General features: G+C 40.9%; 1 protein-coding gene across 1 annotated transcript; it reads right to left on the bottom strand.

The window, feature by feature from the left end:
• Positions 1-36,910: 36,910 nt before the first annotated feature.
• PSKH2 (protein serine kinase H2) lies at positions 36,911-59,127 on the bottom strand. Its single transcript, XM_075211398.1, has 4 exons — positions 58,944-59,127; positions 58,335-58,640; positions 47,514-48,180; positions 36,911-37,448 (listed from the first exon to the last, which is right to left on the bottom strand). Exons 2-4 carry the CDS (start codon positions 58,574-58,576, stop codon positions 37,131-37,133), a joined length of 1,227 nt encoding a protein of 408 aa, XP_075067499.1. The 5' UTR covers positions 58,577-58,640; positions 58,944-59,127; the 3' UTR covers positions 36,911-37,130.
• Positions 59,128-63,715: the final 4,588 nt, after the last annotated feature.

Genomic DNA, 63,715 nt, shown 5'->3' on the forward strand with positions numbered 1-63,715 from the left:
CATATATTTACACCACACCTCCTGCACCCACATAAGAAGTGCCTCCTAAGAAGCGTATCTGAATAAGAGTACCGGTCTCATTAGGTCTTATGCATCCCATCCCTATTCCGCCTCTTCAGGCATAAGCGACTTCAGGTTTAAGATACACCCACATATGAATGCATTTTGGTGCTAATGCACAGAAAGGAAATGTGTATATTCCGGTGCAAGCATGGGCAGAGCTGGTGGAGCCGATGGTCCAGGCGCCATTAGTGGGAAAGGGGGAGGCCAACAGGGGCAAAATGGCCGGTGGACATTTTTCCTTTTATTACAGCCAGTGATAAAGCGACAGAACAGCACTGAATTGACGTATCTGCATCATATAATTGTTGTTGACGCGAGCGGGACCTCCCCCATTCCTGGAGACTAGCGGCATGCGGCCACTGGCTTCTTTACTCCTCCTCCTCCAGGTGCTTGTATCATGAGCACCTGTGCTCCTACTCCTGCTTCCATCATTGTCAGACTACCTACATTCCTCCATCCCCAGTCATCACCCCCCAGTGTGTATGTTTCTAAAACCCCTGCCTCTGTCTACCCCTTTGTGTTTACCTCTGTGTCTCCAATTTTGGATGTGTACTATCTCCACCTTGTGTGTCTCTATTTAACCCTTATCAAATCTATCCCCCCCATCTTCTTCACCCCTTTTTCCTCTTTCCCTGCACCTTCTCCTGCCTCCTCCTCTTCCAGCTCTCCTCTCTTACACCATTAACCTTCTTCCTACTTTTCTGCAGAAATACATAGAGTCCTGCTGGCTGCCGATCTACTCAGATAATGCTCTGGTTGGAATAAAACCCATGGTCCCAGCGCTGTGAGGTAGCAATGCTAACCACTGTGGCGTACACATAATCCTTGTAAGGAACTGTATTTTTCGTAACGTCTCAAAGGGATTTTATTCTCTGCAGTTTTATAATGAGCTTTTCTTCTACTGCAACTCGGGAATTTCCCAGGTGTAATTGCTCTACACAACACCCACACTTTTAGTGAAAATAAATGACAACGATAGATTTACTGTACACAAGGTCTACAAAATCAAAAGTTTTAAGAACCGTTCCAGAAGTAAACACAACATCTCCACATCACTTTAAAAATTAACTGGAGCAGTCTGTATGGAAATACACTAACACTTATAGGGGCATATTCAATTCCGATTTGCGGCCGCGATTCCGCGCTGCTGCGCATATAAAGCGTCATTACGGTAGCACAATATCACGATTTCCCCATAGGTGTGCGCACAGAAAACCACAATCTTGCGATACCGGGACCCGTGCGGCCGCGCGTAATCGTGGCCGTGAATCGTAATTGAATGTGCCCCATATACTGTGAATAGAAAGCAACCTACTGCTAAAATAGAGACATTCCATAAGCCCACAATGGATCTTACAATGAATCTCCTACTATAGTCAGTATATGTGAGCATGTCGAAGTATCTGACCTTGTCATTCAAGACTCTTTACAATAGAGAAAAAAAAAAAAGGAATGTCTATATAAGGCAAAAGCTCATATCAGTAGGTTGAATCAGGTAACCGTTTCAAAGAGACTTTCCCTTTTATATTAAAGCATGGTCAGTTCCATATACCATCATGCTTCAGTGAGCTCATCTACCAACAGGATATATTCATTAGTTAGTCTGTCCCACCGGTGCTATGCTGACATTGTGCATTATATCAGCTCTCAGAGATCCAGTTTCTGGTGAAGAATTTGAACTTTGGAATTGGAGAAGTGAATGGTGGTCAGTGCCCTGAAACTGGCTTTTTTATTTGTTTGGTGATTTTCTAAATTATCTAAGTTCCCATGCTGGCCCCATATGATATTTGAGAAACATTAATGGATCGTTTCATGCATTCATGTAAAATCTGTAGTAAACCATGCCAAGGGAATAGTGAATAATGTTATAGTACAAAAATCTTTTCTGTCACTATACCCTGTGCTTAAGCGCAGTGCAAAACCGTCTAAAGCAGAACGTTTGATGCATGATATTGGGTTATAAAACATAATAAATATATATATAGCAACCTGAAAATTGAGCTCCTGGTAATATTATCATTTAAAAAGGTGAACTTTTACAGCCCTCTTTATTAAAGTATAATTTAATCTCACATCTCAAAAGACAGGAAATATACTAGTACAAGCCTAATAGGCAGTAATTTACTAAACAAGCTTGATGCCTAACACAAAACTCCTTGATTTTTGCATCGGGACACTTGTATGTCCTGCTCTAAGTAAACTACTAGGACGTGATTCATCAATGCACGCATTGTTAGCGCAACCCAGTGTCCAATATTACAAGTATTTCAGATTTGCCTGCTCCTGATGTCATCAAGGCACGGATGTCAAGAAACGTGCACTGATGAATACAGGTGTAGGTCTGCTGTGCTCTAGTACACAAGACGCTGCAGGATACGTCTAGTGCCTGTGTAGATTATAAATTCACAAAGAAACGCACAGCAAAATAAAATAATATTGAATTAATGTCACCTGTTAATAATAAAGTCATTAATGTTAAAAAAAAAAATATATTTATTTTTTTCCATGAAATACATTTATTAGAATGTTGTTAATGTCTACTGAACATAAAAGACATTTTTACAGTAGTTTGTGGTTGCAAACACATGTTATAGCATGCATAAGAAACTGCCGTCACTACTGATCGGGACTTAGACTAGCCCCTTAGCCGGAGTTAGAGAAACGGCAGAAAAACAAGATTGTAAGCTTGCGAGCAGGACCTTCTCACCTCTTTGTCTGTTTTACCCAGTATGTTTATGAGTTTACTATGTTTGTCCCCAATTGTAAAGCACTACGGAATATGTCGGCGCTATATAAATAAATGATTATGATGATGATGAAAAACAAGTAACTTTGAGATGCTCAGAGCTTGATTCGGACGTAGCTTAGTGCGCTTGAGTTTGGCACTCCCCTACTGTCTTTTGACCAGGGTCTGATTAAGGGTCACAGCTGCCCTAGGATAATATATCGGTCGCCGACCTTACTACTTATACTTATAGTTAACAAATAGAACTTACCTTGAAGTCTTCTGCTCCTCTTCTCTCCGTCACTTCTGTCTTCTTGACAGGCAGTTGACAGCACATCCCATGCTGTTAGCTGCCCTGTCAGTGCAGCATGGGCTCTGTGACTAGTGCGGTCACGTGATAATCTCACATGACCACACTAAGCTTAGCATTGCAGCTGCACTGACAGGGCAGCTAACATCATTGGATTTGCTGTTAGCTGCCTGCATCAGTGCGATTGGATACACTGACAGTGGGGAACACCCCCTTGAGACCACTGAGGAGGCAGCGCTAAACATTTTAGGTAGGAATTTATTATTTATTTATTTTAAATGCTTGTTAATTGTGCAGGTGCTGCGCCCCTGAGGGATCCAACACCTCAGGCTGCAGCCTGATCAGCCTAATGGTTTATCAAGCCCTGATATTGACTACGGCAAATCGCCCCTTCTCTGCTCAGTTCACTCCCCAAAATCGTTGGCTGTAGTAAGTGTCCTTTAAATTTGAGGATGCAGCAGACAGGGCTGCGTTCACGGCCATATCTCACGGTTCTGGGCATGCGCAGAGTGATTTTGCAGATGACATAATTAAAATAGCCAGCTACATTCCTTGATGAGTCAGGCCCTAGTCTGGACTCTTGGGAGACTCCGCTGCACACTAGAAATGTTCCCAACTGTGCAGAGAGGCAGAGAAACCTCAAGAGGCGCAATGTGCAAAAATGTAAACGTCACATCAAAGTCCCGTCTCCTACCACCTTTTGATAAATCAAACATTTTAGTACTAAGTATAGACTAATTTTTGCTTTAAATGGATTTATGAGAGTGAGGGGACATCAGGACTGTTTTACTACATGTATATTATTTGTATGTGTGTTAAGCTATTTATTACATTACTCAGAGTGAGTCTATTAATGTGCGCTTGGGAGCATAAAACGGGTCCTATTAAAAGTATAGAGACTGCCAGCTCAGAACTGGTGCAACATTGCAGAGTGAAAAGGGTGATGCCTTCCTCCTCACAGAAAGAAATACCCCTACAACTGAGTCTTCTTCATCCTTATATCTCATATCAATAGTCCCACTGCGAAAAAAATTTTGTACGCTGCTCAGTAAAACTAGGTTCACTAAACCTCTCCACATTGTCCAAATCAGGACAGTGGGTGTGCCACCTAACAAGGGGGATTGGCAATATCACATTGTAATACATCCAGCATTACATTAGTGCGGCCCCATCCTCACTAGGGGGATGTACTAGTTTAATGACCAGTCTCACACTTAATATGGGGCCAGTGATGCGGATAGCCCTGAGATCACTAGCAGTCAGATGAATGAAGGATTGAGATCAGCTCACATGCTATTGTATAAATTCATAGTTATTACACAATATAATATGGTACAAAAGTGGAAATTAATTATTAACTATTGAAACCATTGTTTCAGTTTAAGACACATGATGTTATCTGGCCCAGAGAATGTAGAAGTTCAGTTATTACATAATTCTGCTATTTAAGTAACATCTACATTATCCGTGTAATCTGATACCACACAAGAATGTAGAAACAAACTTACTAGTTACATTATCTCATTAACCTCTCACTAGCAGCCGTCTAAAGTCATTTAATTTTAAAGTTTAATTAAATTAAGCTTAAGGTGACCTTAAGATCCAAAATGTTCTCTCCCTTTGCTAAGTAATATAATTTAATAGGCTTTTGAGGCAGAAAATTAAATAAATTAAATTGTTTAATGATTCAACTCGTAAGCAGTTTCTGAGAGTGTAATAATATCAGGGGCTAATCCAGGATTTCTAGAGGGGGGTTCCAAATGCTTTATTGTGAAGGGGTCGTGACCATCCAATGGAAAGGACATGCTCATCCAGTGTCGGACTGGGCAATGAAGGGCCCCCCATTGGCCCAGTCCGACCCTGTGGCTCATCAAATGGAGGGGTTGTTCCATGATTATTTATTTCCCACCCTCCCTTTCCCTGATTATTCATTTCCCACCACTCTATTTCTTGTAATTAATTTCACACCATTCTTCTACTTGAAAAATAATGTCTTACTTTCCCTCACATCCCCCCTCTTGCGGTTTATCCCACATGCAATTAAGTTCTCATTAATCTTCTTATACATATCACAGAGTACATATAATATACATAGGTACATGGCCGTAACTAGGGCTGTATGAGAGAGGCAACTGCAACTGAAAGGGGTGCACACAAATACTTGATAGCTTATTTGTACACTGAAATTTAAAGTTGATATTTGTGTGCTACATGAAAAAACAGTCAGTATTTAACTTATGTGCAAAACAGAAAACTAGTTTGCACCCCTTGCGTTGTAACATGGTTTTGTCCAGGAGACTGAAATAAGATACCTCTTCATTTAAGATCCTTAATGAATCAGGCCCCTAGTTTGGACTCGAGACCCACAGGTTGCACACATCTAGATTACATCACACTGAGCAACTAGAGACTATTTTCTCCAATTCTTGCCATTGGTGGCATGTCACTGCAGTCTCCAAAGCTGGATCCTAAGCCCACAGTCCACTATTTTGGATTTTCTCCTCAGAGTTTGCACAGGTACTTGTCACCCATCTCCTTCAATGACAGACCAGAGGGAACATTCACATTACGCATCCCTCTCAACAAACGACACTCACTGTAAGCCAGTTTCATAGCCATGAAGTTATCAGAAACCATCACTGACTAGCAGGGAGGGGTTACATAAACACAAGGTCCAGGGGCATAACTAGATGTTTGTGGGCCCAATAGCAAAGTTTTGTAAGGGCCCCCATGTCCCCCTGAATGGTGAAAAACTCACATATGCACATGAGGCTTTCACTGCCCTACAGCAGCTGCGCTAAGGCTGGGTACACACTACAGGAAATTACTCCAGACACAATATCTTTAGTGCTTTTACCAACGACTAAAAGTCCCGATCATCATGTCGATTCATGTGTACACACTAATGACTTGCTACACGATTTACCTTCAGATCTGTGCTCCTCATCTATCATAACTATCGGCTGAAAAGATCCTGACTCTACACACTCCATAGAGATCTACGGACACTGCTGGTGTGAGTGCATACACACTGCAGGATTGGAACGACATCGCTCCATCGTTGACCGAGAATTTTAGTCCGTTTATAAAATCAAATGAAACGATATAATGAGCTTTGGAACAATAATCGTTCATTGTTGGAGCATAAACACTAATGTGATATCAGACCAGACGGTCGTTTCTAAAGTGATTTGCCCAATAATCGTGTGAAAAACCTGTAGTGTGTACCCAGCCTAACTGCATCTTCAGTAGTTATGCCCTTGATAGGACCACATTTAGGGCACAGCAAGGATTGCATTAGCCCTGGGTTCCCATATTCAGATGGAACTCTAGGATCAGAAGTACAAACTCTATATTGTTCATTGTAAATGATAGGGTTTCACTTGTTTTAAAAGGGGTCTGTGCACATGTTTTTAAGGCATACCCCCTAATTGCTAACTCAGTGATTGCAGAGCTCTGTTATTAACATCCCTGCTGCCTTATGGTAGATTAATTAGTATATATTTAAATGGTCTCTATCATATATCAAGTGAGTTTGAATAAGATAGTAGTCTTGACTCTCATATTCTCTTCTTAACTATTCCCTACCATAGATCTCAGCAGCCAAAAGTACATTGTCACAATAATGTTATAGCTTTATTCAACAGTTAACCATTTGTGCTGCAGAAGAGCTAATACGTTTAAGACCTTCCTCATACCTAGCCTCTTTTTGTACGCTTTTCACACACTGATAAAAAGCAGGAAAGCTCATTAAAAACAGGACAAATTAGAGTCAATGGTGCTGAAACTTAAATGTTGTTTTCAACCATAATGCTGCAGACTCACACAAGCTCTCCTGCCACACTAGTACAAGACGCTCTAGGAAGACTGCAGGGAGAGTATCACGGCTCCTGTGGTGAGAATACATTGTCTTGTAGATTAAGGCAACTGTGCCGAAATACATGGGCTTGCAAACTGCATGTGTGCCACCAGTGTCGGACTGGGGCATGAAGGGCCCACCGGGGGAATTCAGTGATAGGGGCCCACTATATTGGGGTGTGGCCAACTTTAGGAGTGGGTGTGGCCAGTAAAGGGGGTGTGGTCAGGCTATGGAGGACAACTTATAGCACTATTTTAAATGTGCACCTTTTGCATTAGACCCTGCCCATTCTACTGGTAGGGAACTACATGGGACCCATTAATAAAACACTTGTGGTTTGGAAGAAACTCCAGTACCAGCTCCTGTCGTCTCCTAATGCACCAAGACAGTTACTTATGATAAGTGCATCATTTGGTTACCTCCAACCCTCGCCTCATATGTTGTTATTGCCCATCATGTATTGAGCTTATTAAAAGCCATTACAAGGGCTACACAAACCAAATAATAACATCATCAATTAGAAGACATAAACTGCACAATTAATTTTTTAGTACAATGGTTACCAACCTGTTGTTGCTGTGACATGTCCTGGAATAAAAGTCAATTCATAAAAAAACAAGTGATTGTAATTCTCAACTAATCTCAGTGAAATCCATCTAATTTCATTTTAAATACGGTTGATATATGCCTATAATACTTTCACTATATCACCCCTAAATTCTAAACAGGACAACCATCAAAAAGAATGCACAATAGGCAAAAGGAAAAATATATAAATATAATTATGTTCTCCTATGCATGTGCCTTTCTACACTAACATACAATATAGACCAACATATTATACAACCCTGAATGATTATATTTTCAACTGGATGCAATTGGAATACTAGACTACATGAAAAGCACCCTTCATTTGCCAGATCTTGTATACACAGTCTGATTATTAAAATGACTCTTTGTTATAATTATTTTTTAAGGACTCTTACAGAATATGCCACTCGTCAAAGACCATACACACAGCATCAGTGCTACTACGGTTGCGTACTTCACCATTGAATGCTTGTTGAGAAGGGAAATTTTAAAAAACAAAAAAATGAACAGAATACAGCCCATCCAAAGCCTGTCACATTTATTCCATATATGCTGGTATGCTGCCAGTGTTGTATGAAAGAGAATATAAATATCAAAGGACGGGCGCAAATGGGGGAAGGGTAAAGAAACACAAGGATTGGGTCAATGAATAAGTCAAGGGGAAAACGGTCCCAAAGTCATTAAAGGATGTTGGTCTTCTAGTTCCACCTATACCGATGTCCCAGATGGTAAACTTACATCAATGTGACCTTTTCTATTCCATACAGTATTTGAATAATGTGTCCTCTTGCTTCAAAAAGCACCACCACGATGTACTTTTACTCCCCTCTAAACCTGTTTCTTCTCCTCACCAGAGTGCACATATGGGAGACCAGGGAGAGAACAGAGAAAGATCTCATGGTGTTTTACGTTCTCTATTTATTAAGTTAAAACATGGGGTTAAAAACACTCACATTTTGTATGTTAAAAAGGTATCTTTCAGTCCATATGTTTCCTCGATCAAACGGCAGTATCCAGCTTCTGTATCCCAGCCACGATCAAACTGGCTGGGCTTCAGATAACCCGGGGAAACTCTGCAGCGTCAGAGGGGGCGTGGTCTATTGCGTCCAGTGTTGCATGAACCTATGATGACCAAACTGACCTTGGATCAGTATGTTGATATCAGGACGTCCTCCTCCCCTGCTCAAACTGCTGAAAAACACACTACCGCGCCTGGGCTCTCTGCATCTGCGCGGTAGTGTGGTTACAGGAGATGTGACCGCCGCCGCCATCTAAACAAAGTTCAACATCAAGCTCCGCCCTAACAACGGAGGGGGCGGAGCTTCAACCCCGCTGGGCCTACCGGTGGATTGACCGGCTGTCCGGCGGGCCAGTCCGAGGCTGTGTGCCACTAGTCACAGCAAAAATGTTCTCAAAAATAATTGTGCTTGCAAATAATCTTAAAAACAATTAGAAGCTATGAAATTAAGCAAAACATTAAGCTGTCTAATTGTCATGTAAAATGTGGTTGAAAAATGCTTTCTTCCTTCTGTACTAACAATAACTTCTATTCTTTTTCCTAAACAGAGCCCCAACATTCCAGGATCTAGACAGGCAGAAACTGAGCTTAAGCCACGAGCAGCAGCAGGCAGCAGAGAGCAGGACAGTCTGACAAATGGTGTGGAAGTTCTGATTTTGGGTGACTGTCCCGCTCATTCAGGACTTTCCTTTATGTCCCCCTTCACATTGCTGGGCTTTTGGGGAGCTGTGTGCACCTAACAGTAGTGCGCACAGCGTTACCCATATAGTTGCAGTGGGTGGGACGGAGTTGGAGAGTGGACCAGCAATGGCTAAAATCATAACCCCATCCATTACATGATGGTCATGCCAACTCTGGAGATGTGGTAGGAACCCCCCCTTCTTTACAAATCCTGCATTTACCCCTGGTATAGATCATATCAAGTCGCTTAGCAGGGTATGCAGTATGTTCTGAGCCCCAATGAAAAGTTGTTATTGTTGGCACCCTTACTGCAGTATTCCTAAAGGTGCTCTGTTGTTGCCTAGCAACGCCAGACATGCTGGAAGGTGCATGGGTCTCCTCAGGGCATGCTGGGAGGTGGTCGGAGGAGATCATAAATAGGTAGCATTTGTATCTGTACCCATATTATCATAATAAGCATTGGTTTCTCTAACATTTTTACTGTATTTGGAATTGAAAATGGAGGCAATAGATGGAATTGGAACTATGCAAGCTTCATACAAAAGGAGTGATCTAGTAATATTTGAATGTAAGCAGAGAGCAGATATATACAGGTGAAGAGGTGCCTTCCATGGACCTTTTGATTGCACATGGTATTGTATGTCGTATTTTTGGTAAGCAACACTACGCTCAATCTCCTACATGATTGTATTAATCCCCGGTGGTCTAGTGGTAACAGGTAGTGGGGCAGAGTCTGGCCTCCCGCATAGCGCTACTGCGCATTTACGGACTGGAAGTTCGGCTTTCACGCTGTTTCTTCTGAGATCGATGAGGAGAAAAGATATATCAGCAATAGCTACGTCTTTCTGTGTCCTAATATGTATATATATATATATATATCTACTATATAAAAGCCTAGTGGCGTGTGTCTGTGTGTGGGAAAAAAAAAACCAAGCTGCAGCGCCACCTGCTGGGCGAAGTTATACACTGACCTACTAAATTCTTAGTGTGTTTGGAACAAAAAACTCAGAAAGGGCTGAAATTTGCTGCAGCGCCACCTGCTGGGTGGAGTTATACACTGACCTACTAAATTCTTAGTGTGTGTGTGGGGAAAAAAACTCAGAAAGGGCTGAAATTTGGTATACTAAGATGTTTTTAATTTGTTAATTTAATTTGTTAATTGTTAAAAGTGTTTATAAAGATTTTAAAAATATATATATATATTTCTTGAAAGGGAAGTGACAGTTGGGAGTGGTTGGTGGTTGCCGGGGGTGACAGAGCGAGAGAATTGTGATACACAGGACCGCTGAGAGAGATCCCTGTGTCTGGATAGACATCTGGATAGATGTGGCGATAAAGATGAAGGATGAGGTGATGGAGAAAAATGATGAGGTGGTGACATGTGGACAAAACCACGTTAAAAAAGGGCGCTTGCGTCTGGAAGTATCGCTCTTCCCCTGAGGAGGCCTGGGCTAGGCCCAAATGCATGATGCATGACAAGAACCTTTTTAACACCTTAAGTAGCTTGATTTGACTAGAATGCATGAGTATCATGCACGGGTTAACTTTATATATATATATATGTGTGTGTGTGTGTTTGTGTATACGAAAACTGGAGCCTGCCTACAACAGTATTCTACACAAACGAGCTGTGTGTCAAATATTTATAATCTGTATAGTATATAATCCATATATAAGACTGTTATACTACATGACTGAAATTAACAACGGTTAGTAGCTGCATAAACATTTGCTGCAAGTTCTATGATAAAACTAACATCTTGTAGTATAAAGTATAAAGCGTGTGTGGCTTAACATCCTTATCCAACACTGCTGCTGACACCTTCACAGACACAGACAAAGGTTCCGCTAGTAATATTTTAGGCACAGTGGATAAGTCTAGTTCCATGTTTCCAATACAAAATGTGAGCTGGGGCCCCCTTATATCATCCAACACCCATCACAAACACAAATACATCACATCTATTTCTTCCATGACTTCAAAATCCACCTGTTGTGTTATATCTGCTCCACCCATAACTGTACCCTATTGTCTCTTTTCTGTTTCCCACAAGCCTTCCCTGAGCCTGTGGTTTCTTCAACCCCTATAACTGCTGTGTGCTGGTACTGAAGGTCCACTTCCTGTCCAGCACTAAGAAGCAAAATGTAATCCCTACATCTAAGTTATGGTATATTCCACAGAGTGTCTTCTTTTGTTGAGGTAGGCAGCCTCTGTTATGAGCTGCTCCAACAGTGTCACAACTTGAGATCAATTCATTAATTTATTTTTAATTGCAATTTGTACTTTTTTTCCATAGTGAACTAAGTTATTCCATGGTTCACTGTTAGTGATTTTATAATACAATTCAAAGGCAGTTTAACCAATCAGAATGCTTATTGAAATAAAATATAATAATATAAAATGTATGATTAACTGATTATATTTAACAGTTGTGCCTTACATAATTGTTAATTTGGTGTGAAAATAATGCTCTCAGTCACTGATCAAGTACTTATATACAGGTCAAGAAACTTAAAAGTGACTCATTTATTTTTTTACTTCACATTAGGGGGTACAATACACATTATAACACAAGAACACATATGTATTATACACACACATATTTATATCACCAATCAGCCACAACATTATAACTACTGACAAGAACAGTGAATAACATTGATTATCTCATTACAATGGCACTTGTCAAGGGGTGGGATATATTCAGCATCAAGTGAACAGTCAGTTCTAGAAGCTGATATATTGGAAGCAGGAAAAATGGGCAAGTGTAAGGATCTGAGTGACTTTGACAAGGGCCAAATTGTGATAACTAGACGACTGGGTCTGAGCTTCTCCAAAGCGACAGGTCTTGTGGGGTGTTCCCGGTATGCAGTGGTTAGTACCTACCAAAAGTGGTCCAAGAATGGACAACCGGTGAACCGACGACAGGGTCATGGGCGCCCAAGGCTTAGTGAAGCGCGTGGGGACGAAGACTAGCCCGTCTGGTCCAATCCAACAGAAGAGCTACTGTAACCCACATTGCTGAAAAAGTAAATGTTGGCTATGATAGAAAGTTGTCAGAACACACAGTGCATCGCAGCTTGCTGCGTATGGGGTTGCATGGCCGCAAACCGGGTCATAGTGCTCATGCTGACCCCTGTTCACCACTGAATGGGCGCGTGAAGGGCAGAACTGCACCATGGAGCAATGGTAGAAGGTGGACTGGTCTGATGAATCACATTTTCTTTTAGATCATATGGACAACCAGCTGCGTGTGTGTCATTTACCTTGAGAAAAGATGATACCAGAATGCACTATGGGAGGAAGGCAAGCCGACGGCAGCAGTGTGATGTTCTGGGCAATGTTTGGCTGTGAAACCTTGGGTCCTGGCATTCATGTGGATGCTACTTTGACACGTACCACCCACGTACCTAAACATTAGTGCAGATGAATTATGCTCCTTCAGGAAAACGGTATTCCATGATGGCAGTGGTCTTTTTCAACAGGATAATGCGTCCTGCCACACTGCAAAATTGTTCAGGAATGGTGTGAGGAACATGACAAAGAGTTCAAGGTGTTGATCTGGCCTCCAAACACCCCAGATCTCGACCCGATCAAGCATCTGTGGGATGTGCTGGAGAAACAAGTCCGAGCCATGGAGGCCCCGACTTGCAACTTACAGGAATTGCTGCTAATTTCTTGGTGCCAGATACCACAAGACACCTTCAGAGGTCTTCTAGAGTCCATGCCTTGACTGGTAAGAGCTGTTTTGGCGACACAAAGGGAACATACACATTATTAGGCAGGTAGTTTTAATGTTGTGGCTGATCGGTGTATATTTCCCTTTAACCAGTTTCTCTAAATTCATTATCTCTCACAAACTGATTTTTTCATTGTTAGACTTTCCATAAACCCCATGCAACACAGTGCAGAATCCACTGAACAAGTTGCGCTTAGAGCAGCAGAGAAAGTTATTGCTTCCCAGTTTATTCCTTTTCATTGAATCAGCTGTCCAGCCATGATAATTGGTTTCCTCTTTCGATATTCCCCAGACAATCCTGTCCCAGGTGTCAGTAGGAGAGAGCAGGAACATGAAGAAATGCCAGCTGATGCTGAAAAACACTTATTAAACTAATTTGTACTTGCTGAACAACGGAGCAGAAAGCTGATGTTTTATTCAGAATGTACTGAGTCTGACCACTGGGGGCAGTGTTCAGCTGATGTTAAAGAAGGCATCTCAAATTCATTGTAATAACGGAAATTATACAGAAAAATGTGATGTTCCATTCAAAATTGCATGTACAGTGGCTATAAGAGGAATTCCGTTTTCCTGATTGTTTCGTCTCAATGACCTTGTCCTAGATCTGCTTGGAATGTTCTTTTGTATTTATTTTGAAATCTTTGCTTGTAAATGCAACTACCTGTGGGAAGTCACACAGAGAGGTGTATTTATGCTGTAATCATTTGATACACCCTAACTGAAACTATATTATTAATGTGACTTGTAAGGAAAGTTGATTAGTTCATAGGAAATCTAGTATGGATATATTAAGGGAGCAAATACTAATGCAATCACTTTTTTCAGTTTTTTATTCATAATGAAATTGAAAACAAATGTTGGATTACGGGGGAATACATTCCAAAGAAATCCATCATGGTTCCATGTTGTAATACAGTGAGATGGGAACAAGTCCAAGGGGGGTGAGTACCTTGTATAGCAACTGTACCAATGTATTTTACTAAAATGGAAAATAAATCCTAATTGTAAATGGGATATATATTGTGATACGGTCCAACTGAGTGGAGCCTGCATTCATTAGACATTTACAGTCATAATGGTTGTAACTGCGTACATTGCATTTTTATTGGATCCTTGACTCGAGGTGTGTAGTGAATACAACACATGATTGGACAGGAGTCATGACCATCCAATCGGGAGCTACCTTCACTCCATTCACACTGATGTCTAGCAGCAACCATAAGGTAATGGTTTGGCTCCCAGCAGGGAACCCCACCAAAGTGCTACATGGGAGAGTACTATTTAAAAAGCAAGTGGACAACAGATTCGTGGACAAAGAAATAAATCCGCTCATTGAACCCTTCTGAGTGCTTCAGCGGTATAAAAACCCCTGTTCTCTGACACATTATGTCACCTGTTCCAGTTGCCACTTCTAAGAAGACCAAAATTTCTTAGGCTATGGATAGGCAGGCAAATTAAAACTGCCCAGACCACAGTGTATAATTATTGTGGCTAAATCAGTCAGGTGCCGAACTAATTATGTAGAATGCTACAAACAGTGCCACACTAAGAGGTCACTTTATTGTGGCACACAAAGTCTGCCACCCATTTTTTACCTTTCCACTGTTGTGTTGTCAAATTTATATATTAAATAATCTCCAAACAGCTTAATGGACAAGCTGGTAGAGCAAAATAATAAATATAGCCCAGCATATATTGCAAAATGAATTTGTATTTGGAGACATAGAATACTATATGATGTAGTCTAATGCAGACAAACTCAAAAGACCATTGTGTGCAGCTGTACAGGTGTGGAACAGTGGTGATACTGTTGTAGCTCCTCGTCATCTCTGGCTATCCACCAGCTCCTCCGCGCTCTGCTTATTTAAAGAGAACGTGGGGAACATTGTGGTGTGGGAGGCGGGACAAACTCGGCTCAACCAATAAGCCAACCGATCTCAACAAAATAAAGATGGTGACAGGAGTCCGTTGATGAACTACAGTCACAATGAAACTGTATGACACAGTCGCAAAACAGGCAGGCCTGGCCCAGACATAGGAAATAGGAAGGAAGAGCTGTTCTGTGTAGAACATTTTGCATAAAATAACTATCAAAAGTACCCCTTAAAACAGTTACTGACTTTTCATACTTTCGGTGGCTTTGTTATAACAAGAGCATAAAAATATTTAAAAAACAGATTGTAATTGCAGATGAATCATTCCTATTTCAATGTGCAGACAACTTATTGCGTTATTATATTGTGTCATCAAAACAAATTAATTGGACACCTTACGCCAATGTTCTAATCACAGTTTGCCATACTCAAATTGTTTTTTAGCAAACAGTCTAATCTTAACTGCTCTAATCACCATTTACTTATCTCACACAAGTATAATTGAAGGAAAAAAGTTCATCATAATATCCATTGTCCTTCCACTTAATTACACATTTATTTAGCCTATTCAGCATTCTACTTAATTAGAACAGCTATTCCATTTATCACAAACAAAGAACACTATTCAATACACGAGGGATCTCCATGCAGGTGTGATTTGTCCTTTCTTGTGACATTTTATTAATAAGCTTATCGAACACATCCTGTAGGAAAGGTGGAAAAACTAAGTCACTCTGAACACTTAATTTAATGAAAAACTCTCCAAGGAGTAGACAGTGATGAAAGAAGATGTAAGAGAACCAGGTAGTGGTCTGTGAACAAATAGTTGTTCCGTTCAATGTTAGGTGTGAGTTTTATTTCTGTGACATAATGCAACACATTGTATTCAATTTTTCCTGGGATTGAAAAAGGTATTGTACAAAATAACAAATGTATAATACAATAAGTGCTAGATGTTTACATAATGTGGATGTAGTCAAAAATCAATTTAACATTTTGCATACACACATACAATTATCCAGATATATACACTTTATGGACAAAAGTAATTGACCACACCTGTAAATTATTGAATTGAGGTGTTTCAATCAGACCATTGCCAGAGATGTATAAAATCAAACACCTAGCCATGCAATCTCCATTTGCAAACATTTGTTATACAAAATGGGTCGTTCTGAAGAGCTCAGTGACTTTAAGTGTGGTACTGTGATAGGATGCCACCTTTGCAATAAGTCAGTTCGTATAATTTTATCCCTGCTGGATATTCCACGGTGAACTGTAAGTGATATTATTAGAAAGATGAAGCGTTTAGGAACAACAGCAACTCAGCCACGAAGCGAAAGACCACAAAAAATTCACAGAGCGGGGTCAACGACTGCTAAGGCAAATGGTGCATAAAAGTCGCCAGCGTTCTGCTGATTCCATAGCTGAAGAGTTCCGCACTTCCACTGGCATTAATGTAAGCACAAAAACTGTGCGGCTGGAGATTAATGGAATGGGTTTGCATGGCCGAGCAGCTGCATGCAAGCCTCACATTGCAAAGACCAATGTCAAGGTTCGGATGGAGTAGTGTAAAGCACACCGACACTAGACTGTGGAGTAGAAGAAACTTCTTCTGTGGGGTGATGAATCATGCTTCTCTGTTTGGCAGTCAGATGGGCGAGTCTGGGTTTGGCAGATGCCAGTAGAACGTTACCTGCCTGACTGCATTATGACAACTGGGAAGTTTGGTGGAGGGAAGATAATGGTATGGGGCTGCTTTTCAGGGTTTGAGGCCCTTTATCTCCAGTAAAGGGCAATCTTAATGCTTCAGCATGCCAAGTCATTTTGGACAATGCTATGCTTCCAACTTTGTGGCAATGGTTTGGGGAAGGCCCTTTTCTATTTCAACAAAACTGTGCCTCAGTGCACAAAGCAAGGACTACAAAGACATGGTTTGATGAGTTTGGTGTGGAAGAATTTGATTGGGCCGTACAGAGCCCTGATCTCAACCCCATCAAACACTTTTCGAATGGACTGGAATGGAGATGGAGCCAGGCCTTCTCGTCCAACATCAGTGCCTGACCTCATAAATGCTCTACAGAATGAATGAGCACATATTCCCACAGAAACACTCCAACATATTGTGGAAAGCCTTCCAAGAAGAGTGGAAGCTGTTATTCCTACAAAAGGGGGACTAACTCCATAATAAAGTATATGTATTTGAATACAATGTCGTTACAGTTCCTGTTGGTGTAATGGTCAAATGTGCGAATACTTTTCTCCATATAGTGTATATATTGTGGAAGAGGGGATAGTTTGCCGTGGTCCAAGGGCCAGAGTGGGGCGCGTCCACCAATGTTTTCTGGATGTCTGGGTGGACGGCTTTGTTTTGGCAGTCCTGTCAGATCCCACTTCTGACACCACTCTGTAAGAATTAGCAAATGAGTGACTACTTACTCCGGACTTCTTAACCAGTTGCTGTTTTATTTTGTCACAACAACACCCTAACACAATCGTTAAATGTTCCACGGCTTCCTGACACTAGCTAAGCTCACCAGCGCCAGCTATCGTCCGGCTGCTATTCAGTGTCGAAAGCCCCACCCACCATATCCCACAATCCTTTTATTCTCAACAAACACACCTCAGCAATCACACCTATGTCATGCACCTGTGAGTAATATCCTTCCTTAAGTAACAGCATGATTCTTAACCCTGTCTGCACATTTCCCTGGCGGACGGGTCACACTCTGGCTCTTGGACCATGACAAACTACCCCATTTTCCACAGTATATAGATCAGTGTCTATTTTTAAGGAAAATGTCCCCTTGAACTCCATTTTGTATTGCAATAGGGCATATTTTGGAAATTTAAATATGTGTTTGTTGTGCTGTATGTATTCGCTGTTTCTGTTTCCTATACATTTAACTAGACTGTAACCCCTGTGGAACAAAAATCTTCTTTATATCTCTCCAATGGTAGCTTGACTTCATAGGATTGTATATTTCTTGCTGTACTGTATAGTAAAGTAGTACATACCAAGTGGCACTACAGGAATAAACATATACATAAATACATGCATAAACACATATATACATATGCACTGTGCTTAAAAAAAAATAATTGGTTGCTGATTTAGTACTAACTTCAACTTGAACAATCCCTGTTGCCCTAGGTCAGGCCAGGACAACCTGTGACTCTCTAGAGCCCCAGCATGCTAGTATTTGTATAAAATGGTCAACATTTCAACTTGTTTCAATTCAATTCAGTCCGACTTACACAAAATAGCTGCTGGAATCTGCTAGTCCCAGATGACTAGTGGTTCTCTCCTCTTTCACTCCTTCTGCCCCTCTTTAAGGCATGTGGGATAAAAGTATATTGATTAATATTGTTTTACCGTGCGATTGCGATCAGTACGCCACGTGTTATGACACAATCGCACGATAAATAATGCACGCATACACTTACACTTACAAATTCCCTTGTACATTGTTCATTTTATAACAGTTCCAACCCACAGTCGTTTATGAGCAGATGTTTTTGAATTTATAGTTATATATAATAATGGTAAGAAGCACTTTATTGAGATCTAAGGTTCAGGTTACAGGAAACACATCATGTTTGGTGTCATTCTAATCCCCTATTTATCCTTAGTGATCTGGTTCCATCAGCTATGAGATCTCACTTTGTGTATGCTAGTTATGGAATATAGGGTATTAGTGATCAGAATGGTATTGTGTGTATAATGTAAATAGACCAGTTTGAACTACCTTTCGGTGGGAAGATTAGTATGCATCTGATTGGAGAGCTGACCCCCACCCTTGGAGGGTGTCGTTTGAACTGACCTATGAACAACACTATACTGGAATCTGAACCTATGGAAACATGCCAAGTCATCTGTATTATATTTACTGTAACACCAAATGTATATATATATTGCTTTCTGGAATCAGCTTACAGTCTCTTTGACCACAGACTTCAGGATTGAATGACTGTAAACTGGATCCAACAGGGCGCAGCGTATGTAACGGCTGTACTTATTTATTTAATTGTTATTGTTTTGCTTTTGCTAATAAATCGCTTTGTGAGTTGGAACCACACAAATCACATCGACAATGATTATTGGTAAACGATAAAATAACTTTAATAGAAGTGATATCCTTTTCCAACTGGGGGCACTGCATTGCCTGGTAACAGCTCAAGGAAAATGTAGAATGAAAGCGTGTTCATGAATCTGGTGATGGGTTGCTGATGCTTATAGCAGCTATAGAAATTATTATATTAAGTATTATATATTATCACAGATCGCTGTGGGTCTCTCTGTGTATGCATGACCTGACTTGCCAATTCAATAATGCGGACTAGTGTTTCCAGTACCACGCTCAATGACAAAAAATAGATTAAAATATATATATATATATATATATATATATATATATATATATATATATACTAAAAAAATAGAAAAAAAATAATTTTATTAATATATTCCAATTAGAAAAGAAAGCTTTATTTAAATAGTAAAAATGATCCTCTGCTAATGCCATGCTGAGTTGGCGATAGCGCCAGGAGGACTGTGGCAATACATGAACCACTCTTGTCTTTGTTAAGACAACGGTGAAGCAGAGAGACCAAGGGAAAGCTGTTGCTGGCGATACCTGTCAATGGCCAGGAAATTTTGATAAATAGGCTTATTAAGTTTTGTGTAGGTTTAGATTCAGTACTTCTCTGAAGAGGTGCACCAGGCCTGTGGCACATTTCAGGCACTAGGCCTGTGTATCAGTAGTGGACACAAGGTTTGTGGCACCAAGTAGGATATTGTAGGGCCCTTATTTCTCTATTGGTCACAGTAACACACATTATACAGGAATAGTCTGTGTTTTAAGATAATTTAGGCACTAGGCCTGTGAAGACAAACCTTGGCACTAGGTCTGGCATCAATAGGAAGTAGCTCTGTCACTGAGAGACTGTGCCCAGTCTGATCCCACTTGCCCGCTGAATCCCTGGTGGCCATTTTGTAGTGATCTCATGTTTAAACATACATAAACTATATTATGACCCGCACACATAGACCCAACTTCTAATAAAGTATGTATATATTTGTTATCAAGATAATGTTTTGTAAATTGCTGACGAATATTTGAGGTATCTTTATTATTTTGAATGAATTGGATAAAAGCTGATACAGAAATAATAATGGGAAATTGCATTTTTTTATTTATGATTAATTATCCTCATGTAATATCCATAAATAAAAAGAATTTTGGTACCAAACGGAAAGCCCCATTTGTTCTGAAAAACAAAAACGAATGACATAAACTTCTCTTTGGTAATGAAAAATTAAAAATCAACTCTCTGCAAAACCAATGCAATGGAAAAATGGAAGTGGTAACTTGAGGTGCAAAATCAGCACACACCTCTAACCTTCAAAGGTTTAGACTATTAAGTCTGAGCTTCCTTTTTTTTTTGGACCCATGAAATTTTAACCGAACAATTCACTTGAATAAAGATATTCCTTCTTCACATCAAAGAGTATTATGTCTTCCTTATATACCAGGTGGCTGAGGTAAACCCGTTCTATCCAGACTCTGTTACTATTATGTTTTTATTATCCTTTATTCGTAGTGTGCCACAAATGGTTTGCAGCATTGTACAGAGGGCAAACAAGCAAACGAAACAGTACATGGTATTACAATATAGATAGATACACGTGTGAAGACAATGGAGGAGGTGTAGGTGAGCAGTCATTGGTAATGAAAAGAGGGGGGGACAAGAGGGAAAAAGTTTACGGTGAGCTCAGAGTAAATACCCCTTTTGCCTCTTAATTAAAATATCCTCGACAGAAACTACTTGATACATCTAGCTCCATTTCTCTTTTATTCAGGCATTGTGTGTAGTATAGTTTCTATGTCACTTCTTTTGCATCTGTGTATGATTCATTCTGGTTAAGTTCCTCCCCTTAAAAACATCTACAAATATCTATGTATGTATCTATGATTGTATCTATGAATTTATGAAACTCATTAGATATTATGGGCCTGATTCATTAAGGAAAGTAAAGCAAAAAAAAACGGAGTAACTTTGCACCTTGGCAAAACCATGTTGCTTTGAAGGGGGAGGTAAATTTAAAATGTGATGGCAGATTTATTGTTGGGGTAAGTCATGTTCTAGATCAACTTTTTTTTTTTTTAAAGCGTAAAAATAAAGCTATCAAGTATTTGTGTGCTACATGAAAAAGAAGCCAGTATTTGACTTATGTACAAAATAATAAACTAGTTTGCACCCCTTGCATTGTAACATGGTTTTGTCCAGGAGAAAACTTACTCATTTTTTTTGCCTAACTTTCCTTAATGAATCAGGCACTATGTGTCCACTCTCTATACCTGTTGTTAGTTAGCTATAAGTTAGACCTGTAACTTGTAGTGGTAAATTTGCCTGGCAATGATCCACTGAGATGTAACAAGGAATGTGACTGGCATTCTATTTTAATATCACTCTGTACGCAGGAAAGGCCTAGATCTTGCAGGAGGAGGTCAGGCTTGTCATACCTGGAGATAATCCTATTAATTTTCCAAGGAATGCAGACTCTTAAATTCAGCGGGATGTAATGAAATTGAATTTAAATGACTGAAAGTGTACAGCCTTGGTTATATAAAGAGCTTGACTGCACGAGCCAGAACGCCAGGGGCAAAGCAATGGAATGTAAAATAATTTCTTCTCCGACAAGAAATCAATAACCTAAAGGGACAACGTGATTAAATAATACTATGCAAAAATGGCTTCTGCTACGTCAGTCCCAAAGGCTTCCCAAAGTCTAATTCTTCTGTTGTTTACTGTTTACATTTGTAAATTAGAAATATAATTCATATTCTGGGAGGTTCAATGTACACAGCCCTGAATATTGATTAAATATTGACTGAATACAACCATAGCTGAGAATATAATGTGGAACACTTTATACAAAAGTAGGACACTACCCACAGAAGTCACCTCAGAGTTCGAAGCTGAACCTTTATCTCCAAACAAAAGAGTACCTCCTAACTGTCCCTATTTCAGTGGGACAGTCCCAATTTTAGGGCTGTGTCCCGCGGGTGGGAATGTTGTAGAAAATGAGGTATGTAATTGGCAACCTAGTGCTTTACAACCTAGGCAATGCTCTGGGGACAACGGCCACGCCCCCATCATGACGTTGCCACACCCCCTGTCCCATTGCTGGGGACTGACATGTTGGGAGGTTTAAAAATTGAGAGGAAATAATTGTCTTTAGTGCACTAGTAGTCTCTGAATGTCAATTATTCTGACTGTTTATTGTGAATTTCAACTATTATGTTAAAAATTTACTTGTATTCATAATATTTATAACTATAATGATAAAAACAGCCAAATAAAGTGATATTGTGAATTAAAGTGATATTAAAATCTGCTGAGTGTACCTTATTATCCCTTTATTCGTATTGTTCCTAATAATTTGTATTTGAGATAAGACTATCTGTTGTCTCACTTAATTATTTATAACTGTTGTCTGGACTTTATTTCCCACACTTATCAATGTTGTAATAGTTTTAATACATCTCTCACTGTTATAATGATGTGGGATAGGTATCGTTCAGAGATTGATACAGTGTTTATTAGACTTAGAGGGAAATTTATCAAGCTGCGGGTGTGATAAAGTGTAGGACCTGCATATAATGAGGTGCCCTTGATGCTGGGATGCAGGTTTAAATATTTTGATCAAAATATGAACTAATACCTCATGTTTTCATTTTTGCTAGATATACACAGTTATACAGCGTTAAGGATAAGCGCTGACAACTGTCTTTTTTGTTTTGTATAACTTAGGCACTGTATCAGTCTCTGGACAATACCTATCCCACATCGTTATAATAATGAGAGATGTATTAAAATTATTACAACATTGCTAAGTGTGGCAAATAAAGTCCAGACAACAGTTATAAATAATTAAGTGAGGCAACAGATAGTCTTATCTCAAAAACCATTTATTAGGAACAATACAAATTAAGGGATAATAAGGTACACTCAGCAGATTTTAATATCACTGTAATTCACAACATCAATTTCTTATTTTACTGTTTTTATCATTATAATTTTAAACATTATGAACAAAAGTTAATTTTTAACATAATAGTGGAGATTCACAATTAACGGTCAGAAAAAATCAGAGACTACTCGTGCACCATGTTAAAGCCCATTCTTTTTTCTCAATTTCTGTACATAATCTAATTTTGGCAGGTAGCACCTCAATAAATTAAGAAGTAATAATTATATAATGGTATCTGCAAAAGCATAAACAAATGGACAATAAACATATAATTTGATTATTGAGTAACAGTGTCTTCATACAGAGCTTGCACAACAATACGCTTTATCATGTTGGGAGGGATGCAAAAGGACTTCATTTTTCCAGAAACTCTCAAAAAAGCAGAAGATAGGACTCTTCTGAGCCGAAAAATGCACAGCGGGCACATGTGCTGGATTGCACATACTCAGAAGAGGTCAATGCTCTGCTATTTTGAGAGCAGAGTGAGTGGATTTTAGAGTGGAATCCCTGGGCACTTGTTTAAATTTTGCAGTAGGGCACAGTAATGCCTGTTCTACTGTCAATGTCAGAGTCTTGCCACCAGTTAGCAAAAGACTTTACTACTCTTAGAGACGAGATAAGAAGAGCATCACACACTGCACAGTCACCAGTCTCATTGGGTAAGCTGCCAAAGCAACAGATAGAGCTTCTACATAAACAAAGTTATAATACTAGTAAGGAAGGTCGTCAGTCTGTCAGACAAGGTAGCAAGACAATTAGAGGGGAGAGCCAATTCCATGGAAGTATTTGCTACATCCAGACATTAGCCTGCCAAGGCTCCTGTACAAGCACTACCATTAAGCAAACTTAAGTGGCTGACTAGGGCACTAAAGGTTAGGGGGTACCTAAAACAGTGAATGTGTGTCATCATGTCACCCATCCATTGTTTTTAATGCTCCCACACACGGAGCACTGGCCATTGACATAAAGGAGAAGCTGCCAGCAGCTTCTTACATGTGAACTTCTACAGTGAGAGCTTGGAGCCTGGTTATAGTCACAGTATGACTGACAGTCTGAGAAACAGATAATGCTGTGCCCACCTCCTGCTGGTCAATGTAAGAGGTTACAGGAGTGGAGATGCAACGTCTGAGGATGGTGGCGTCACTTCCGAGTGGGCAGATCACTGTCTAGACCATCCATGTACAGAGTCAATCTAGGTAGCCAGATACTAGCACAGAGGAGAAGAAGAATAAGATACCAATACAGAGTGAAGTAGAGGCACCAGATACACCACAGAGATCCATGTAGAATCCAGGAGAGTCTCAGCTGTCTACTGCCAGTCCTGTTTCTTTGTTGTTATGACAGGGTCCAGGTTCTGATATCCCTTCACCACTGCGCCACACGGAGAGGAGAGTCACTGGAATTGCATTGCTATTCTATTCTTCTATTCTCTTTATTGTCCATTTTACTGTCAAATTTATTTAACTGTTGACATTGCTGTTGTATTGTATTATCCAACGTGTATCCTATTCAGGGGCTGCCTGGTTTTTAAACTTTTTATATACACTGTATACACACGAATATATACATGACAAATACACACAGTGATGGAACAGTATAAATCCTTGAACATTCTGCTAGTATGCAGTACACATCCAATGATAGAATTCTACCACCTACCTGTAAGAAATGGTACTGCACCTGTGCTCTTTACCATGACCTTAGTTGTTTAGTTAAATGTCCCTTGAGTGTAATGTCTGTAAGTCATTTTAGTACTGTGACTATAGAGATATATACAATATAAATTCCAACCTGCTATTTTTAATAAACAGTCATTAATTCAAAACGACCAATTTCCTTTACAAAATGTAAGCTTATTTAAGTCTTATAATGCTTTATTTGATATATAGATAGAGATAGACAGAGATAGACAGATAGAGATAGAGATAGATATATAATATGGTTTGTGGTGGAAAACGCAAACAATCCTTCTCTGTTATACTCAATGAGCCCTTGTCACATTGTGAAGGACACAAAAACGAGTACACTCAAGGGATTTCTTGGCATAAAGAAGTCTCTTCCAAGATTATTGGGTGAAACGAGAACTGCACCATTCCTAGTGCCCATTCATTGTGTGAGGGCTAGTAGGAACTCTGGATGAGCTTTAAATGTTCTTCTGTTAAACTCGGAGGGGAAGGAGCAGCGGGGTCAACAACTATTATTATAACCTGCTTCCTCTGATAATTTCTTCATTATATGTACTATAAATAAATAATACCTAAAGTCATGTCTGTTTATGCGAGGAAGCATCTGAGGAAGATCACCAAGAGGATCTTGCAGGTTTCATAATCTGTTTTTCATAATGCACTTTATTTTTCATAACAGGCATTCTTCCAGACATTCTCTGCTCAGTCACATGACTGACGTTTGTTTGAAACAAACAGTATTGTTCTATTGATCCTACTCTGTTCCTGTTACAGATTCACATGGCACAGATATTGTGTTAGCTTTCATCTCCATCTAGTGGTAGAAGAAAATAGAAAATGTATCAAAACAGCTTTTTCTATTACTGAGAACAAATGTAGCAATTGTTAGATTTGCCTAAAAATAGAGCTGCAGAAAGGACAGGATAATTCATTCGGGACTTCAGTATTGTAGAAAGGGATTGGAATCAAGGAAACTGTTCTCATTTATTCTGATAATCAAGTTGCACAATGATTTAAAGTATTAAAAAATAATGATTACACATTACAGATTTATAGAGAAACCTGCAATATTTTTGGATAAATTCATTGGCAAGTTACTATCTATAATGACAGTGCTGTTACTATAAAGTAAGGTTGCACAAACTTTTCTGAACCGAAGACCAAATTGTGATATGTCACTACTTTGACAGTGGTCACAATGAAACATGACTTGCTTAAAAGAGTATAATAAAAATAAATTATTACAGGAAAAGGACAACGTCTCTGCAGTGATGTCATACCTCCTCAGATTGCTGAAGAGTTTCCCTCACATCTGTAACACCTTTATCCTTCCCAAACTTTCCCCTTTAACTTCACATCTTCACCTCACATATTTCCCCATACACCTCTATTGTAACACCCACACCCACCTCTGTAGTAACACATCTCCTGCACTCTGTAGTAACATATCTCATGCGCTCTGTAGTAACACATCTCTTCCCCATCCCTCCTCTATATCACATTCCCCTGTGCTCTTTAGTAACACATCTCTTCCCCATTCCTCCCCTGTATCACATTCCCCTGCACTCTGTAGTAACACATCTCTTCCCCATCCCTCCTCTCTAACATATTCTCCTGCGCTCTGTAGTAACACATCTCTTCCCCATCCCTCCTCTCTAACATATTCTCCTGCGCTCTGTAGTAACACATCTCTTCCCCATCCCTCCTCTCTAACATATTCCCCTGCGTTCTGTAATAACACATCTCTTCCCCATCCCACCCCAGTAACACATCTCTTCCCCATCCCTCTCCAGTAACACATCTCTTCCCCATCCCTCCTCTGTAACACATTCCCCTGTGCTTTGTAGTAACACATCTCTTCCCCATCCCTCCTTTGTAAGATGTGGAGAGGTGTCCCGCGGATGAGGTGCCCGTGAAGAGGGCGAAGAAGGAAGCTACTCACCATTCCAGCGGTGAGTATTCTCTCCTTACAGGTCCCGGTGGTAGCGGGCAAGTGAGCCAATCTGGGCTCACTTCCCGCTGCTGGCCAATCAATGGCCGGACAGGCGAGCCAATCCTGGCTCGCCTCCAGTCTCTTGAACTTTTGGCGCCATCATCGCGAGCCAATCAGTGCCAATGATGTCTGCACGCCACAGCTTGATAAGCCGCTGGGCTTTGCCATCTTGGAAGTACAGTCCGGCGGTGGAGCGAGACGGACATCGCTGGAGTGGTGCAAGAAGATAAGAATACGCAGCAAGAGAAGCCCATCGGAAAGAAGAAAGAAGACGACGGGATCAAGACAAAGAAGAGCTCGTCGGCGGGAACCCCCGTCAAGAAAACAGCGAGAAACCAGCGCCGAAGCAGAGAAGAGGGGCCTCCGGCTGGAGGGTCTGGAAGAACCGAAGATGGCGAGGCAAGTGGAGTTTCCTGCGTGGAGCAGGTGAGTATAAAAATACTCATTTAGGTCGGACATAAGACCCGTAGGCATGTTCCGCACACTAGACCTGTGCAGCAGTTATGGGTTGCCACTGTAGGCGTTTATTAGGCACAAGGCCCCAAAGTCAGTCAGGGGGGGCACAAGGCCCCAGAGTCAGTCAGGGGGAGCACAAGGCCCCAGAGTCAGTCAGGGGGGCCACAAGTCCCCATAGTTAGTCTGGGGGGGGCACAAGGCCCCATAGTTAGAGAGAGCAGGGCACAAGGCCCCAGAGTTAGAGAGAGCAGGGCACAAGGCCCTAGCAGTAGCTTTTGGACACAAAGCCCAATAGGCAGTAGTAGCAGGGCACAATAGGGAGTCATCATCGTAAACTCGCGTCCGTGAGTATAGCCCGGCGAGGGCTGTTCCCGTGGTGCACTCACCTTGTGGAGCTACCCCTCCCATCTGTTCCCCTTTCCCTTACAGCAAAACGAGTGCCCGGCACACGAGAACAGGGGCCCTTTTCCCTTGTTGGCGTTTTGGGCTTTCGGACATCCCCCCCCCCCAACGGACCTTACATAACACATTCCCCTGCACTCTGTAGTAACATACTTCTTCTCCGTCACCCCTGTAGCTGTAGCACATATCCCCAGGGCCGTAACTAGGGCTGTCCGGTTGGGGTGACTGCCCAGGGCACAACGCTGAAGGGGGGGCTCAGTTTAGAAATGTTTTAGGTTCATTTGGTTAAAATTGAGGGCTAGGGGGCGGCAATTGTCTTTCTCGCCCCAGGTGCTAAAATTCTAAGTTATGGCTCTGCATATTCCCTGTATATTTTTTACCTGTCCTAAGCTCTGCAGTACATTCTCTTGCAACGAATGCATCAGAGTGCAACTGCTATATTCTGATTCGCTGTCTGACTTCACTGACTGGATCTTACTATGACTGCACGGGTGCGGACTGGGGAATAACCCACCCCCTCAGCCACATCAAGAATCAGTATAAATTATGGAACAAGACAAATACAGAGAGATAATATTTATTTATAATTTCTGTCCCAGCAGACTGGGTGCCCATGTATCTGCCATAATTATTGTGGATGCAAAAACTGTCCTTGTGTTACTCATGCGGCCCATGGGGTGTGTAACAGTGCTGTAAATAGACCACTATAAATGTACCAATTATTAATAATTAGAAGTAATTAGTACTAAACATGTGACCTTTGTTAAATTATAAAAAAAAACACTTATCTCAAAAGCACCGAGAATAGACTAGTCACTAGCCCATTCTTTTCACTAGATGTGTAAATATTAGGCAATCACTTGGTTTACTTATGTTTAGTCTCCAGGTTGATAAATGATAGTAACAGGTTGGTTTTGTCTGTAATACCCCATTCATACTGCACCAAAAACCCGGGTTTTTGCAGAGGCACGCTGAAAAACCCGGGTCTTGGTGCAGTATGAATAGTCCAACCACAAAATCCCGGGTCTAAAATCTCGGGACTTAGACCCGGGATTTTGCGAGGGGTAATTCCCGTGTTGGACCCCGCTCGCCTGCAGTATGAATGGTGCAACCCGTGTAATTCCCGGGTCTCACCATTCATACTGTAAAAAAAAAAATTGGGAAGTAAAAAAAAAAGATTTTAATTAATAAAAAATACAGAACAAATGTTTACTTAACTTATTTTCAGCCAGCGGTGTCTCCGGTGCGTTGCCGGCTGTCAGGGGGACCTCTGGGTACTAAAATGTTGTCATTTCTAATGGACTAGAAATGACGTCATTTTAGTACCCAGAGGTCCCCCTGACAGCCGGCAACGCACCGGAGACACCGCTGGCTGAAAATAAGTTAAGTACACATTTGTTTTGTATTTTTTAGTAATTAAAATCTTTTTTTTCACTTTTTTTTTTCTAAAACCCGGGTCGGGCAGGTGCAGTATGAACCCGCCCGACCCGGGATTCTTTTTATCTATACTGCCCTGTGCCCCGGCAATATCCCAGGTTAACAACCCGGGATATTGCCGGGGCGGCAGTATGAAAGTGGTATAACTGAGAGACATTATAAGTCATTGTGAATCACTTATTACATTTGCATCTGCAGTAAAAACCTGTAAACCTGAGGACAGACGCACGTTGCATTGTACATTCCACTGTTCCTTCCTTTTCTCTATTATTTTCAGAGAAAACACATTAATATATTAAACCTGATACCTAAAAAGTCTTCTGTGGCACCATCAATAGAAAATGACTCTAGGTGGAAGTCACCACGGCCTCCAAGAGAAATTTTCGGACCCTGATACAGCAACTTCTTGGGGCCCCTTTCAAAGCTCCAAAGGAGGCGTGGTCACAACAGGTAGGTGCTCCTCCCACTACACAGACACTTTGTTCTTGCTCCTCACTCTCTTGGCGCTTCTGGAAGTCACTATAACAAATTAACTTACCTAACTTGTAACCATCAATTCTTACTGCAAGAGAGTTTATAATCAATAAAAAATATATACATTGAATTTTGAATCCACTTTCTCTTTATTGATTAACTTGTGTGGAACAAAGACAAAAATCACCTAATTTAATGATGCTCCTTTATATCGGCAAATTTCTCTCTTAAATAAAGATATTATAATAATAACCATTATGGCCAATAGGCTTCATTTACTACTTACAGTTTCCTCCATTGAAATCAATTAGGTTTTTTTAAGGCAATATAGGTACAAACATATTAGAAGATTTAATCTGGTCTCACATGGAAAGAAACATTCCTTGGAAAGCCGGCTGTTAGCTTCTGATGTTGAGAAAGCTTCTGATTCAGATAACTGGAAATATCTTGACACCAGCTTAACACATTTTCCTATCCAGGGGAATTTCATTCATTTAGATCAGGCAATTTACACATCACCTCTAGCAAAACATTTATTACCCTAATGCTTTTCAGACACTTCCACGCTGCAAAGTGAAAATCGGTAAGGTTGTCCTTTAACAACTATTTTGTTTCAATTACCTCTGGAACCTTTTGTATGAATCCTCCGATTTGAAGTAACTCACTCTGCTTTATCTTTGGGTCAAGTTGACCATAAATCAGTTATTTTTTGCCGATGATATGTTACTACAATTTACAAGGGGGAATAGCTTTATTGAATATGCTTTTTACACTAACAATATTACATTCTTTGTCCCAATTACCTGTATTAAAAAAACTATAAAGGTTATTTAACTCTTTGGTCTGAGATTATTCATTTCTATTTTGGCAGCAGAATGTAAACTCACAATCATATATAATAAATTGACAATATTAGTAAAATTGGAAGGATTAGAACTCCATTAGCATTACTGCATAAAAATAATATATGTGTGTGTGTGTGTGTGTATATGTGTGTATATATATATATGTATATATATATATATATATATATATATATATATATATATATATATATATAATATATATATATATATATATATATTCTTTACTATATAAAAGCCTAGTGGCGTGTGTCTGTGTGTGGAAAAAAAACAACCAAGCTGCAGCGCCACCTGTTGGGTGAAGTTATACACTGACCTACTAAATTCTTAGTGTGTGTGTGTGGGAAAAAAAACTCAGAAAGGGCTGAAATTTGGTATACTAAGATGTTTTTAATTTGTTAATTTAATTTGTTAATTGTTAAAAGTGTTTATAAAGATTTTAAAAATATATATATTTCTTGAAGGAGAAGTGACAGTTGGGAGTGGTTGGTGGTTTCCGGGGGTGACAGTTGGGAATGGTTGCCGGGGGTGACAGTTGGGAGTGGTTGGTGGTTGCCGGGGGCGACAGAGCGAGAGGAGTGTGATACTCAGGACCGCTGAGAGAGATCCCTGTGTCTGGATAGACATCTGAATAGATGTGGCGATGAAGATGAAGGATGAGGTGATGGAGAAAAATGATGAGGTGGTGACATGTAGACAAAACCACGTTAAAAAAGGGCGCTTGCGTCGGGAAGTAACGCTCTTCCCCTGAGGAGGCCTGGGCTAGGCCCAAATGCATGACAAGAACCTTTTTAACACCTTAAGTAGCTTGATTTGACTAGAATGCATGAGTATCATGCACGGGTTAACTTGTGTGTATATATATATATATATATATATATATATATATTATAAATATATATACATATATATAATATAAATATATATACTAGTAGGTTAATTGGCTGCTATCAAAACTGGCCCTAGTCTCTATCTCCCTCGGTCTGTGTGTGTGTGTATTTTAGGGAATTTAGCCCTAAGGACTGATATGAGTGAGTTCTCTGTACAGTCTGCGGAATTAGTAGCGCTATATAAATAGCTGATGTTGCTGGTCCAATAGTGGACTACCTTGGGCTGGGCCACCTCCATTTTTTTCCCTTTAAAGTGTACCTAATAGGCGTTGAGTCAAGTCTTGCCCCCCGGGCTACAATTTGCCAGCCAACCCGTATATGTATGTATGTGTATATATGTGTATATATATATATATATATATATATATATATATATATTAGAGAGAAAGAGATAGATATGGATAGATATACAGACACATACACTAAATCTCATTCTTTCTTTAGGGATACATGGGTAGCTTGGAAAGAGATTCATCTTAAGGATTTCATACTATATCATTAAATCATTAAATTATCAGATCATTAGATAATTATAATTACCATTTAACTACAAGAGAAACAAAAAACAAGAAAATAATATGTTTTTTCATTCAAAAAACATATTTAAATATCAGTGTCAGGGGCAAACACATGATTTATGAGCAAAGCAAAAAAACAAAACGCTTGGCACAATAAAATTAAAATTAGAAAATTACAATATTTATAAATGTAATGAGCTATGTTAAAGAAAAGTCATAAAGTAATGTAAAAAAGCTACGTTAATATAAATCTCCATGACATAAATCCATCTTGACTGTCCAAAGTAATATAATACCAAACTAATATAATACTGTCACAGACGCTGCTTCTGCGCTTGGCTGCAACGACAGGATGCTTATGGCGTCAAGGCCAGTGAGTTAGCACAGGTGACTTACGTTTGTTGAACTGACAGGTAAACTCAGGTGCAGGAGGAAGGGGGTTGGCAGAGTCCGGCTACCAACAGCGGCCGGGGGAAGCTAGTCATTTACACATACATATCAGTTCAGAATAGGAAGAGCTTACATCATCATTGGTGCCCTGCAAGCCTCAGCCGGCTATATTAACCCAGGCACCCCAGGGGCAAACACAGGATATGTAGAGGGGGGTCTCCACACCACGCTGCCAGTGGGAGTGACCAGCATGCATGGGGGCGTGGCTATAATTTTAGACAGTGCTTGGCTGCTCTCCAACTCTACCTATCCCCATAATATACATGGGCAATGCTGCGTGCACTACTGTTAGGTGCACACAGCTCTCCTTTTCAAGCAGAGCTGTGTAAAGCGGGAGCAGGGTCCAGCCACCTCAATTATACAGTGGCCCAGGCTTGGAGGGTGGTTTCCAGGCACTAGGAACCCCCGCCCCCCCTCGGTTTGCCTATGCATCCGGTTACCAGGTTTACAGATTATTGTATGTCTTCCTTTGCACCATTATTCCGCTTTTATACTCTCCAGATTTAGTGTATTATACCCCTGGCTATCCCTTGACTACGGACTTTGCCTTTCTGCCATGTTCTCTGGAAATCGGGAATCAACCCCTGTTGTGCCAAACTGTGTATTTGATAAATCTCAGTGTACCAGACCTCTGGCTTTAATCTTGACTACAATGTCTGGTTCCCAGTATGCCAGACCTCTGGCTTTGACTTTGACATTTCTGTTATACTAGTGATTGCATGTTATTATTGGATTGCAATTCTGATTTTAACCTGAAATGTGCTATCAAAAGACCAGGCACTGCTTACTATCTCTATTGTTACTCAAGGAGCAGACCATCTCTCTGTCATTATATAGCAGTAAACTAGCCTTGTTGCTAGAGAAGATCAATGCCATGGCCACCAGCCACTGAAGTCCATCATCAAAGTAACAATTAGTGTACATTGATTACAAATACTTTGTAAATGAGCACAACACTGCAATATCAATACTAATCTCTCCTCTCATCCAATTAAAATATAAAATACAATTAGTGTTACAATCATCCAATGCTTCACATCACTCTCAACAACCAAGAAACTGCAGAGAAGCTGTGTAACTTACTTTCTGCATTTTATATTAAAGTAATGTAAAACCACTAGAGCCAAAACATAATCAAGAGCAATACACAAACCAAACAAAATAATTAAGAATAATAAGGATGACCATGTTTTTGAAGCCAAAGTTTATTAAAACACTGGCAGATCACCTCAAAAATGAGTCTAACACTACAGACAAAGGGCTAGATTTACTAAACTGAGGGTTTGAAAAAGTGGAGATGTTGCCTATAGCAACCAATCAGATTCTAGTGCCTGATTCATTGACGATCTTAAATGAAGAGGATCCTCATTTCAGTCTCCTGGACAAAACCATATTACAATGCAAGGGGTGCAAATGAGTGTTCTGTTTTGCATATAAGTTAAATACTGACTGTTTTTTCATGTAACACACAAATACTTGATAGCTTATTTGTACACTGAAATTTACAGTTAATATGTGTGTGTTACATGAAAAAACAGTCAGTATTTAACTTATGTGCAAAACAGAACACTCATTTGCACGCCTTGCATTGTAATATGGTTTTGTCCAGGAGACTGAAATGAGGATCCTCTTCATTTAAGATCCTTAATGAATCAGGCCCCTAGTTATCATTTATTTAGCGTATTCTACAAAATGACAGCTAGAATCTGATTGGTTGCTATAGGCAACATCTCTACTTTTCAAACCCGCTGTTTAGTAAATATACCCCTAAGACTGCAGACAAAGTGTTATAGCTAATATAATATAGGCACTACCTGGAAGGTTCCTGCAAGGACTTTCCTCCATCTAACACACAGAACAGTCATGATTTGAGTGTCGGGTGAGCCACAGACTCCCCCCCCCCCCCCACACACACACACATAAGAGCACCCCTGAGTATGAGAATGCTCTTTTTAAAGTATCTGATACATGATATTTGAATCAGGTCTAAGCATAAAGGTATCTTGAGCTCAGATAATGTATGTCCCAAATGTAATGCAATGCTTGCAAACCTATCTCTTTATATTTGGCTCCCTAATTTAGAAATTTTGGAATTTGGTTATATGTTTTACTTCCATGGTGATGAAGGTCCATTGGTTAGCGCATTTTTATTTGAATGTTTTGGGACTGACACCAGCAACGAGAGAAATAGCCTAGCTGAGCAATTTGGCAAGTCAAAAATTTGAATCAAATATATGTTGGCAGCATCCAGAAGAATTTTATTGTGCAAGTTTATAAAGATGAAAAAGGTATTGTCAATAGAGGAAAACCCTTCTTGTCTCTTCTCTTCTTTTTTTTCCCTCTCTCATTCTTTCTTCCTTTTTCTTCTCTTAAAAAGAAACTGGTATCCTTGCCATGTTACTTGTTCCTTATTCGATGCAATTGTGATTTATGTCGTGATCAATAAAAGGACACAAAGACAACAAATAAATTACCTTACTTGTAACCCATCACTTCTTACTGCAAGGGATCATCTTGTAGACAATAACAATATATGCAGTGAATTGATCTTCAATCCAGTCCTATTTAACAGATTAGCCTATGTGTGGAATAATGTCAAAATCACCTTAATTAACAACCTAAATAAATGCTCAATAGATTTATCTGACATGATCTCTTTAACATTTCAGCTTTGTACTCAATACTTGTTATGTTTTAAATGCTTGTCTCTCAGAAATGTGAGATATTCTTCCCTTCTATCCTAAAACATACCTGTAACCAGCACTGAATGTAGGTAAATCTAGACACCAAAAGGGACGTAATGAAGTGAACCAGCAGCTCGACTGCCTGAAGGGGCAAATCAGGGTCAATAGAAGCACCCTAGGGCCCCTCCCTCCTCTGCTATTGGCCACACCCTCAGTTGCTGACCCAAACACCTACCACCAACAATCACCACTTCTTATCTTGTATGGTAAGTATCTCCTGTGCCCCTATCATACAGCGAATGTGGCCCTGAGCTGTGACATCTTAGACCAGAGCCACACTCCCAGCCAATCACTGACATGGATGAGCATTAAGTAACTCATTCTGTATTTTAGGAGACCCTTGATCCCCTAGGCAACAGCCTAGGCTCGCCTAGTGGTAGATGAGGGGAGGGGGGGGGGGATTTTAGCCCAGTGGGCACAACTCGACTCAGCAGCCGATAAAGATCATTTTAATGGGTAAAAAAAGCAGGTGGCCAAATGACCCAGCCCAAGGTAGCCCACTATGAGACCGGCCCGGGGGGCTGATGCCCCCCAGCCCAGCCTGCCCTGATCTTAAGTCAAATGTATGACCAACGGAACAGCTGTATCTAAATGTATTAATTTAGAAGCAAAGTGAAGATAGCAGCAACATAGATAAATAGAAGATAGATTGACCCAAAGTGCAAGTGGATTATTAAATAATTTATGGCGGTCGCAGAACCTCTATAGAATGACATATTGAGTGGCAATCATTATATTTACCCCGTAAGTGGCGTTACTCAGATGCAGTAGGTTTCCTGGAAGGTTCCAACAATCCAATTCTCTTCTACAGACAGCAGTGTTGTTAATGACCCTCCACTATAAACTTCCCATTGATACGGGTGTGAAGATCACCGAGGAGGGACGGTGACAGAACCTGTTTGAATCAGACTGGTGATAATCAAAAGGAGGATCACAGTGTTGGACTGTTTTCTGGTAACCTGAGGGAAGGGGTCAACGCTACACCAATAGGTAAGAATAAACTATATTTGCTTGTTTTCATATCTTAATGATCTCCACCTAAAAGTACAATTTTAATTTTGGAACTTGTCTGATATCCAGGCAAAAACAATTTGGAAACCTTCATCTAACACAGTACATTAATACACTAATCAATAATAATTTTTTTAAATAAATTCCTAAATTGCAGAATATTAGAAAAGGAAAAGAGTGATTAATTTGAAATTGGACAATGGGTCCTTAAGTGAATTGTCAAATTCTGCTATGATGTAATGCAACCCCGCCCACTCCTCCATTCACTGCCGTGAATGTCGACAAATTTCGGGAGTTTTCCCTACTCTTCCGGGAGCCTCCCGGGATTTCCGGGAGAGTAGACAGGTATGATGTAATGATAGACATATTATAACTCACACCACAGAAGCTTTATCTACCTGAGCTAAAGGATTAAGAAATATGTGATCTTTTTAAGATAATAAAGTAAAGGTCAATTTTCAGCCAGGAAAACAGCAACATTTTAGTGAGATGGTTGAGAGTTTCTTGGGAAAGCTGAACATGCATAATCTCTGGGAACCCTGACTTCTTAAAGCCCTACTGCATTCTGTGAAAGTTCTTTTATTTATATCTGTGGTTGCAATTTAAATTGTGCAGATAAACCAAGGTCTCATTGCAAGAAAGTAGGAATTGGTTGTTGGCTGGTTGGTTTAAAAATACAAACAAATGGAAAAGTAAGGAAATCACATTTAATGCTCTCAGTTTTAAGAATTTGATATTTCAGATCTAAAAAAATAGTCCATTATAGTAATAACAAAACAAACTTAAAATGAAGCAACAATATACAACATAAATTCTTTCCCAACTACCCAGCACATCTTCCCCTCACACACATACAAAGTGACATCAATAATATGTAAAGGTCCATTACTATATACATAATACACATCATTATTTGAACATCGTATTATTTACAAATTCATTCAGAAGAGGTCTTAGTGATGACGTGTGTCATGTGATGATTACACCAAGGGGTACATTTATTAAGCTGCGTGTTTGAAAAAGTGGAGCTGTTGCCTATAGCAACCAATCAGATTCTAGCTGTCATTTTGTAGCATGTACTAAGTAAAGGATAACTAGAATCTGATTGGTTGCTATAGGCAACATCTCCCCTTTTTTCAAACCCGCAGCTTGATAAATTTACCCCAGGACTACTATTTGTGGACACTTTTTGAAATGCATAAAATTTCCCTGTACAACGTCAATCAATGGAAAGTAAACCAGACATGTGCATAAAAAGCTTTTTGTATGAATGATGACACAAAAGAGGTAAAATGTTGTGTGAAATGCTCATTTACAGGCATCCCTGCTCACAACATGTGTTTGGTAACGCAGGTTACGTTCCATAATCTCTCTCATCCGCCGGGACTTGTTGGAATGACCGGATTTCAGAGACTGCTCGGACTTGGTGCTCTGGCACCGAGAGGAGACCCTTCTCTTTATGTTCTGTGAGATAGACCTGTGAAGATTCTTCATAGATGATGACGCAGCCATAGACTTGATCCATTGATGTTGGGTGGCATCACTTGACGATAGTCGATCACCGGAATCCACAGTGAGCAAGCGGTCTATAAAGTCCTTTGCAAGATTGGAAACATTTGGCCAAGGCTGAAAAACACAACATTTTGTTTTAAGAAAATAGTAATGTCTCAGTAAGCAACCATATATACTTATACTCAATAAACTACATAAACAGTGATGATTATGTGTATAAAGCTGAGCTGACCACTCCTTGACCCAACTACAGAGCCATCGGATCACTGTCCATAATTGGGTGCCAAGCAGCGTTAGATCACTGAGCTTTTGTTAGAGTTGTTGGAAGATGATGGCACACACACAATGACCAATGGCAGTTCTCATTTACATCTTGCATGACAATACACCATTCAGATTAATTTACATTATTCTCAGGCATCACGCTCTATTATGGCCACACATGCTTAAAGTTGCTTCAGCCTTTGCTATTAATGAATATGTGTTGTACACTGAACATGGGCAGGTGGGCATCCCATAGTGGGCTACCCTGGGCTGCGTCACCTGCCTTTTTTTCCTTTTATAATGTTCCTAATAGGCTGCTGAGTGCAGTCTTGCCCCCCAGGCTAAAAATTTGCCAATCCTGGCACCGAACATGTGGATTTGATACAAATCCTAATTTTCAATATTGTTTTTGGATGATTACATTTATGAAACAAAGATAAAATTGTAAACAAATTGCATTAAACATTTCTTTATCCTCAGACATTAGTTTTAAAGAACATCTTTGTCCCAGAACTAAAAGATGAATAATTGTGAATTGTTTTAGCAAAAATCAAGCTACTCAATAGTTCTTGAAACAGAACCCTTGATCATTAACTCATCTCTAGCAAGAAAGCTCTTGGGTTTTTGTTAGACACTAAACAAACAGACTTTATGCTGAATAAAATGCATATTATGGCATCTAAACAAAGGAATTCTACAAGTCCTTGACAATGTCCTCAGCACTATTCAAACGGGATATAATGAAATGCATTTTGTTTGCAACATGATAGATCTAATAATAATTATTATTGCAGTTATTATTATCACTAGTATTATTATTATTATCATTTACTTCTTTAACATCAGCACATTCCTCAGAGCTGTGTAATCATGGAGACAATTGAACATGCAATATTAACAGTACAGGAACATGTATTAAATCAGCAGGTGAGAGCTGCATAGAACTTACAATCTACCGTTGATGGGGATAACACAACAGTCATCCTTGTTTTATATAATAGAACAGTCACTAAACTATCCAAAATCATAAACTTTGTCACGTGCTCAACAACGCTGCATAAGCTAATAACTAGTTCAAATGCAGTGTTGAGTGTTTATATGGTCATAGAGGTCAGGATTTCTGTACCTCGAGAGCAAGGGCAAACGCAGGATTTGTAGAGGGGGGTTTCCACACCACGCCACCAGTGGGCGTGACCAGCATGTATGGGTGTGTGGCTATAATTTTAGACAGTGCTTGACTGCTCTCCAACTCTTCTTATCCCCATAATATACACAGGCAATGCTGCGTACACTGCTGTTAGGTGCACACAGCTCTCCCTTTTCAAGCAGAGCCGTGTGAAGCGGGGGCAGGTCCCAGTCACCTCAATTATACAGTGCCCCAGGCTAGGAGGGGGGTTTCCACGCACTAGGGACCCCCCCCCCCCTCGGTTTGCCTCTGGAGAGATCCATTTATCTTTAGCAAATACCATAGTAACACTGCCCAACAGATTATATTTGCTTTATCATGTTATATATTGGAATTGTATGTTGATCAGTATGTGCTTAAAAAAAAAATTGGTTGCCTCGATTTATTTAGTTTGCAGTCATTAGGTCTATTCATACTTTATGGCTTTTATAGGTTGTGAGTAAGATGTTGAATACAGCCATCATTTATCTCACTAGTTCATTATTTATGAATGATTATTACCTGTTTTATTAGCTTTAATTTATTATCAACATTTTCCTACAACAAAGGTCCCTGGGTGGCTAATCACAATTAGCAGGAGCCAAACTGCTGACTGGTAGAAATCCCTTTAACACAATGATGGTCCCACTAATAACTCGTTACAGGTATTCTCCATTCCTTACGATTTCATTTTACTTTGACCACTGACTGTTAGAGATTAAAACAACATTTTCTTTTTTTTCCATCAACAGTTTTTATTAAGGTTATTTTCAACGTTCTGAAATAAAGTGGAGCTAAATTTTCCTTGTTCAAATTTCCCCCATCCAGTTGGAAGAACAGAATTTCTAAGGATGGTTATTCAGCTGTAACATATATGATAGCCTATGACAGTTCCCAGGCTGAAACACGTGATTTCTATGGGCACCTTTTCAATCGTTCATTTAAAAAAATGCTATATGACATTTGTTATATATACATGTCATACATGTAGCATACACAAGTAGGATATACATGAATTCTGCTCTAAAAATGTATATCAATTGCTACAATAGTACAATAAACATATATGGCCTGATTTTACGTTAGGAGCAAAGCAAAGAAAATGAGCAACTTTGCACCTGGACAAACCATGTTACAATGCACGGGGCACAAATTGACTTATTTATACAGTATTTCTAAAATACAGACTGTTTTTTCACGTAGCACACTGTACTTGACAGCTTTATTTTTACCCTGAAATTAAAGTTGATCTATTACATGCCGTATCCCAACTAATAATCTGTCCCTACATTTTAAATTTACTCCCTCCCCCTCTGATGCAACATGTTTTTTTGGCAAGGTGCAAATTTGCTCCTTTTCTTTGCTTTGCTGCTAACTCAAAATCAGACCCACAGTCGGAATTGAATGGATTTGTATCGCCACTTGGTGGTCAAAGGAGGTATTGTACTTTTGTAACATTTTGTAATCAATAATTCTTGGGAATTCCAAGCCGCAATTTTGCCAGTGTTCATATCTCTCTTTCAGTAAACACAAATATTAAACCATGTAATAAATAAATTGATCCTTAAAGCGGATCTAAACACGAAAAGTAAACCAATGTAAAAATTCTTGGAAATTCCTTGCAAAAGAAATGTATCCACCATGTGCTCCAGTGATTATTGAGTAATACAGCTTACATTAGTTCTTCATATAAAAGGTGTGTGCTTTCTATCATCCAGATGCAAAGCCCCAACCCCGTGGCCCATAAGGCTACAATGGGCATCAGGGGCTTTAGCACCCCACCTTGGAGGGGTTCAAGGGAGTATGAACCAAAAGACCACACAATCCCCCTAGATTTTTTGGGACAGGGCCCATAGAGGTCCACTGCGCCCTCTTATATCCATGGGGCAAATTAAAACGTTTACAGGTGACACACACTTACGGAAAAAAAAATGAAATGAAATAAATAATTGTGCCATGTATATGGGAGATATACATTATTAAATAAACGTATGGTTTGAAAGGAAGGGCTCTAAATAGACTTCTGTTGGTTATAACTGATTGATTCATATTTTTCATGAGTATCTTTTGAACAATGTTGCTTTGCAGCTGTGGAGATATGAGGTAGGTCTAAGAATTTGTAATTATTTCCTCTTAGTGTTGCCAAGACTTTCTTATATAAACTTTAAACACAGACTACCAAAATCCATTGAAACTCATAGTTACTGTACATTGAGTGGATGCTTTGGAATTCTCTGTAATAGATCATTATCCCGCAGTGTCTGGCAGGTGAATTTAGAACTTCTACACTGGTGAAACCTTTATTCATTGTGGTCACTCTACTGTAATGGCCAGGACAGTCCCAAACAGGGGCTGGCTGGGCTGGTGGGCTGTTCCCCAGGCCGATCCGAAAGTGGACAGCCATGGGCTGGGTTGGCTGCTGAGTCTCCCCCCCCAGGTTAAAATTTGCCAGCCAGGCCCTGCTCCTGAATTAGGGAGAGACCTCCCAGGCTTCTGGGAGAGCAGGCAATCCTCTGCAAGGGGCTTTTATGCTCGCAAGGGGTGTGATCATCAGATGCAGATCTAGATTGTTTCTTGGAAGGGGGTAATATAGTTCCCCTTCCCCTTTATCTCTTCTTGCAGGTGCGGGGTACCTGCAGTAGCACAATATATATATGTCCCTGTTGGCACATGGCAGAGACCAGGGAGAGGGTGCTGCACGGCTGCTCTGATTGTGGATTCCTTGTCTGCCTTTCAGGCAACGGGGACATGTATACATTGTGCTGCCGCAGGCAGCTCGCACCTGCTAGGGTGCTAGGGTCCCGCCACTGGTGAAGATGCAATTAGAGTTATGGTATGCCCCAAACCACTCATGTCATGAAATAAATGACATCATCAAGCAATGCTCACCTCTACTCTTCATACCTCAACACCTCCCAGAGGGAAACGTAGGCAAATATCACTTTATCTGAATTCACAAAGTGACATTAGCAAAGAAATCCGGTTGGTAACATTGTACTTTGTAAGTCTCTAATGAACAAACTATTCACAAAGGCTTACAGCAGCTTTTTATGATGTGAACTTTAAAAAAAACTGAAAGTGGGTGTGGCTACATACAGGAACACCCTCTCTAGTGAGGGACCATGTGTCTCTCAGGAGGCAACCAACCAACCTCCTTTCCAGATTGTGAGAGAGAGAGGAAACTACCTACCATATGTTTGTCACCACCTTGAAGGTGCAACTCTGCATTAGTCTGCTGCGAGACTGGGAGATCAGAAGACCCAGACTGGGTCTTATGTATGGAGCCCACCCTTCTCTCTCTCCATACATAACCCCCAGGGACCCTTAACAACTTCTTCTGAAGCCGAATACACTCTTTGGGAAGCTCTTTTCCACACAAGACAATCTCCCTGGGGTTTTAGAGAATTCAAGACAGAAAGCCTGGGACATATACCTCCACCATTCATCACTGTGTGTGTACATATATATATATATATTCCGACAGTTACCAGGAAAACAGCCGGGAATGCTCCTGACATCCACCGCCGCGGCCCAGCTAGTTTGGGGTGGAATTAGTGTAATGTGTGGGGAGAGTGGTGGGATGGAATTAGTGTAATGTGTGGGGAGAGCGGTGGTGTGGAATTAGTGTAATGTGTGGGGAGAGTGGTGGGGTGGAATTAGTGTAATGTGTGGGGAGAGTGGTGGGGTGGAATTAGTGTAATGTGTGGGGAGAGCGGTGGTGTGGAATTAGTGTAATGTGTGGGGAGAGAGGTGGGGTGGAATTAGTGTAATGTGTGGGGAGAGCGGTGGGATGGAATTAGTGTAATGTGTGGGGAGAGCGGTGGTGTGGAATTAGTGTAATGTGTGGGGAGAGAGGTGGGGTGGAATTAGTGTAATGTGTGGGGAGAGCGGTGGGATGGAATTAGTGTAATGTGTGGGGAGAGCGGTGGTGTGGAATTAGTGTAATGTGTGGGGAGAGCGGTGGTGTGGAATTAGTGTAATGTGTGGGGAGAGTGGTGGGATGGAATTAGTGTACTGTGTGGGGAGAGAGGTGGTGTGGAATTAGTGTAATATGTGGGGAGAGTGGTGGGGTGGAATTAGTGTAATGTGTGGGGAGAGAGGTGGTGTGGAATTAGTGTAATGTGTGGGGAGAGCGGTGGTGTGGAATTAGTGTAATGTGTGGGGAGAGAGGTGGGGTGGAATTAGTGTAATGTGTGGGGAGAGCGGTGGGATGGAATTAGTGTAATGTGTGGGGAGAGCGGTGGTGTGGAATTAGTGTAATGTGTGGGGAGAGCGGTGGTGTGGAATTAGTGTAATGTGTGGGGAGAGTGGTGGGATGGAATTAGTGTACTGTGTGGGGAGAGTGGTGGGGTGGAATTAGTGTAATGTGTAGGGAGAGCGGTGGGTTGGAATTAGTGTAATGTGTGGGGAGAGCGGTGGTGTGGAATTAGTGTAATGTGTGGGGAGAGTGGTGGGGTGGAATTAGTGTAATGTGTGGGGATAGCGGTGGGATGGAATTAGTGTAATGTGTGGGGAGAGCGGTGGGATGGAATTAGTGTAATGTGTGGGGAGAGCGGTGGGATGGAATTAGTGTAATGTGTGGGGAGAGCGGTGGGATGGAATTAGTGTAATGTGTGGGGAGAGCGGTGGGGTGGAATTAGTGTAATGTGTGGGGAGAGTGGTGGGGTGGAATTAGTGTAATGTGTGAGGAGAGCGGTGGTGTGGAATTAGTGTAATGTGTGGGGAGAGCGGTGGGATGGAATTAGTGTAATGTGTGGGGAGAGCGGTGGGATGGAATTAGTGTAATGTGTGGGGAGAGTGGTGGGGTGGAATTAGTGTAATGTGTGGGGAGAGCGGTGGGATGGAATTAGTGTAATGTGTGGGGAGAGCGGTGGGATGGAATTAGTGTAATGTGTGGGGAGAGTGGTGGGATGGAATTAGTGTAATGTGTGGGGAGAGCGGTGGGATGGAATTAGTGTAATGTGTGGGGAGAGCGGTGGTGTGGAATTAGTGTACTGTGTGGGGAGAGTGGTGGTGTGGAATTAGTGTAATGTGTGGGGAGAGCGGTGGGATGGAATTAGTGTAATGTGTGGGGAGAGCGGTGGGATGGAATTAGTGTAATGTGTGGGGAGAGCGGTGGTGTGGAATTAGTGTACTGTGTGGGGAGAGTGGTGGTGTGGAATTAGTGTAATGTGTGGGGAGAGCGGTGGGATGGAATTAGTGTAATGTGTGGGGAGAGCGGTGGGGTGGAATTAGTGTAATGTGTGGGGAGAGTGGTGGGATGGAATTAGTGTATTGTGTGGGGAGAGCGGTGGTGTGGAATTAGTGTAATGTGTGGGGAGAGTGGTGGTGTGGAATTAGTGTAATGTGTGGGGAGAGCGGTGGGATGGAATTAGTGTAATGTGTGGGGAGAGTGGTGGTGTGGAATTAGTGTAATGTGTGGGGAGAGCGGTGGTGTGGAATTAGTGTAATGTGTGGGGAGAGCGGTGGTGTGGAATTAGTGTAATGTGTGGGGAGAGCGGTGGGGTGGAATTAGTGTAATGTGTGGGGAGAGCGGTGGGATGGAATTAGTGTAATGTGTGGGGAGAGCGGTGGTGTGGAATTAATGTAATGTGTGGGGAGAGTGGTGGGGTGGAATTAGTGTAATGTGTGGGGAGAGCGGTGGTGTGGAATTAGTGTAATGTGGGGGGAGAGTGGTGGGGTGGAATTAGTGTAATGTGTGAGGAGAGCGGTGGTGTGGAATTAGTGTAATGTGGGGGGAGAGTGGTGGGGTGGAATTAGTGTAATGTGTGAGGAGAGCGGTGGGATGGAATTAGTGTAATGTGTGGGGAGAGCGGTGGGATGGAATTAGTGTAATGTGTGGGGAGAGTGGTGGTGTGGAATTAGTGTAATGTGTGGGGAGAGCGGTGGGATGGAATTAGTGTAATGTGTGGGGAGAGCGGTGGTGTGGAATTAGTGTAATGTGTGGGGAGAGCGGTGGTGTGGAATTAGTGTAATGTGTGGGGAGAGTGGTGGGATGGAATTAGTGTAATGTGTGGGGAGAGCGGTGATGTGGAATTAGTGTAATGTGTGGGGAGAGCGGTGGTGTGGAATTAGTGTACTGTGTGGGGAGAGCGGTGATGTGGAATTAGTGTAATGTGTGGGGAGAGCGGTGGTGTGGAATTAGTGTAATGTGTGGGGAGAGCGGTGGTGTGGAATTAGTGTAATGTGTGGGGAGAGCGGTGGGATGGAATTAGTGTAATGTGTGGGGAGAGCGGTGGTGTGGAATTAGTGTAATGTGTGGGGAGAGCGGTGGTGTGGAATTAGTGTAATGTGTGGGGAGAGCGGTGGGATGGAATTAGTGTAATGTGTGGGGAGAGCGGTGGTGTGGAATTAGTGTAATGTGTGGGGAGAGTGGTGGGGTGGAATTAGTGTAATGTGTGGGGAGAGCGGTGGGATGGAATTAGTGTAATGTGTGGGGAGAGCGGTGGTGTGGAATTAGTGTAATGTGTGGGGAGAGTGGTGGGGTGGAATTAGTGTAATGTGTGGGGAGAGGGATGGAACTATTTTTGGCTTATTGTCACAAGTTTTTTTATTTAGGTTTGTTTCAAAATCTAACATTTGGTGATCCACCCTCCCCCCGCAATTCTGCATCAGACATCAGTGCATCTGGACTGCAGCCTCACCTGCCAGCCAGGAGAAGGTAAGTTATTATTTTTATTTTACAAAAGTCAAGTGTGTGAGGGTGTGGGTATTCGATGGGAGGCTGTGGGGCGCAGAGAAAGCTTGCACTGGCCCTGACTGCACTACCCTACCATAGCCAGATGGTAACCACAGGGGCTGTTACATGCAGTCATCTATCTCTTGATTGTGATTTGTAATTGGCCCTCCTGGTCACCCCCGAGCCCCATTGGTTCTCTACTTGGCTGTGTTACAGTAGTGTAGGAGCACCCGGGGCTCTAACTAGGGGAAGGGGGGCTGCCCCACCACCTTTAAGTAGGCCCACATGCCTTAGCCATGGTCACTTTGCAGCCTGTTCTTCTAGAATATGACTGTTCATATATGGTGAGGCGCATATCTGTATATGCGCCTCACCATTTTTGTTCAAATATATATATATATATATATTTGAACATTATTAGATCTCCAAATAAGGTAATATCACTATTTACATCAAGAAATTCAGTATGTTTTAAATTAGTTCCATTAGTTTTGCTTCCCTCCAGTACATGTTGTTAAGACCATGCCTCAGATTGGCTCATTATAGACATATCCAAGGATCTCAAATGAGACATACACAGATCAAGAAACATCTTCCACTGGCAAAACAATATAAAAATATATATGTACTTCATTTGGTTTCAAATAAGTTTAAAATGTCCAGTTGTAGCCTAAGTCATGTATGAGCAACTTCCCATACTTCCCATACTGAAATACACACTATTTGTCTGGGAATCAGAGTAAAGTATGCAGTTCAACAACAACAACAACGACGTTGTCCATTTATGTTTATAAACAAAACACATAATCCAAGTCTGTTTTGATCAGTGTAAAGCAGGCAGTTTAATCTGAACCCACATCTGGTCTGTTTTGCTGCACTATTTACCATCTACACTCTTTTCTTTTTTTTTTCTAATTCATCTCCCACAATTGATAATAATATTAGGATGTGCAATAGTCGCAGAGGGGTCAGAGCCCCCATTTGCTGGCAGCGTTAGGCTGCTGATGATGGAGGTTTTAGTTAGTTTGGGATGGGGGACTTTCGCCAGGGTTCGTAAATGAGCCCTGGATTGATAAATTCAAGCGGCAGATACAAAATGAATCTTACTGCTGCTCACCGACCACCAGTGCGCGATAGAACCTTCAGTTTCATATGTATCAACATATTCTATATTCATATTGTCTTTAATTTTGTATTCATTTGTGACTGCTGTTATCCCACCGGATTTCACACTTACTTTTCTTATTACCAAGCTGTGTAAGCTGATTACTGAGAAATATCTTCAGTTCCTTTGCACAAACCAATAGCATATACAGTGCAAACAAATTTTATGTATAAATCTCACTTCATATAAAGACTTATTTGACACAGCAATCCTACCTTACTTTGACAGGAGCCTCATATTAGTACTGTTACTGTTCTGCGGTTATAATCTGCTTCTTCCCATATTTAATTCCATCTGTGATCCCTGCTTGTCTCCATTCCCCTCCTCACATCATATATAATAATATAATTTTGTCACATTCAGAGGACTCCAATGTGCCCCAGCAGTCCAGCCAAGATCTTAAACTCAATTCTCATTGATGAACCCAATTTAACATGGTAAATTACAGGGCCAATGTCTCTGCGCAGAGCGCCAGTCACTGACACAAAGCCTCTCCCAGCTGGCTGCAGCTCCGCCAAGGTCACTGTTACTCTGGTAATGTGATGCTTGGCTATGATGTCACAGCCTAGTACCACACTACCCCCAACGTCCCACCTACCAAGTTTAAAAGGGTATGTGCGCCGATTCAGACGGGGGAGGGGGCTAGAGTGCCTCCCAGTGCCTGCACCAGCCCTGATAAGTGAACCTATGATTATACAGCTGTTTTAATACATTTGGGAACAATGGGCTATATTGTATGAGCTTGGAAAGCTCCAGATCCCATTGGTGTCCAACTTTTTATTTAAAGGTTATGGGAACACACATATTTGCACTAACACTAACAAAAATGGATATCTGCATGTCAAAATGTACTGAAACAAGAGTCTAAAACATGATATAGAAATGTAAACAGCCCTGAATACTCACATCACTTAAGTAACTGTACTTTCCTTTAAGGATCATCCGGTAAAGTCTTGTACGGTTTTCATCTTCAAAGGGCATAGATCCACTAAGCAAAATATAAGTGATGACTCCGAGAGCCCACATGTCCACAGCATTACTGTACGGCTTTCTCAGAATAATTTCAGGGGCAATGTATTCAGGAGTGCCACATATGGTCCTCATCGACCAGTCTCCACCTTTGTTACCAGAGTTTGCCAAACCAAAATCAGTAACTAATATCTTTGAGTCTGCCCCTGGGTGGTAATAGAGAAGGTTTTCTGGTTTTAGATCTCTATGCGTTATACCCAGTCCATGGAGATAGTTTATCCCATCTAAAACCATCTGAAGTACCTTGGTCGCATCCCGTTCCGTGAATGATCCTTTAGCAATGATTCGGTCAAACAGCTCCCCACCGGTGGCCAGTTCCATCACCATGTAAACTCGGTCATGAGCCTCAAACACTTCAATTAACTGGATAATGTTCTGATGACTGACCCTTCGGAGGATGTTAAGTTCAGACTCACATACTTCCTTGCCTTCTTTGGCTCTTGTTTCGATCATTTTTATGGCAAATGGTTGTCGAGTAGCTTTGTGCTCAACTCTCACAACTCTGCTGAAACTTCCCCTTCCGATAAGAGCCTTAATATCATATCTGAAAGAGAAAAATACTAATTAAAATCATCTTGGTAAACCATATATAGGATCTCTTTCAATTAAGTTATTCACTTGTCTTTACTGCTGGTAATTAACATCTCTGACACATTGACTGGTTGGACATTGAATGCAACTAACATATAATCTACATTGTAGATTCTACAAGATTAAAAGAACAGACATATTTTCTATTTAATCTATCAGGAAAACACATATTGGCAACACTACATATTTTGTGTCCTTTAAATTTTTTGGATCTAATTTGCCTTAGAATATAACACATATTTCCCTTTCCCATGTATATTTGTCCTGTGTCTTCCAGTATTCATATCAATGAGCTAAAATGCTTTTGGAAGATAGAAATCACTGTAAATTGTATGTTAATAGACTACAATTAGGCATTATTCAAGAAATTCTGATATCAGTCCTGCTGACTCCACCTTAAAATGCTACCACCTCAACACGCTACCAAAATTCTTATCCATTCTCTCATCATCTCTCATCTTGACTATTGCAACCTCCTGCTATCTGGCATTCCTGACACCAATATATCCACACTTCAATCCAGTGGCGGAACCAGGAGGGGGTGATCGGGGCAATGCCTGCCTTTAATATGCGTCCTAGATGGCAGAGGAGTGAGGCCAATTGTGGGCAGGGACGGGGCCAGCCAATCAGAATAAAGGAGAGGTGTGATTATGCTAAATCCCCCCCTCCTAACAATAAAGTCTAGGTCCGCCACTGCTTCAATCCACCCTAAATGCTGTTGCAAGACTGATCTTCCTCTTTCACTGCTCCACATCTGATGCACCACTTTGCAAATTCCTACACTGGCTCCCTGTGTCCTCCAGGATCAACTTCAATTTATTCACCCTTACCTACAAAGTCCTCAACAACACTATCCCGTCATACATCTCAAATCTTTAATCAAAATGCTCTCCCTCTTAGATCTACCTCTGACCTCCACCTTGTCTCATCTCTTGTAACCACCTCTCACTCATGCCTACAAGACTTCTCCCGTGCTGCTCCCCACTTATGGAATTCGCTACCATGCTCATTCAGGCTTCCCCACAGCCTTCAAATCTTTAGACGCTCTTTGAAAACCATTTTTTTTTTTAGAGCTTACCTTATCGCTGATAACACTTTTTACATTAATGTACCCTCACAACTGTCCCAATCTCTACTCTGAGCCACATTTTCTCCTCTTGTTTCAGCTGCACCCTCTTCCAATTAGAATGTAAGCTCTCTAATGAGCAGGGTCCTTCATACCCTTTGTTTTCATGACTGTGTTTATTTTGTCTACCTTGTATATCCTTATTTAATGTATGTACTGTTTGCGCTGCGGAGAACTGTGGCGCCTTACAAATCTACAAGAATAATAATAATATCAGTATTCTCTTATTGCTAGATCTTACTCATCTCTTTGCCTGTGGTGTCTAATAAATTGGAAGATCATTTAAATACTATTATCCAGACTATTGGCATCAATTTGCTTTGTATACTTCACTTTGCAACCAGTACAGAACAATCATAGAAGGCACAGAACTATAGTTGATAACTGAGGTTCAGGATACTGAATAATGGAGGAAGGTGCAATAATTTTTTATTATGGTTTTGTAGTTAAAAATATTTTACAATAGTGAGAAATTTAAAGTTCCTGCTGACATGTCTTCTGTTTTATTGCTGGTCTTATTATAATTAATGTTTATCATGATGGATTTTTCATGGGAAAATGTTACATCTGCCTTTTCTGCTTAGGAAGTGTGAGATCCTAGGCTCCAGTCCAAAAAAATATATAAACCCTCCCCAAGACATTTGCCGCAGATGGCAGATTTAAAAACTGGCACAATTAACGTATGTGTATAACACAAAACCTGGAGGCTTACATGTTTATGTCTGCTAACTGGTTCTATATTCCAATGACTGTTTAAATAAATCAATAATAAAGTTGGACATAAACCTAGAAGGATACTGAAACTGAGCCAGTAAAACCGACGTACATCAGTCGCTTCAACAAACTCTGCCAGATGGATGACTCATAATGTAAGTCAGAGTAAGCAGTATTGTGTAATACATGTAGATGTGAAATTAGGGTCGTGCTTCCCTGGCTATGTGTGGCCCCCTGCGCATGCTCAGAAGAGCAGAGCGGGGCCCTCCAGAGTACATGGACTGGGCCATGTTCACCTCTGGGCCCCATAACCACTGTACCCCCCATGTCACAGTGGTAGTTCCGCTACTGACTGCATTAAATGAAAAAGGGTGTAAATTAATATATTATTACTTGAGTAAAAAGTGCTGTACAGACTTTCCCCATGTATATATTACAGAATATATTGAAAAATGGATATAAGTAGAAATTGTACTGTAATACTACTGCCCAGTTCCATTGCTAAAGTTACAGCCATTTACCAAGATCTACTCCAAAGTTACAGCCATTTACCAAGATCTACTCTAAAGTTACAGCCATCCACCAAGATCTACTCCAAAGTTACAGCCATCCACCAAGATCTATTCTAAAGTTACAGCCATTTACCAAGATCTACTCCAAAGTTACAGCCATTTACCAAGATCTACTCTAAAGTTACAGCCATCCACCAAGATCTACTCCAAAGTTACAGCCATTTACCAAGATCTACTCCAAAGTTACAGCCATCCACCAAGATCTACTCTAAAGTTACAGCCATCCACCAAGATCTATTCCAAAGTAACAGCCATCCACCAAGATCTACTCCAAAGTTACAGCCATTTACCAATATCTACTCTAAAGTTACAGCCATTTACCAAGATCTACTCCAAAGTTACAGCCATCCACCAAGATCTACTCCAAAGTTACAGCCATCCACCAAGATCTACTCCAAAGTTACAGCCATCCACCAAGATCTATTCCAAAGTAACAGCCATCCACCAAGATCTATTCCAAAGTTACAGCCATCCACCAAGATCTATTCCAAAGTTACAGCCATCCACCAAGATCTACTCCAAAGTTACAGCCATCCACCAAGATCTATTCCAAAGTAACAGCCATCCACCAAGATCTACTCCAAAGTTACAGCCATTTACCAAGATCTACTCCAAAGTTACAGCCATCCACCAAGATCTACTTCAAAGTTACAACCATCCACCAAGATCTACTCCAAAGTTACAACCATCCACCAAGATCTACTCCAAAGTTACAGCCATTTACCAAGATCTACTCCAAAGTTACAGCCATTTACCAAGATCTACTCCAAAGTTACAGCCATCCACCAAGATCTACTCCAAAGTTACAGCCATCCACCAAGATCTATTCCAAAGTAACAGCCATCCACCAAGATCTACTCCAAAGTTACAGCCATTTACCAAGATCTACTCCAAAGTTACAACCATCTACCTCCAGTGCCACTCTCCTGCGCCCTCCACCCACTGCCTCCCTCTACATCACTTATTGTCGGGTGTCATCATCACGTCCTCATGGTGTTATTGAGGAGCTGCACTGAGAGGAGCAACTGACAGTAAAGAAGACAATAGGAAGGTAAGCAAGGAATAGTGTGATAAAGGTGGAAAGGTGGAACAATGTGAAAAGGGGAACAGACTGAAAAGGGGCACAGTGTGATGAAGGGGGCAGAGTGTGATGAAGGGGGCAGAGTGGGATGAAGGGAGCAGAGTGGGATGAAGGGGGCAGAGTGTGATGAAGCGGGTAGTAGTGTGATAAAGGGGGCAGAGTGTGATGAAGGCGGCAGCAGTGGGATGATGGGGCTGAAATATCTGTTATTGGTTGCTCTTGTGATTTTAGAGCTATTGTTTTACTTAAAACAATAAAGTAAAGAACAAACCTGACTGACTTGTATCCTAAAATACAATTTGTATTACACATAGTGTTGTAGGGCACAGGGCCTACAGGAGTTGGGACTGGAGAGGAGGAGGAATTAATCTATAAACCGCTCCCATCATAAAAGAAAAGTCTAGATCCACCCCTGGCAGAAGGGGCCCTCTGAGACATAATATTCCCACAAGTTCTGGGCCCTGTGTTGTGGAGCTTGATGACTGTCTCATCTGCTGCTTTTTGTATCTCTTACCATTTTGTATAGAAGTCTTAATGCAATTAAAAAAAGACTTAAGTAGTTCATTAACATAAGCGATGCATGATTTATCTGCTTTGAGCATAATTTACATAATGCAAGTTTATATATAGACTATGATGTACTGGAAAACTTTACTTGTCTGAACTTGCAGATGAAATATTTTTTCTGTCATTACTCAAATTCCTTCATGGCTCTGTGAGTTCTGAACAGAAAGAAGAAAAGGTCTCAGTTAAATGACCTGAGACATCCCTGTGTAACTATCTGATAGAGGGCACTGAGCACTGTATATAGAGGATTCTGCTTGCTTCATAAAACATTGCATATATACATAATGTATAAATACAGTGACAAGAGTAAGACAAACACAATACTTTATCATATTTATCTCAACCAATCTGGTCCAACTCCATTCATCTTGAAATTCTCCAAATATCAAGAAATTTTCAATTATTGAAAATGTTGGCGAGTTTGATTAAAATATTTGTCATAGATATTTACCTACTTTGGTTATATATCTAACTGCAACTAATTTTGAGGGTCATTTAGGGCCTTATGTAGAGTTTACAACGTAAGCGTAAATTGCGTCCCGTAGTTTACTCGTAGTATTCCGAGCCGCACGTATCTTAAGATACATGCAACTCAGAGTAGTATGCAAAATGCACACATTTTTGTTAGATGCGCTTAAAGTGTAACCTACATTAAAAGTGTAGGATACATTTTAAGTGTATCATACGCAATGGCTCTTAAGGCCTTTAAATAAATAATAAATTATTAAAAAAAAAAAACTGGTACTGATAAAATCAGGTGTACAAAAAGTCCTCCCAAATGAACCACTACCAGCATTAGGTTCCAGGGCTGGTGGTGTTATTGTGTCAAACCAACCTTAGGCCGGCCAACACAGGATTCTCTAGGGAGCTCTGGCCCACAAAGAAATGTGCCCCCTTTCCCCCCATGTTTAACCAGCCCCTGCTGAAAAACACTAGGACTATTCCCACCGCTGGCACCATGGGTGTGAATTAATAAGTAAAAAAGAATAGATTTTTTCCGTGGTCTCTGGTGCACTACAGGACACTGCATACCACCATTATGTGTATGGGCCTCTTCACCACCCTCTTTTCCCCTTTTTTGTTGCTCACCTATAGCCACATGGACATCACGCGCATCCTATTCTTCTTGTACAGTTCCAAGTCTTGGGAAAAAACTACAACATATGGAACGATGAAGGACTTGCTTTCTGAGAGCTCTCGTCACAAGTGAGCTCTTAGCGGTTAGCCTGTTACATATATAACCGGGAGATTTCCTGTGACCAGAGCGTAGGAAATCCCTGGGCTATAAATATAAATGCTAAAAGTTTATTCGTGACGAGAACTTTTAATGAGCAGGTACTTTGTCAATGCATATGGGCAGGCTGGGACCTGTAGTGCACCACTCACAAAACCGTGATTTAGATCTATTTTTTTACTTATTGACCAACATTTACCACTCCAGTGGTGTGGGAATAGCCATAGTGGTTTTCATCACAGTGCTGGTTAAACCTAGGAGGGAGACCCAATCCACATAGGGGGCCTGAGTCATTAAGGCACGCATTCTGAGCGCATCATGCAGTTGTTCGCAATGGCTCGTAAATCAGATCTGCATACTCCTGGAGTCAGCAAGGTGCGGATCTCATGATACGTGTGGTGTTGACTATGGGTGTAGGTTCACCCCGCTGTACTAGGCCAGACACTGCAGGATGCGAACAATACAAATGTGGAATATGAAATCTCAAAAGAACACACAGAAAAAAAATATATTACAGTGGTCTAGTGGTTAGCACTTCTGCCTCACAGCACTGGGGTCATGAGTTTGATTCCCGACCATAGCCTTATCTGTGTGGAGTTTATATGTTCTCCCCGTGTTTGCATGGGTTTCCTCCGGGTGCTCCGGTTTCCTCCCACACTCCAAAAACATACGGGTAGGTTAATTGGCTGCTATCAAAATTGACCCTAGTCTCTCCCTCTCTGTCTGTCTGTGTCTGTGTGAGTGTGTGTCTATATTAGGGAATTTAGACTGTGAGCTCCAATGGGGCAGGGGCTGATGTGAGTGAGTTCTCTGTACAGCGCTGCGGAATTAGTGGCGCTATATAAATAAATGATGATGATGATGATTATGAATTAATGTTACCTGTCAATAATATAGTCATTTATGATTAGTAATGGAAACTATATAAAAAAAACATTTTTTTTTAAAAAAAAAACATTTTTTTTTCTGTTGAAAAACATTAGGCTGTCCTTAATGTCTACTCTACATAAAATACATTTCTTCAGTTGCCACTGATTGCAGACACATGTTATAGCTGCATACGCTACTGACCCAGAACTTAGACTAGACCCTTAGCTGGTGCAAGAGATAAATCAGAAAAACAAGAAACTTTCACACATGCAGAGCTTCATTTTGTCATGGCTGCATTTGCTTGAGTTTGGCGCGCCCACATTGTGCATCGAGTACGGGCACACGCCTATTCCCCACCCCGTTCACTCCCCGAAATCGTAGACCGTAGTTACTGTCATTTGCATTGCCATTCGCAGCGGACTTGCTTTCGTTGACGGCCGAGTGTCCGCGTTCTGGGCATGCGCAGAAGGGTATTGCGCACGACTGACTGGCTTAGAGCTGATATCGCACTATGGTAAAGGGACCCCACACTGGGGGTTTACCTGCTAACCCTGGCTGACATTGATGGGGGTTTACCTGCTAACCCTGGCTGACATTGATGGGGGTTTACCTGCTAACCCTGGCTGACATTGATGGGGGTTTACCTGCTAACCCTGGCTGGCATTGACTACTGCTGGTACTGATAAATTCAGGGTAGCCCACACTTTTTGTTCCCCTGATTTTACCAGTAAATACTTTCTTTTCTTTTACATACAATGCAAGGTTCATGCTCATCAGCACAGATCTTACACCGGGATAAAGCAGCCACAACAGATACACCTCCTAGTGACGTATCTGCCACCAATTCCTCCTCAGCATAGTATGTAAGGAGTGTTAACACACCCTTAATGTACTATACCTACACCTGCCGGCCCACTCCCTCCACATTCCACCTAAGTGTAGAGAGAAACAAGGTGGAGATACATCTCAGTCTGAGATTGTACTGCGCATGCCCATGTCTAAAAAGTGCTTTTACAGGTCGGACTTATGCCCAATTCTACATGACTCCCTTAGAGTTCTTAGAGTTAGGATCAAAGCACAAAGCATAAAAAACTGCTCCTGGACAAACCATGTTGCATTGTAAGGGGTACAAATGCATTTATTTACAAAGCTGTGGGTTTGAAAAAGTAGAGATGTTGCCTATAGCAACCAATCAGATTCTAGCTGTCATTGTGTAGAATGAACTAAATAAATGATAACTAGAATCTGATTGGTTGCTGTAGGCAACATATCCACATTCTCAAACCCGCACCATGATAAATTTACCCCTTAGACTTTTCACCAAATTTAAGAATTTTTCTTGCAAAGTGAAGACTATCGCTGACAGAAGCCTCCGCCAGGGGCCTCAGGCGACGCCTATTTTACAAGGACAGTGGTGGTACAAGTACTGCCCATGTTCTCCTATAGTACCGCCATCTCAAGACGGCATTAGTCAGAGATCACTATAGCAAAAAAATGTTTTATTAGTAAAAAAAAAAAGCATTTTTTTTATTTATTTTTTAAATAAAGTTATATTTTTACATGTTCTTCTGTTTTTTAATTTTTTTTAATAACTTTTTTTTTATAGAATCTAGAGCTGGAAGCCAAAGTCTGGGCTTCCACTTCCAGTGTGCTTGTGAGAGCTGGCAGATTGTCTCACGCATGCGCAGTTTGCTCACCTTGGCCCCTGACTGGCTTGGCCTGTTTCCGCTGCCGGTCAGTATTACCGGGTAGCTGAGCTAAACTGCCCTATCACTTTCTGCAATAGGCAGCAATATGAAATCTTCCATAACACAGGATCTTTATAGACCTGGCACATATTAGATTTGCCCCCATCCAATGCAGCATTTCTTTGCTAAGCTGCACATGTACTGTTTTTCTGCTTTGCCTCTAATTATAAATTAGGCCCTTTTATGTTTTTGTTAGCGCCCATGAACCGCAAGCAGTACATTATGTCATAGAAGAAAATGTCTGTGCATCATCTTGATCCTATATTTTGACCATATAGGCGATTAGATTTCGCCTCTATTTTCTGTATAATATAATCCTAATAGCATGATCAACATATTCATATCCAAGGATTCTTCTTTGTTTAACTGGAACTAGAAATGACCGAACGTGCTGACTTGCAGATCATGGCGCTTATTTATGAGTGATCCCCTGCCTAATCCTGAGCAATATTTGTTACTTATCACTCTGGAACCATCCTTGTGCTCTACTGACCATGTAGAATGTATAGATCGGGGAGCTCGCGTTCAATAATACTGTGGGACTACTCCACCTATCATCCTCTTCAAGAGCGTGAGAAACATTATCCTTTGTACTACAGTTATCATTGTAGAACTTAATATTTGTTGCTATTACCTTACATATTTTTATGACCCACAGAAGAGATTCGTAGCATTTGTTTAATTCCTTGAGTGACAGTGATTTTTATTTCATGTTATCTTCCTTGTGTGTATCATCATCATCATCATCATCTATTTATTTATATAGCGCCACTAATTTCGCAGCGCTGTACAGAGAACTCATTCACATCAGTCCCTTTCCCATTGGAGCTTACAATCTAAATCCCCTAACATACACACACAGACTGAGAGAGACTAAGGACAATTTAATAGCAGTCAATTAACCTACCAGTATGTTTTTGGAGTGTGGGAGGAAACTGGAGCACCCGGATGAAACCCACGCAAACACAGGGAGAACATACAAACTGTATGTACATGCTGTCAGCCAGGTTAGGTCGGGTTCCTGTAGGTCCAGAAGTGAATATTGCCCACATTAGGCCCACCTTAGGTTTGAGTGATTACATACTAAGAATGGTTACATACTAAGAGGCCTATGTATCAAGCCTTAAACCACGCAGAAAATGTCTGCTTCCATATGGTTAAGACATATTTTATTATCTGAGCTATATAACAAAAGTCTAATGCAGGAGATATCTCCCACGTTAGGCTAATACCACAGTTCACATAATTCTAAATGGGGACTGCAGTCTGGACCAATTTATCAAGCTCTGAAAGCTTAGCTTTTAGAATTGACCCGTGAAGTTGGCGTTAGCATGTATAGCCTATGGGGAGAGCATAGCAGGAAAGGGATGTCGGATCCCTCTTTGGCAGTCTTCATGCTCCTCTCCTCCCTTCTATCACTAGTTTTTGGGTGCTTGCGATCACTTTATTATAGACTCTATGATAAAATGCAAAATTAAGTGATTTCTCATCCCTGGGATAAGAAATTATACCTGACAGGGACAATGGGAAGAGTCATGGCTTTGGTCTTATTTAATCCCTTTATTTACGATTGTTAAGGTTTAACAATATAAAGGAAGAAGGGGGTGGACTCAAGTAGGGGTGGGGTGCAGGGAGCATATTGGGGGGTCTTGGTTTGGTAAGGGGAAAGTGGGAAAAATACAAAGGACATCTAAAAATAACATAACCTCCGGTCTTTGTATACAAAACCATAAACATCTTAAAAGAAATGTGTTAACAAAGAGTCGAGTTACAACATTGCAGATTTGATCTGAGGTACGTATCCTGTGCGTTGAGACACCAAGTGGGATCCCAGAATATGGTTTTGGGGTTTCCTGATCATCAGATATGTAATACATTCACTAACACGGAGGGGTCTGAACTAGAAGACATTGAGCTCCATCAGTCAAGGCTGATATAAGCATTACATAGTAAACTGCTATTTTCTGATTGTCCCCCTATAAAATCTTTTATAATGTCTATGCCTGTTAGCAGACTAACTTATGGCTATACAGTCTTCAAAATCTGTGAAGCACTGATTGCCAAGTTTATCTATATGAAGATATTTACATTTATACTGCTTGTTATCAAGCAATAATAGGCAAATAATTATTCTGAACCAATTGACAGTGTTAATGCAAACCCAGTGTAACACAGTATAACATGAATGAACTTACCTAGCTGTAACTCTGGGGTCAAACTTTACACGATACCGAGCCACTTGGTTCTTCTTTGCTTCTATGTCCTGATCTCTTTTAGGTTCTTCTTGCAGCCCCCAGAATTCTGCCTTGCATTGTGCAGGCTCATTGCAGAACTGAACCGGGACCATAGCCCGGATCAACTTGACGTAGTAAGGGTGTTTTTTTAGAGGGGGCTCCATAGGCTCTGGGAGCACCTTACTGCTTGCCCCGCATCCCATCTCAGGAGGATAGGAGCACAGAGAATATAGCCAGAGGTCCGGGACCCATCACACATCCAGGTACCTAACACAGAAAGAACACAAATTGTGATGACTTTGCTAAATGTACTCCTCCTACACCCTGCCCATGACAACATCTAATAGCCCAGTCCATGCTATGTGACTCAGACATGTAACTAGGGGGAGGCAGCCTAATAGAACATATTGAACCTTAGAATGAGCTCAATTTTAACTTTCAGACCTTTCTTGAGGTTCAGCTATTTAGTAGTAATACGCATAGTTTTTATAATATGATTTTGGTGAATTTGAAAAAGAAAGTAAGATATAAAGCATTTCATGGTAAAAGTATCTGGATCTTAACAACTACCTTTTTCAAGCTCCTTTTCTCTTCACGTTCTCATATCCCAAAGTTTCTCCAGGACAATCCTATTGTCTCTGCTGCATATTCCTATGTTTCTTTATCAATTACAGAGAATGCATGTTTTCCCCGGAGAGTCCTGTTTGCGGAACTCTATGAATTGCAATGATTGGGAGTGTTGTCCTTGTACTTAGATTCTGGAATTAGAGAATTAGTAGAATAAGAGAATTAGTAACACAGGTGCTTTTGAAGGGTTTGCGGCATTTGACAACCAAAAGGAATTGCGCAAAGTAACTTATAGATGCAGCCAACGTCATTTAACATTAGTGTCTCTGTTCTTGTAGGACTACCCTGGTCTCATCTCCATCACAATGACATTCTTCCTATGACAGATGCCGCTTATATCAGATCTGGACACCTTTTCATATAACATAATAATGTGTCAGTAAATAAAAATTCAGGGCTGGTTGAAGTATGAACAAAATTAAACTGCAAGTGAACAGAAAATAAGGTAGTCTCAGGGGGAGATTTACTAAAGTGTGGTCTCACCAAACCAAACATTAAATGGCATGAAACCAAACTGCAAGGTCTCAGGGCTAGATTTACTAAGCTGCGGGTTTGAAAAAGTGGGGATGTTGCCTATAGCAACCAATCAGATTCTAGCTTTCATTTATTTAGTACCTTCGACAAAATGACAGCTAGAATCTGATTGGTTGCTATAGGCAACATCCCCACTTTTTCAAACCCGCAGCTTAGTAAATCTAGGCCTCAGACTGCATTTGTGGTTCACAGGCCTTGCTGGAGTATAAACCGCTTCGCTTACCAAGCGAGCACGTGGCAAACCACCACTAAATAGTTATTAAAATAAAAATGTGGTTGTGGCTGGCGAGATAGCTCAAACCACATGCTGTATGCTGTTTCAACTATTTCTCCTAAAAGGGTAAATAAAAAATAATAATAATGAAAAAAAAAACGCTGATTAGCACTGGGCCTCTCCTGGTACCCGGGTAAAAATGCTTAAAGTAGAGTGGAAAACTACTGTGGCACTATAAATGCCAACATGAACGGACAGCCCATGAATACAAGTGCATAGTGTCCAATATAATTACCCCCCACCCACCAATAAAATGTAAAAAAAAAATACCACCAATAAAATATTTTTTCCCCCCCAATAAATACTTACCTACAATCCTTTTTCTTCCTTGGTCCAACGTAGTCCAAATGAGAGGTTGTAATCCATAAGGTTAATAGGTTAATAAAAATTAATTTACAAACCCATGTGGCGTAAATGGACTGTTCTGAGAACCGTGTGCCACAAAATAATGCTAACTCCAGATAGCCGTGAATATGGTTAAATAAATGGATGTAATTCCTCTAAAAATACACACATTATTATGTCTACAGACTATAACCGGGAATGGGGGGGGGGGGGGTTACACTTTGTCTATGGCAGGGCAGGGGGGCAGATTAGTCATTCTGAGCAGAGCCCTGAAGACAAGCAGTACTATGGTGATATTATGGACATCTTTATAGGCCGACTTCTGAGGCTCAGTCAAAACGTCCGTGCGGAGTAAACAGAGTAATTCGTGCTCAAGTGAGTGTAAGTGCAGCAGCTGTATTTAAAGGCTCTGGTGCCATTAAGAACTATTTACTGAGTCAGCTGTTTACCACTTGTGCTTTCTCCTCTAATCACTCACACCACTTAGTAATCAGTCTGTATGGAGCATTCTTCATCCAAAGACTTCGTCATTATTCAATGTGGAGATTAAGACCCCATTCTGTGTGATGTTGGGTTACTGTTGTACTGAGTCAGCCTATAGGAACTAGGCACAGCAGGGGCCACCTTTGTATTCTGTTAGAGGTCCTAATACCTGGACAGCTGAGCAGTCACTGTATAAAAGGAACAAATAGGTTGGAATGTACACAAACATTACAATGTGTTGTTAAGTCATAGAATAAAAGAAAAAAAATAAACAATAATTAATAAATTATCATCATGTCCCTGTGATAAGTAGTTTAAGTCCTGTCCCTCGGTGTCGCACTAGTTATACTTAGAACTGTATACCATTAATAATGAAACAGAAGGAGAAGCTGACACATTGGGAGACCTGCTGGAGATCCCATTACAAATCCCAGTGCCAGCTCCTTGTGACCTCGTCCCTCCGTGTCCTAAGCACAAGGAGAGGAAACTATAAGCTCCACGGACAGGGAATCAATGATGGACATTCTGAGCTGACAGCATGACATAAACATTGTATGCACTATAGGAACTTTTTTCTAAAATGAAAAACATCAGCCATTCAAGTAAATGTTGAAGTTAAAATATGCAGTAATATATTAAAGCAATTGACTTTATACATTGATTGGACATTGTAGTTTCATGTTTTCAGTTTTACAATTGTTCACATACGGACAGGCCTTATCTGTATGCAGGAAAATGTCTAGGGGTGGAAGTGGGGTCTGTCATCCTTGTGCATCCGCTTTTGGAGGCCCCCACTCTCTTTTCTGAGTATTGATGGGGGCCATCGCATGTGCAGTGGAGCCCTGATAGTCCTAATGAGGGCTCAGAGAAGCACAGCAGGGCCCTTCCTTAGTGGAGAAATCTGTTTCTGTGCTATACTAGCCGCATGGTCTACTCTGGCATGAATTCTGCTTCTCTATGTAAGACATTTAGGGGCACATTTAAGAAAGCACGATAGTGCTCTTACCCAGGGCCATCTTAACAACATTATGGGCCCCCGGGCAAAGCAGTGCACCGGGGCCCCTAGATATAGATATAGATATAGATATATAGATGTATACAGATACAGATATAGATATATGAGATAGAGATAGATAGATGTACTTGCTCAGTGACCCTTGAAGGTTTTTTTTGCAGGTTTTTTCTTTTGCATGATTATTTATTCTCATTAAGAGCCGTGCCTATGGGGCCCCCTTACCCGTGGGGCCTCCGGGCAGCTGGCCATCATGCCCAATGGAAAAGATGGCCCTGCTCTTACCGGGAAATTAAGGTCACTCGGTGTCCTTTACATATTTAAGAAGGGTGCATCGCAGCAGATATCATGGATATCTGCTGCTTTGCACTCCTCTTCGTTTTTGGGAGCAGTCACCATTCAACAGTATGGTGACTGCCCCTGGCCGCAATCTAACAAGTTCCGAAAAAAACATTTTTTTCGGAAACTTGTCTTGAAGCTGAAGCTGGTGTACATTATCATAATTGTCAGATTTCAGTGCTGTCAGCTCTGCTCTGAAGAGCAGAGCTGGACAGCGCATGTGTGGAGGATCACATGATCCCTCCCTGTCACTCACCGCTCTCTCTGCAACTATAGTGGGATGTTTTTTTGCGCATGTGCAGTTTTTCGAACTGCACATGCACAGTTTCAGAGTAAAGAAAAATGAAGAACACCTGGAGGAGATCCGTGGACACCACGTTCCGAAGAGGGGGGTAAGTGTGATTTTTTTTTATCACAGAAACAGCAGTTTTTCGGGGACTGCTGTTTCTGTGATCAGTTTTTAATAAATTTGAGAAATAGTTCAATCCTTATCAATGCGATAAGGATTGATAACTATTTTTCATTTTTGCCGATGATTGAAAAATGTGCCCCTTAGAGGTCGATTCAACTCAGCACAATGTGCACCGAACATCATCGCAATGTTCAGCTATGCGCATCCAGGTACTACAGTACTCAACATTTCCGGGTACTACAGCACTACAGTTACCACTATGGGATGAGAGGCAAAATCCACAGTGTTGCATCCCTGCGGAGTGCCCCTGTTCTGGAGGCACTCTATGGCACATCGCCCCTGTTACAGCCCTCATCCAGCCTCAGGACATTAGATGTGCACTAGTCATATACATTTCTATTACTGTTATCAATGAACGGAATCATAACTTAGGTTATTGACTTGTGAATAGTACAAAATTTTCCAAAGTAATAGCTCAGACTTTGAGGGGTTAACCGCTCCTTTGATTTTGTGTCATTTTAAGACTCAACCAGCAGAGAGGCACATAAGAAACAAGTGATAATTAGGTCCTAGAAGGAATGTCTGCATCACATTTGTAATTACTTTTTTCACTGTGTTACTAATTGCATTGTGCTCCTCTTGTAACCAGTCCATGTTAACCTCGCATCACGCTTGAACCCACAGAATCACCACAGCTGTGTGCATGGGGGCTTCTGCACACAAATAAGAAATGTGACGACCTTCTGCAAGATGCAGCGTACATTGTACATTTCTGTGATTTACACTACCTGTGCTTGCTGTCAACAAACACAGTAAAAGTATCAACAAAACTGGTTTATCTGGTTTCAAACTTTTTCTTCATTGACTTTTTTTTGTGTTTCTTTTATCCTTACTTTTTTTATTTCATTTTATAAAATAAACCACAATCCACTTTTCAGAACTGCCTGTGAAACCTTGTAACCTTGTTCCTCCTTTTGTGGGAGTTCCGGTCCAGCTAAGAAATGTACATGATAGAAAGAGTGATGTGTAAGGATTTAAAAGCGCTGTACCCGTTACTTCTCTTATCCTACATAATAGAAGCCGCGATAAGAGGAGCTGGAAGTCCCTCCCTCCCTGCAGCTTCCGGTCACTGATAGGCTGAGATCACAATGCTCTGTTAACCTCATCACTGTACTCCAAGCTTAGCAGTAAGCTTACAGGAGCTCTGTAGCATCATGTGATCAGATGCATACATCATACTTGCCAACCTTATGTTGGCCGGGTCTGGGAGATCCTGGAGGGCAGGAGGGGTGTATGGACGGAGGGGGCAGGGCTTC

Source organism: Mixophyes fleayi, chromosome 5, assembly GCF_038048845.1.
Source record: "Mixophyes fleayi isolate aMixFle1 chromosome 5, aMixFle1.hap1, whole genome shotgun sequence".
Lineage (NCBI taxonomy): Eukaryota > Metazoa > Chordata > Amphibia > Anura > Limnodynastidae > Mixophyes > Mixophyes fleayi.

Bases quoted from the DNA above. Each gene is read 5' to 3' on its own strand.
- PSKH2 (XM_075211398.1), bottom strand. From the start codon at position 58,576: ATGGGATGCGGGGCAAGCAGTAAGGTGCTCCCAGAGCCTATGGAGCCC. The intron at 48,181-58,334 runs GTAAGTTCATTC...TTTCTCTTTCAG, and splicing joins GACCCCAGAGTTACAGCTAG to ATATGATATTAAGGCTCTTA. The intron at 37,449-47,513 runs GTGAGTATTCAG...TGTGTTTTTCAG, and splicing joins AGTACAGTTACTTAAGTGAT to CCTTGGCCAAATGTTTCCAA.